Here is a 72,089-nt window from a genome sequence, read left to right as displayed (position 1 = left end):
TTACAGTTTTGCCTACAGGTCTATCTTATGGAGGCATTTTTCCAATTGAGGTTCCCTCCTCCCATATGATTCTAGCTCCTGTCAAGTCAACATACCTGAGCCAGCACAGTCTCACCCCTAGACAAAGAACCACAGGTGACTAATGACTGCTGAGAGAGGAAAAATTAGCTTCTCCCTAGGATGCTATCATAATTTGGTATTAAAAGCATAGCAGTCATTCTGGAAAACATAGGCACCCAAGTCACACTGACTGGGCTGCACAAGTTGCATTTATATATTTAAGTATTTAATTATATGTAGCAATAATTATCAAAAATATGTCATCAATTTTAAGAACAGGTAAGGGGCATAGGAATAGTTATAGAGGACTGGGTTGGTGGGCATAATACGATTATATTTTAATTTAAATTATTCTTAATAAAAAGATAAAAACCAGTTTAAAATCACTTTTAATGTCTCTCAAATTCTATCTGAATTTTGTTTCAATTCCTTCACCACAAAATTTGTTACCTTCACATTTTTAAACAAGTTGTTGAATTTTTAAGTATTCAATGGCATGTTATTGACTTCCTCCTATTCTTACTTTAATATGTTTTTCTATCACCTCATAAATTCCCATGATTTAGCTGTTACCCATGTGAAAACTATAACTGATATGTCTCTAGAGTATACCTCTAAATCAAAAACATTAGGGTTGGCCAAACATTAGAACATTACTTAAAATATCCATGCTAGATATGAATTAAAAGGTTGATATTAAGTTTTCAACTTTTCCAAATGGCAAAATTGGGAAATTTGATAGAACAGTTATATCTTATATGTATATTATTTAAAATACTTCACTAAAAATAGGAAAGCTATTTTGCTAACTTTTTAAAAACTGATGATGGTAATGATTTTGTTTAACTATGTAAAATTCCATTCAAATGTCTCAAGGGAAATATTGGAAATATATCTTGTTTTTTATGTTTTTATTAAAATATAATCATATCATTTTCAATTTCCTCTTTCCTTTCCTTCCCTCCTACTCTTTCCACATCTGCCCTCATAAACTTCTGGATGCTTTTTCTTTGATTATAATTTATATGTGTATATATATTGTGTGTGTGTTTTATATTCTTTTATATGCACACATAGGCACACACATATCTATGTGTATATGCACAATATGCAATACAACATGCTGAGTCCATTTAGTGTGTCTTAAACATGTATGATTGCATGGATGGCCACTGAATATTACTTTTAGTTGGTTCTTTACTCTTGGGTTTCCAGATACTCAAAGATTACAGCACTACCGTGTCCTTGGATAGGTGCTTGGAAATAACTGATTTTCTTATCAATAATTTCTTTGCTAAAATATTAAAATAACATAATTATCTAATGTAATATCATTTTGTCAAATTATTTTGATATTAAAATACTTTAGTGCTATATTTTTCCTTCTCAAAATACACTATTTGTTTAGAAGTTTGGGGTCAAACTTTACCTAAGAATTAATATTAGGATGTTTTTTAAACCTGGAAAAGTTTTGAGAATAGAATTAGAATAATAGCATCTAAAATATTTACCAATTACATGATGTTATACTAAGCATATTTTGTAAAGAAAATCTTTAAGTGGGTGTGATTTCTTAATATATTTTTACCTAAATCCAATCTTAATTTTATGATGTCATTACAGTATAATGAGAAATTGATTTCCTTGCTTGGTGTTACCACTAGTCCTGTGAGAAAAGGAGAAAGGAAAGTTTGATTCTATTGCTTGGCACAATGTTGGAGGAGTTATAAGCTCTAATGTCTTGGAAATAAATAGCAAAATCAATAACTGCATAGGTATTATTTCTATGGTGGTGACAATTTCCATGACACAGGTCTGCTATATTTCCTTCCTTTTCATTTACAACATTTATAAAAATTGACCCACAAAGCAATAACTTTAAAGGTGATTAATAACCAATTTTATCATTAATAATATCTGTGGTAAATATTAAAATGTCTAAATAATCTAATGTTATTTTGTTGTGTCAAAATATTTATAACACAAATTCTTAGTTCTATTTTTGCCGCAGAATGAAACATTCTGATAATAACCAGGGGATGCACGTGTTAGGTGAACATCTTACAGCTGTGATGTAGCTCCACAGTCAATGTTTAGTCCCTCCGTCACTGTTTAGTCCCTCCTTTGCTTTTGGAGCAAAGATTCCTTTACTTTAAAAGAATCACAAAGCTACTCCTTATTTTGTGTAATTATAGAGTTTACTGCTTATGTTATCTCTTCTGAGTATGAGAAAACAGAAGTTACCAAATTACAGAATTCACTAATAACTGAATAAAAATTTTAAAAGACAAATGTTGTAAACACTTCCTGAATATGTTTTGTAACTGGCTAAATAATAATAAAAAAAAGATACCAAGCTTAGCCAGAAATTTAATAAGCTTTCCTTCCTTCCCATACATTCCTATAAAATCTCAGTGCTATCACTTGATAGCAGTGCTTTTGGCTAAGAATACGTTAAATAAATGAAAGCAAAAGAGAATGCCTGCTGGATATCTGTGACATGACGGCCACATGATGATTGCCTGCTCTGATGGTTTGTGTCTTTTCCTTTCGTAACACAACTCTTCTAATTGATGGATTCTACAGGTCAATGTGTATAAACTTTGGAAATGGAGAGAAAGGGAATTTTGAAAGACTCGTACAATGGAAATGTTTAGAATGGTCAGGAGGACATCTTGTGAAAATGCTTTTGTCATAACCTACTTCATAAACATATAGCCATTCCCTGATATAGCCATTCATTTTAATAATGTAGTATAATCAACCTGACAGATCATTACAATAAACTCAAGATAGCAACGATTTTTCTTAGTTTGCTATTTTGTTCTGTACATGATCAAGAAGATTACCTATTAAATAACTATGAACCAAAGATTTATAAGTAAAGGTTAGTATATATTTTTATCATGTCTGTCCTTTTATGCTAATAATATCTATCAATATTTACTTAGCAAGTATACAATTTGTTTTTTTCTGCTATATCCATGGAGACAACAAAGGATACAGGTCATAGCTTCACAAAGCATTTCCTCAGGTAATTACTCAATTTTCATAGCTTTCAAGCTATTACTAGTGAATAGTTGGGTTATGTCTCTAGGCTATCTATCATGCCATTACAAAATGACCTTATAGAAGTGTAGAAAGTGGGATCCATTGATGTACCTATGCTCACTATATAGTTCATATGTGAATGAAGTGAAGCAGTGAAACATTCCTTAAACAATTTCATATGGAAACAAAATAAAAGCCTTAACGATGGGCTCCATTTACTGTTTATTGCAGTAAAATAAGCACTGTAGAAATTGACGGTGTTCTGTTAACTCTGAATAATAGTAAACATACATAGATTTATTTTACTAGCAAATGTTACATGATGACCTATCCCCATACCCAATCCCTTCCCCCCCCCCTCACTCATTTAATTTCCTTTTAAAACTTTGGCCCCTCTAAAAGGCTGGCTCTCACAGCCTGAAACAGTAAGGGCACTCTGCTGCAGATCTCTGTTTGGGATAGTACTGTGATGTGGCTGGCTTCATATTTCCTACTTTATAGTTCTACCCAGTGTCTGGGCCTTCCATGTGCTTTGTCATTTAGTCTGTCCCAGATCAAATTACATAATCTCAAAGTTCCCTATTACTCCCTGAAATAATATAAAAGTCAAATACTTTCCTTTGTTTGGGGCATTGGGGGGATTTCTCCAAAGGCTTTAACTCTGAACTTCCCTCTTCCCCATCACCCTGTCCACAATCGATATTTCTTTTACCCTCATGTTCTCCATTTCAATGAACTTAAAATCTCCAGAGTTTAAAATGAAGTCACTCTATCCTTTAAGGCCTATCCTGTTATCTCTGATATGATGTACTTTCCATTTGTAAGGTTCTCCTACTTCAATCCCAGATCATTGTTCCTACCTTCACAGGATCCTCCATAAGAGTAAAGTCCATTCTTGCTGGAGAGTTTTGTGCCAACTCCTTTCCTGACCCAACTTTCCTGCCACTTGTCTTGTTTCTAACAGGAAACATGAAAGAATAAAATGGGAAAAAGGAGCTTCCAACAAATTATTTGGTTCAGTAGTCCTAGCAGGCACTATGAAAAGTAGGCATGGCTCACCTTCTCTACTCAAGTTCCTCACTTTCAAGTATGTAAAATATTCTCAACTTTATGTGTTATATTTCTCTATGGAGAATAAGTCATGCAAGCTTCTGTCTGACATGCTGCATCTTTGGTTTTTGTTTTGTTTATTTGATTTTTAGTATTCCACTGTATAAAAGATATTGTTCATTGATTATTTCTCAATAAATGAAATTGTGATTAAATATTGATTGAATTTAATTGAAAATAGCTTTAGAAGAAAAAAAAACAATAGTCATTATTCTTTTTTTGTTTGTTTGTTCGAAAATAAACCTGAATCAGAAAATCTTGGGATGATGAGAATAGTGCATTTCCTTTAACAAAAAAGACTCAATGCAAATTTATGAGGCTTTTGATATGACTGCAATATAATGACATTTTTGTACACATCAGTGTTTATATATAGCAATTTATCCACATCATGAATTGGCAAGAGGATTCAGTGGGTAAGGGTGCTTGTTGGAAAGCCTAAGGATCTGAGATTGAGGCCCAGACACACCAAACATAAGAATGAGAGAACTGGCAGACCACCACACATAAGCTATGACATGAATTCTCTGTACATAAGATACTAAAAATCTATATTACAAAACATTTCAGCACACAATCTAATGTTATAAGTAATAAACCTTAGTAGGTATATTTTAAAGGTTACTTAATTATGTTTTATGCATATGAGTGGTTTGCAGGCATGTATGTATATGTAGCATGTGCATGCCATTGGAGCTCAAAGGAAGCATCCAATCTTTGGAATCAGAATTGCAAATGTTTGTAAGCAATATGTGGATGCTAGAAACTGAACCTACATTCTCTGCAGGAAAAACCTGTGCTGCTCTTATCCACTGAGCCATCTCTCCAGCTTGTTAATAGCCAGTGATACCTTATAAAAGAAAATCTACATCATCATTAAGCATCAGACAAATACAAAACAAAACAATAATAAAAAATCATGCAACTTACTAAGAGTGGCTGCCAAAAGACTGAGGATAACATTGACTATCTAGGATGTGAAGAAAAAAAAATCACATTTACATTGTGAGTGGAAATGTAAATTAACAGTAAATTTTGGGGAGAAATTGTGCCAGTTCCTCAAAAGTTTAAAAAATAAGAGTGTCATATGACTCCTACATCTCTAATCCTTTTCATAATCCAAAGAAATGAAATATAGAAAAGATATGTGTGCCCCCAAAACGAAAACACACTTTGTGTTCTTCAGGTAATGAACAAGCGAGAAAATGTAGCAAATATTAAAATTCTGTCTTTAGTGACCACATGTATGGAATGGGAATCATTATATTACATGAAATAAGCCAGGCATAGAAAGATAAATGTCTCTCATAAATGTGATATAAAAATTTGATCTCGTTGGAGTTGAGACTAAAATGCTGATTCCCAGAGTCTGAGAAACATCTGGGATAGGGGTTGATGTAGAAACATGGACCAACACAAAGTAAGTTGTAGATAGATAGGAATAAGAATTTTCAGTATGCAATTGGCCGGTCAGGTGAGTCTAGTTAACATCCAAGTACTAAATGTTTCAAAAAGCTAGATATAATTAATATAAAATCTTAACATACAGGAATGATTGTTTCAAGAGAAAGATTTAGTTATATTGAGGTTAGCACATCTCAAAGTATCACATGATAAACATCAGAAGGCACACTTTTTTTTTTTTTTTTTGTAATTGTGGACCAAGTGAAAATAAATTGATTAAAAAAATAGATATGTCATTAGCACCTTGTAAAACAAAAATTTATCATTGTTCCTTTTGTCTTCTCAAAGGAAACTATTAGAAATAATTTGTATTGGTGAATCTATATAAGAGATAAAAAACTACCCATTAGAATTATGTGGTCCTTTCTACAAGGAAGTCTATCAGGCTATTCACCTTGAATGTCTGTAACCCTAGCAGGAGAAAATTACCTACTTTCAAATTAAATCTAACCTTTCAACATATTAATTATTCATGCATCAATTTCCTCTTTGAGCATTCTCATACAGTGTTACTCACATGCCTTGACTTTTGTGACAGTGAGTAAGTATGTAATAAGGCCTGAAGAAATACAATTCTCTTGGTTGAATTGGTTTTAGAGACTTTCTATTTTAGGTCTTTTAAGAATATAGCAGTAAAAATGTCATATGTTCTCAGCATTAGACATTTCTAATGAAATAAAGGGTTTTATTGCACAAAGTATATAATGATAATGATATCTGAAATGTTAGTTTGTGACTTTTTGTAGCTTTATGTACAAGGTACTTATATTTAAAGTTGATATGCATAAAGTTTAAATTTGCAAGAAAATATAATTTTCAAAAGTTAGTTTGTAGCTGAAAGTTGTCTTGTGCCCACCCTGCTCACACGTCCTTGTGGTCCTGCAGTGCTCAGACCCAAATGAACACACAGAGGCTTATTTTAATTGTGAACTGTATGGCCTATTGGCTCAGGCTTCTCACTAGCCAGATCTTACAATTAAACTAACCCATTTCCGTTCATCTATATGTTGCCACATATTCCATGGCTTTACCTATGTGCCATTACATGCTGCTCCATGGACAGCAGGCTAGTATCTCCTCCTGCCTTCTTGTCTCTCACTTTGAATTTCCCACCTGCCTCTAAGCTGTCTTGCCATAGGCTAAATGGCTTTATTTATCAACCAATCAGAGAAATACATATTCACAGTGTATACAGGAAGACATTCCCCCATCTTTAGGTATTACCAAAATACTCTTAGAATGCTAGTAATTGGTTGAATTTACTGCTGTTAATTTTATCATTGTCTCAGAAACACTTGGTTTGAAAAGTGAAGTCACAATAATTTGCTGTTAAAAATTTCAGAGTCCTTGGATATTTCACATATCCAAGAGCCATATTGAGCATTCTGATTTAAATAGTTTGAGAGCAACATCAGGAATTTGTACATCCTCAAACCAACAGCTCACTATAATTTGCATTCAACGGAATTCCCTTTTATTACCTTTAAGGCAGCTTTTTTTTTTTTTCACCTTGCTGAACTTTGGGTGTTCTGGGAAGCTTTAAAAAATACAGATAACTGAGTTCCACCTCCAGATAATGTGGTTTAATTACACTGTGCCATGGTCTGAGAATTTGGTCTTTTAAAGCTCTCTGATAGGAATTAATGGGCTAATAGTGTCACCTCATCAGTAGTCAGGTAAAAATATCGTCCTCATCTAGGTATGTCAATGACCTAAGTAATGAGCACGCTCAGACTTGGCTGACCAATCTCTTTGGAAAACACCACTGTGTAATTTCTGCCTCAGAGTCACAATTCAGGTTAGCTCCTCACAAAAGAGAATCATAATCTCCCTTGGAATCTGTGGGAAAACTTTCTTTCCCTTTGGCTCAGTCTATAGGACTCTTAGATTTTTATCTCCTATCAGTCAAGATTTCACAATACTGTGTTCAAATTCTAAAAGTCCCCACCTGAGTAAGACAATATAGATGCTTGAATTATTTAAGAAAATAAAAGGTTTTGCAGCAGTTCTTGGTTCATCAGACTAATTTAAGTTGTATGAGCACAGAATCTCCAAGAAACTGTACTGACATTAAGTCAGGAGTCCAATCAGCATAACTTAACAAATGCACCCCAATATCTCAGCATATCCCAATCTTTCATCTCCAAATTTTGTAATTTCCATTTCCATGTTAGTGTGGTGACATGTTCCCCCAAATATTGTGCACCCTAATAAACTTATCTGGGATCAGAGAACAGAACAGCCACTATCTACAGAGGCCAGAAAATGGTGGCACACACGCCTTTAATCCTAGCATTCCAGAGGCAGATATCTGCCTGGATCTCTGTGAGTTCAAGGCCATGCTGGAAACAGCCAAGCATCATGACTCATGCCTTTACTCCCAGGAAGTGATGGCAGAAAGCAGAAAGGTATATAAGGCATGAGGAGCAGGAACTAGAGAAGGTTAAGCTTTTAGGCTTTTAGCAGCAGTCAGCTGAGATCCATTCAGATGAGGACAAAGAAGCTTCCAGTCTGAGGAAACAGAATCAGCTGAGGAATTGGCAAGGCAAGGTGGCTGTGGCTTGTTCTACTTCTCTGATCTTCCAGCATTCACCCCAATACCCAGCTCCAGGTTTGTTCTTATTAATAAGACCATTTAGAATTCATGCTACAATGTAGAAAACAAAAAACAAACAAACAAAAACATCATCAATCAGACATTGCTTGGTTATTTCCATAAGTTTTATGCCACTATTGCAGTATCACATATTGTAATAGATCATCATTGTAGATCAAAGACTTTGTAGGTGTTTTGGTGTACCTTTCTACCTTGGTATTGTGTAGAATATTTTCAAGTACCACGAATATAAGACAGTACAGGTGAAGGATCCTGGCAGGCAGCTGCTTGACTTCTCCATATTCAGTGAGTTCTACAGACATTGTCTTCAGCCATCAGGCCTTACTATCATCTTGTGTAGAGCAAATGAAAGCTTTGGCAATAGTTTGCATGTCAGGTGTATTTATTAATTATTCCCTAGTTTTATTTTTTTGAGGAAAGGTGTCTCACTGAAAAAAAAAAAAAACAGAAAATGAGCCCTAGCAATCTTCCTGTCTGTGTCCTCAGTGCTAAAGTTATAGTCATGTGCTGCCTTTTCCAGCTTTTATGTGGGTGCTGAGGATCATAACAATGTCTCTATGCTTGGTGGCAATCACTTTACAGGATACCATCTCATTAGCTACTACAGCCCATTCTTATATGAGTGATGACAGAGTCATCTTTTCATATATGAGTGTTACATTTTCAAAAGTGAAAGAATATATTCTGTGTTGTGAATTTTATTTCCTGGGGAAATTTGAATAAAAATGTCTTTTCTTCTCAGTCAAGGCAACAATGACAACAATGACAATATTTGCACTGAATTTTAACTTTACGAAGCAATGAACTGATACAGAGATACTTACAGATCATGGTCAATTTATGACCAGCTATACCTCTGTCTTAAAAATTCTTCCTCTCTGCCAACTAGTAATTATTAAAAATCTATATATCCTTGGGAAAGGGTAAGCCTCTTGAACCCCTCATTGAGGGACAGTTAATGGACCTAATCCTATACAGGTTTACTTAAAGTAACTTAACATAATAATGCACCTGAAATTCAAAAGGCACAGGCCATATTTGGCAGAGAGGAGAGTTATTTCACAAGAAATTTTCAGCTTTTCTGTTACCCATAATGCAATGGACTAAGAATCTTTTTGTTGTTGTTGTTGTTGTTGTTCAAATCTTAACTTCATTGCTAACATTCTTTCATGATTTTCTTAAACCAGGACAGAGTTTTCTAAATGTTTTCTTAAAGAGTCAGAGTCATGAAATAATACATAATTCAAGATTAAAGCTCTGCATTAAGCTGAGGTTGTAAAATCCAACTAAATGAGAAAGGCAAAGCATAGTAAGATTTGTTATATTATTCTCTTAAAGGCAGGCTAATAATAAAAAGGCTTAATCCACAGCAGGTTATGTCTTAAATGGTCTCAAGACATGTTATAAACTTGGCTGCAATGTCCACCAAATGTTCACTCTCTTTGGAATCAAGAAGTATTTTCAGAAAAAAAAAAAAATGTATCACTATGGTAGTTTACCAAGCCCTGGTTTCGTAAAGGAAAGAAACAATTTATTCTTGATTTATGGAATTAGCTGGTGGTACCAAAGGGAATGGCACCCCACCTCCCACTGGGGCAGACCTGCTCTACAGAGGAAGCTTGACAGCTAGGTGGGTGGGAGAGAGGTTCAATAGCAGAGCACCAGGGAGCTCTTCAGATATGCAATATTAGCCTCAAGGCTGTAGGCAATGGTACAATGAATTTGTACAAGTGGAAAAATAAGCCTCATGCATTTGCTTTTATTTTAATATAACATATTTAACTGAATACAAGTGTATATTCATGTATATGTGTGTATATATATATATATATATGCTTTAATTGCATGTACTAAGAGCCAAGTTGAAAATTTTCAAAAATATTAAAAATTGCCCCTAAAAGTAATTTAAATTATATAAGTATTTCCATATTTATAAATAGCCATGACATGGATATAAGGCACACTAATAGTATCACTAAAATACATAGATTCTTTCTAAATATAAATGGAAAATGGATACTTGTAAATAGAATCTAACATTTAAAGTCATTTATTTCCTTCCAAGTTTAGACACAACCAGAGGAAAAGATCACTTATTGTGGTTGGCTGTTCTTAAGAGATTCATTTTCATTTTGCCATTGATCAAACAGAATTCCTTTGTTTTGATGCCTCCCTTATTCATAAAACATGGATTATGGGTTTTATGTGGTGCATTCCTCACAGGAATGTCATACAAATAAATAACAGAACATACAGAGAGAGCACACACTCGAATTTTTAACAGGAAGGTGTTTCGATAAAACAAAAAGAAGTTCAAACTCCATGCACACCGTGACCTGGTGTGACAGTTAAATTGGAGCATTGAATGGGCCGGTTGGTTTATTGCGAACATACAGCAGGTCTTTCAGAGCCTGTCCTGGGCAGCCAATTCTCCCCTACTTTCCCTGTGTTCTTTTATGGTACATCCTTATGGTGACAGTAAGGACACTTTGACAGAGGGTTCAGTAGGGAAGTTGCGTGATCTTTGACTTCTGTGTGCTAAACTTTGCCTTAGATAATCCTTCACTGACTGACCTCTTGGGTTAACCGCTGTAACTTTGGCTTTTCAGTGCAAATATAAATGAGCTTTAGCCAACAATAGTCTCAGGTTGAATAATTTCCAGACTATATGTGTGGAAGAAATGAAAAGAATGTATAAAGCCTGTTTGCTTGCTGAAGAAGAAAAGCTACAGCCCAATGTGAGTGTCTATAAAATCTTTAACTTATGTGAAGATTAATATCTAGAAAACTACACATCAGGGGACTTTTTTAATTTGAAATGTAAAGAAGGCTGTACACAGATCACAAGGCTGAAACATGAGTTTCTGCCAAGTTTAAATCTGTTTCTATATTTAATACTTGATTCAATGATTTCTTTAACTCAAATTCTAATAACATTTCTAGAAAAAAAGTTAAAGAAGAAATTACAAGGTCCTGGAAATAGTAATACATAGCTGGATTTTTCCTGTGTCCCACCTGGCCTGTGGTTAGGACAAATCTCTCTCACCTGCCTGTTCTGCAGCCGCTCAGACACAGATAAACACACAGAGGCTTATATTATTTACAAATGATATGGCTAAATGGCCCAGGCTTCTTGCTAGCTAGCTCTTACATCTTAAATTAACCCATTTCTATATATCTATACTTTTCCATGTGGCTCATGGCTTACTGGTTCCTTTACATCCTGCTTCTCACAGTGTCTGCTGACATCATCTCCTCTGTTCTGCCTTTCTCCTTCCTCCTCTCTAGTTAGAATACCCCACTTAACCTTATTCTGCCTCACCATTGGCCAAACGGCTTTATTTATCAACCAATCAAAGCAACATATATTCATAGCATACAGAACAACATCACCCATCTGTAGCACAAGTCTTAAAAATTCTTATTAAGAAAATCAAACCTGAAGCCAGGTATTGGGGTAAATGCTGGAAGATCAGAGAAGCAGGACAAGCCACAGCTTCCTCACCTCACCATTGCCTCAACTGATCCTGTTTCCATAAACTGGAGGCTTCTGTGTCCTCATCCAAATGGATCTCAGCTGAACTACTTCTAAAAGCCTAAAAGCTTAACTAGCTCTAGTTCGTGGTTTTCATGCCTTATATACCTTTTTGCTTTCTGCCATCACTTCCTGGGATTAAAGGAGTGAATCATGCCTGGCTGTTACCAGTGTGGCTTTAAAATTACAGAGATCCAGATGGATCTCTGCCTCTGGAATGCTAGAATTAAAGGTGTGTGCTACCACTGTCTAACCTCTATGTTTAATATTACGGCTGTTTTGTTCTCTGAGCCCCAGATAAGTTTATTGGGGTGCATAATATATCAACCACAATCATCAGTAATATGGGAGTGTCAAGGAGCAAATGTAGACAGTATTACTTTTACCTTTTATTTATTTTATTCTTGTTTATTACATTTTACCTTCCTTCTAAAACTCTGGAAGAAAGGCCTTGCCTATAGTCTTTGTTATACACATTCGCTGTATTATCATTACCAACCAAAGAAGTATATTAGTGTTTGAAAAAATGATGAATTTAATGTTTTCAATAGGTCTGTTTTGTTTATTATAAAATAAGTTCACTTCATAATATACTCCACAGAGTGGAAGCATACTCCTGTAAATCCTTCAAGTTTACATCTGTATACTCTAAGCTTCATGTGCTCAGCTTGGCATGTGGAACTAAGATGGTTTAGTTTCTATACTTTCACAACAAATCAAAAAATAATTTCTAAGTCTTTTTAATGTTTACACCAACTGGCAAATACCTACAAGCAAGAAACTGCCATTAACAGAGTGCTGTGGTTAAGTCAGCAGCAGCCATCTTCCTGAAACATCCATTTTTAATAAAGTCTTGCAGAGATGGTGTGAGCTCTGTCTTTTGTTCAGCTATTCACAAGAAGGAAATGCTGGCAAACACATTTGACCTAAGTTTGGAGCTTTGGATTGACAGTGTTGTTTCTTAGCCATTTTTGGTTGATATATAGATCCTGTTCATCATTGATAAGAAAACTGCTTAATGATGATAATGTTTGATGTAGTATGATTTTCTTCCATACAGCAAGATATCACCTTCAGTAAATTATTTTGTCCTCTGATTGGGTACACATCCTATACTTTTATGAACATATTTAAAATGCAGTTCTGGTCAGTGAATATTGCACAAAAGCAATGTACTTGCATACCTGCCCCAGAAACTCATTGGATTTCTTTTCAGGTTGTAGTCTGGAAAGATATGTTGGATCACTTACATATGTGGGACATATTGTCAAAGCTGCTATTTAGAAACAGAATGGAACCATGTCAAGACAATAACACAAACATGACCAAGAAAACTGATTCTTGATCTCCAGTTAAGAAATCTCACCTAATTTTATGATACATCTTGTTTCATATCCTTTAGGAAAGATTTTTGCATGTCTGTATTGCTGTATATGAACTAGGCCATGGGTTTTCACATTTATTATTATTTCATGTAATAATGTGATATCATTTACTTTCATATTTAATTCTGAAAGCTAGTAAGTTACAGTGTTAACTTTGATTTAATTTCCAAGCACTCATGATAAAAATCTATTGTCTGGTGGTCATAATCAATTACTAGCCCAAATGTGGCAGCTGGGGTGGGTGGGGCAGTGTGGCTGGGGCCAAAGGACCAAAGGATGGTCCTGAGCAGAGGTGAGTACAGTGGGAAAGGGCAACTTAGAGATTGTGTCAGAGGAAAGCTCCCTTATCGGGGGATGGGGAGGCAGGCGATAGTTATAAACCAGAAAGAATGGCCAGTTGGATCCATGTTGTGGTATGTTACATCAATATTGAGAGTGCTTCAAGCTCAGGTGCAACAGGAGGCAGAGGAAGGAACCTTATAAGGTCATAAAAAAAGAAAGGAAGCCAGCTCAGGACATTTCAGCAGTCAGATAAACAACCAGTCCTCTTAGCCTTGGAGGTGCATCACCTTATTGGTCATTACATGCACTAGGGAATATCCTTGCCATGGAAAGTCTAAATGTTTTGACCTGCTGGCATCTGAGCAAGGCAGGGGAGCAGCCAAACTCTTGTGGCTCTAAAGATGAGAAAATCCAGGGTTTTAGTTATGCTTCAACCTCTTTTTAGCTTCAGACCAGCCCTGCAAAAGAATCATACTGATGGTCAATGACAACATGTATCTATTCTTGCTTTCTACTTACTTCCATTAATTCTTGTTAAGGCTCAGGAACTCATGGCAATAGCAAAAATGTTGGAAATGCTTGAATTCTCACTACCAACTCAACAATTCTATTAAGTTGTTTGTTAAAAAATGTATATCAATATTTCCTTTCAATATTTGAAAATAAATACCAATGGCAAGGTCATTTTGTGGGTCAGGTGAAGCAAGAGCTCTGATAAATATGCCTAACTTCTAGGAGTCTTAATAGTCTTCCACAGATGATCATACCATAGTAAAAGCCACTTTGTTCTCCCTATCAACTCCTGTTTATTCATGTAACAGATAACATGTGATTTAAAACATGATTATCCTTAGAAGCAAATATATGACTATTTTAGTTACAAAATGTACATTATTTTTTGTTAACAACTGCAAAATTACTTAATGCTATATGAAATTTCTGACACATCTTACCTATGTTGTGGCAGAATATAAAAATACAAACGTTTTCAAACATTCCACACATCACCTTGATTTCTGAGGAAAACTGACTGAATTTCTAATAGCTATGTGTTGATGCTCTGTTTTTCGAATCTAGATGGCCTTTTAATGAAAAAAAAAATCCAGAGCCAGATATCAGGGTGAAAGCTGAAAGATCAGTGAAGCAGAGCAGCCAGCCACTAGTTCTTATCTCTACAAAATCCTCAGCCTAGAGAGAGTGAGTTCCTGTTTCCTCATGCCTTATATACCTTTCTCTGCCCAGACATCATTTCCTGGGATTAAAGGCATATGTGATTCCCAGTATGGGGAATGAAGATGGGTGCTAACACTGCCTGGCCTCTATGTCTAATCTAGTGGCTGGCTCTGTCCTCTGATCCTCAGGCAAGTTTATTTGGGTACACAATATGTCACCACAATGCTGAGCACTTTTATTATGAAAGAAGAGCTTGGCTGACAGTTACATGCTTTGTCTATTTCCTTCTCTCATCACTTTGAGTACGGAAAAGCCATCTGGCCACATTGGACCATCAGAAGGTAATGGAAGTACTACCTAGCACCTTTGGCCAAAAGCTAAGCAATATGTCTTCTTTAATACAGTTTTTCTTCCTCTGTGGTCAGAAGCAAGTGTACTGGATGACAAAGTATCCAAGATATGAATGAAATATGGCTCTAATCTCTACTAAGAAAGTATCCATCTGCAGAACAAGAAAGCGGATTTCAGACATAGAAGAAGTAAGCTCCTATCTATTTACACTAGTGAGACTAAGGGATTTATTTATTAAACAGATTCTATTGCCTTAATGAATAAAATTCCTAAAGATGATTAAATAGCAGTTATCTATGCAAGCTTATACATTACTCTTTGTCAATCAACGATTTTATCAAATATTGTTAGGAAGTTTGTGAAATCTAAACCTTGACCTGATTAAAAATGCTATTAAGATTATATGCATGAAGTACATTAATTTTCTTAATTTTCTTTTGAAGAATGCAAAGTAATTTTGGTAGATAATTAGAAGTTAAAATGATATACTCCCTGAAATTGATTAACTTTCATATGTAGTCCTACATAGCAATTTTTAAGATATTCATATATAAGTATGTTAATCATAGATTTATTGGATTTTTTAATTTTAAAAAAATTTAAATTATTTTTAACTTTAAAAGAAACGAATATGTATTTTAGAAAAACAGGTAGAATGTTCAAATGAATTTAAAATAGTTTTGAAATTCCATCAGGTAGGAATGCCAAAATTATTTACAAGTATAATTACAAGGGTGAAATACTAAAAAAGTGCTGAACTTCTATTGGAGCTTAAACATGTCGACTGATGGGCTATCAAATGGCTCAGCTGGTCATGATTCTGATCATGCAAGTCTGGGGACTTGAGTTCAATTCCTGGAATCCAGGTAGAAGGATTTGGCTCCACAAAATTGTCCTCTGACATCTACATGCTCTCCAGAGTTCACTCTCTCTCTCTCTCTCTCTCTCTCTCTCTCTCTCTCTCTCTCTCTCTCTCTCTCTCTCTTTCTCTCTCTTACACACACACATACACATACACACACTACAATAATGTTGAATTTGCTTTGATAGGAAGAAAAAGACACAAGGTTGGATGAGCAGAGAAGGCAAGGCTGTTTCTGGGGATAGTTGGGAGAAGGATGGTATATATTTTGAAACATGTATAAAATTTTCAAAGAACTAATTAAAATATTTTTAAAGAATATTTTTAAAGTGTTGGCTCAAAAATACTTACTTGTACTTAGTAGACTCTAACTGGAAATTAAAAATGTTAAATTATAAAATACAGCTGGAAACTAGATCTAAATGTAATGACAATTTCAGTAAGTGTGCAAATAATACTTCCATTAAGTTTTTTGTTTGTTTGTTTGTTTTGGGGGGTGCATTTTGAGACAGGGTTTTTCTGTGTAGTTTTGCTGCCTGTCCTGGATCTTACTCTGTAGACCAGGCTGGCCTCAAACTCACAAACATCTACCTGACTCTGACCACCTGGCTTCTATTAAGATTTTTAGGCTGCTTCTGAGGCATTATTTTTGTCCCCAAAGAATTCAGTGCCCACTGGTGCCTATAGCAATATACAATTGGCTACTTAAATAACCCCTCAGCAGTCAGGAAACTAAAACCTCCTAACTTGGGGTAAACTAGTTCCCCTTTGGTCCATTTAACTTCAAGGCTATGTGCAGATGGGAGGTATTTGTAAGAAGTGAGTGGGGAGGAGAACTTGCCTTGGCCATCAAAAGGTCTTCTGGGTTTCAAGTGTTAGTCACACAGCTTGCAGTGTAGAGCTTTCATCAGATTTGTGTGGCAGCTCTTGATATCTTTACCACATTAGTATCTACATTTTCTCCATAATTGTTACATAAACATAAAATTCTTGTAAAATTTCAGTCTAATTTTTAATAAAGAAATCACTGTCTATAATGATGATGTAGATCCCTTTGCTTTTTATTCTTTGCAATTCCTACATGCACCCATCTGGTGAACCCTGAATACATGAGATGTTCTGTTAATAAACGTCCTATACTAGTAAGGTACTAGTGAGACAATGCTGATATATATATACTGATAGTAACCAAATTCCACATTTTTTTATTTCTCGAGATGTTAGATAATTTTTTAAATTATGGGACATCATATTATACCTGATACTTTGATTTCATTTTGTTTATTTTTTATTAAGAACATTTTTTATTCATTTTACATACCAATCAAAGATCCCGCTCATCCCTCCTCCCGCCCCTCCAGCCTCCTCCTCCAACCTACCTCCCATTCCCTCTTACAAGAAGGCAAGGCCTCCCATGGGGAGGTACATTTAGTAGAGGCAGGTCCAATCCCCTCCCCCTGTCCCATCATGGGTAGTGGGCTCCAAAAAGCCTGCTGATGCACCAGGGATGGATTCTGATCCTATTGCCAGAGGACTCCTTAAGCAGATCAAGGTATACAACTGCCTCACTTATGCAGAGGACCTACTCCAGTCCCATGCAGGCTCCACAGCCATTGATCTAAATTGCATGAGTTTCCACTAGTTTGATTTGGTTGTCTCTGTAGGTTTGCACATTATTGTCTTGATGCCCTTGCTCATAGAATCCCTCTTTTCTCTCTTTGACTGGACTCCTGGTTTTTGGCTGTAGATCTCTGCATCTGCTTCCATCAGTTACTGGAGAAAGGCTCTATGATGACAGTTAGGGTAGTACCTGATCTGATTACTGCAGTAAGCCAGTTCAGGTACTCTCTCTACTATTGCTAGTAGTCTAAGCTGGAGTCATCCTTGGGGATTCCTGGAAACTTCCCTAGCACCTGGTATCTCCACATCCCCATGAAGTCTCCCTCTATCATGGTATCTCTTTCATTACTCTCCCACTCCATCCCTGTTCCAGCTCAACCATCCCGTTCCCTAATGTTCTCATTCCCCATCCCCTACCCTCCATTGCCTACCCTTCATCCCTAGTTTACTCATGGAGATCTCATCTATTTCCCCTTCCCAGGGCTATCCATGCATCCCTCTTAGCATCCTCTTTGTTTCCTAGCTTCTCTAGAGCTGTAGTTTGTAGTCTGGTTATCCTTTGCTTTACATCTAGTTTCCACTTACAAATGAGTACATGGAAGTCAGAATGGCAATGTGTCATAATTATTTGGAATTTTTAAGACTACTTTATTTTATGATGTATGATTAAACATTGTAAGATTTTAGCAAGTTAGAATGTCTCACTTATATTTATGGCTGAATCAGATTTGCAAGTCCAATGGAACTCTGTTGATATAGTTGGTCCTGAACAGCTACCCTTGTGTATACAACATCCTTGTGGTAAGGGCTTAGATTATGGTTCATCATGGGATCTATGCACATTGCTAGCACAGTTACCACCTGAGTATCTTTGTAGGATGCCTCACCTAATGTAAGTGTTAGCTCTTTCTGAAGATAAAGTTATATTATCAATACCTCTCTGAATAGTTGTAGCAAATATGATCAAAATACACAATATCTACCATTAAACTACATTGGAACAAAGTGAAAACACTACAAATTGCATTTTGAAAACCATTTATGAATGAAATGAAGAATTCTGCATCAAAATAACCTATGAATCAAGAACAATAAAATAGAAATTTAGAAATAAATAAGATATATTTAAACAACAACTACCATGAAAAAGCATTTCTTTTAGGAAAATTTATAACTCAAAATATTTTTTTCTGTATGAACAGAAGTTAAAGCCTAAATAAACACAATGCATCATAAAATATTAGAAAAGGCAAAGGTAAACAGTTTCAAAAATAAATGATTCATGAAATAGTTGAGTTTGAAGAAATAGTTAGCAATTAAACTATTGACTTCGTACAAGACAGAATTAAAACTATCAATCTTTTTAGAAGACAAGTCTAAAATAAATTTAATAATGCAGAGAAGAGGGAGCTTATAACAGCCAGTATCCAAATTGAAAAGTGAGAAAGCACTAAGTATGAAGTCAGAAAATGCACCAGTTAGATACCCAACACAATGCTTATCCCTGTAAACAAACATGCATGTGATGCTATTCAGAGAAGATCACATTGATGTATTTATGAATATATGTATATGTATACATACATGAATGTAATTTCAATTATTAAAAAATAGTCTATGGATTTAAAAGAGAGAAATGAGGAGTATATGTAAGGATTTGGAAGGAAAAAGGGAGAGGGAGATGATATAATTATATTATCTCAAAATATAAATTAAACAATTTTTAAAATTGAATAAACTTCAAAACAATAGAAAGCATATTATTGACACATTTCAGTACAAAATTGACAATTGTACAAGTCAGATGTCATATCACTGTGATACAATCACTGGAAAAATCAACTTCAAAGGGAGATAAATTTACTTTGAGCAACACTTCCAGAGAATTTAGGCCATGTTCACTTGGTGCCATTTTCTTTGTGCATTTGTGAGGCAAATCAGGAGCATGTCACAGAGGTAACTTCACTATAAAAAATGAAACCACAATTCCTCATTAAAGAAGGGAAGGATGAGTTCTTCTTAAGCCTACTAACTGTCCATACCTTGATTCACTTTCTAGCAGACAGCAAATTGGTGGATGTAGTTTTTTTGGGAGAGAATATTGAGTGTTAATCATTAATACAACATGAGTAAATAGTAGCTGGGGGTGTACTAACCCAAGTATATGACAATCTATATTAAACCCACAGCATCAGAAGAACCAACAATAGAATGTACTGTAATCACATTCTCAGCCAGTTTTCTGTTGCTAATAACCCAATATTACATAAAGGATGGTTACAAAAAAGGATCCATCCAGGCTCATGGTTCCCTGGCTGCTTCATACCAGAGCAGATAGCATCATGAGATGAAAGTGACTGTGATGAGCAAAATGGTCTGTGCAGAGAGATAACATGACATATAACAACTAAAAAGCAACTAAGAAAGTGAACTTGCTTGATAACAACCTACTTTCTCAGTAAGTCAATCACATTCTGTGAGATGGACGTTATTACCCAACAAAAGAAGAACCTCCAATGGTTTAGACAATTTCCACTAATCACCTGCTATAGCTTTCAGCACTTTCACACCATCTCCCTGGAACTAAGCTTGTAGCACTTAGCGAACAAACCATATTTAATATAGCATGTGTTCCCAATGCATCTTGTTTCTCATTACAACATGGTTTCATATGGAGCCAGGGAAGATTACAGAAAGATCCCCATTTAACACAGTATTTTCTTTTATCATGTTAGCACTTTATTCTATCTGAGTGCATATGGAGAGATGAAGAGTATCTTTGTGGTAACTGTCGCATACACAAGCCACAATGACAAGACCTAGGAAAGGAACTGTTATCCATTTTCAGAAGGAGAATATTACATGCTCTTTCTCATACATGGTCCTTAGCTTCTAATGCCTATATTTATGTCTAAAAATGAGCAGTGTGAAGAAAGCTACGAAACTAGAAAGGAGACCATGAGCGGGAGAAAAGTGCTGGTGAGGTAGAAGAGAGGGCAATAGGTCACATGAGAAAATGGAAAAAAGGCTATGGAAGGTGTGTAGAGTAGGCAGGACGAAAGGCTGGAAAAGACCAGAAAGAAGAATCAACATCAACAACAAACATTTAGTTTGAAGTTACCAAAATTAAATGTAATCATACATACACTGAAAAATGTATATCTTTTAAAATAATTTGTACCATAATGTGGTGTGAGTGTGTGTGTGTGTGTGTGTGTGTGTGTGTGTGTGTGTGTGTGTGTGTGTAGGTGAGTGCCACAAAAAGCAAGGAAGACAGAGGACAACTTGCAGGAGGAGGTTCTCTTCTTCCACCTTGTTGGTGCTCAGGAGTAAACTCAGGTTGTCAGGCTGAGGAGACTAATCCCCACTGCATCATCACACTGGCCCTAAAATTTTAAATTGTACAAAGACTATTGACATAATGACAGTTACTGACAGTATGTATAAGAAATGCCTAAGAAGTAGCTAAGCTAAGTAAATGCTGTGGGATGTCCTTCTATACAGCTGTGAATGTGTGTTGTTCTCATTGTCAATAGTAAAGCTGATTGGCTGGTAGCCAGGCAGGAAATATGGGTGGGACAACCATACCAAGGAAGAGAAGAGAACAGAGGAGTCAGGCAGATGCCAGTAAGTCACAGAGGAAGCAGGATGTGTAATAATGCTGTAACAAATCATGAGTCATGTGGCAAAGCATTAATAGAATTATGGATTAATTTAACTGTAAGAGCTAGTTAATAATAAGCCTGAGCTACCAGCTGAGCATTTGTAAGTAATGTTCAGCCTCAAGTCAAGTGTTTTGTGAGTGATTGCTGGGTATTTTGCAGTTGCTGGTGGAACAAAAACTTCTGTTTACAGTTAGTGACGGTATGCATAAGAAATGTCAAAAAAAATAGCTAAGCAAATAAATATATGATGGCTTTTATTTTCAGCAACTTTCCTGTACCAAAAAGGAAAAGATATTTGCTTTTTTTTTTTTTTTTTTTTTTTTTTCTGAGACAGGGTCTCTCTGTGTAGCTTTGCATCTTTATCCTGGAACTCACTTGGTAGGCCAGGCTGGCCTCGAACTCACAGAGATCCACCTGGCTCTGCCTCCTGAGTGCTGGTATTAAAGGCGTGCACCACCAACGCCCGGAGACATTTGCTTTTTTTATATTAATTGTTTTACTCAGGATTTTTGATAGAGAATAAAATATCTAGATATTATTATTGTTATAATATGAACAATCAAATTTTCTAATTATTTTTCTTCTCATAAAGTATTTTTTTAATAGAATGGGAAACTACTATTGAGAGTCAGCTTCTCCAAATTCCTTCCTCCAGACAGCTAGTAAAAAGCCTGCAACCAAGACTAACTTTCACAATTTTTGTTACTATCAGACACCAAATTAATCTAATCCAAGCTTTCATTTTAAAGTAGTGAGCTGAGGAGCTTGGTAAGCCAGTAAAATACCTGCAATGTACTTTTCAGGCTCAGAGTTCAAGACCCCAGAATCCACATTAAAAGTCAAGTAAGCATGGAGGCCTACTTGTAAATCTGGCTCTGGGGATGCAGCAACAGGTAATCCATTCATCCCAACAGAAGGAAGTTGGCTGTTAGATGAGCCTTAACAATGATTTCTAGTTTCAAAGAGTGACATTGTCTCAAAATATCAGGTAGGGAAAAATTAAGGAAGATAAACATCATCAATCTTTGCCCTGAACACACACGTATACACATAAGTGCATACAGTTACACAATGTGAACATGCGTAAACAAATGCATACCACACTCTTGCACACACATTATTCCCTGTAAAGAAAAGAGGTATTTTTTGCTAATTTAAACTCCACCTGCTGCAATATCAACTTATTTCTTTTTCATCAAGGGAGTAAGTAAACAGGTGTTGGATAAAACAAGAAATATTTACATCGTCCAAATCTTAATTTAAATATAACAGACTGAATATCTTATTATTATAAGATATTATCTTATTATTATAATTTATTATAAGAAAACGACAATTGGCCTATTATACATAAAGTTTAAAAAGACTTTTCATAATCAACACTATAAATATCTGAAGTCATTAAACAAAAATGGATCATACAGTCAAAAGAGTACACAAAACCTTTTCTAATTCTCTTACTAAGAATAAGCAATCTTTGAAAATGTGTTCCTCCTTTTAGACTCGGGGGATGCTCAGGTAATTGAGAAGGAACACATTAATACTGGCCTTGTAATGGCTCAGCAATGCTGCATACATGAAAACATGGAAACCATAGTTAAATAATTAGAGTATACTGCTTAGTGTGCATAAACATAATGGGAGTGCTTCATAGCTTCTAAAGATTTTTTGTCATGTTTTTACACATTATTTTAAACAAAGGAGAATTTTATGTAAAGTTTAAGAATTATAATTCACTATTTAATTTATCTATTTGCCTACTGCAAAATCAAGCTAATCAATTTAGCTTTTGACAAGATAATTTATTTTTCCATATTCTGGTATAACTCTATTTTTTGAAGTGTTTTTTTAATATAGAAGCCACATTAATTGAAATTCACATGATTAATCATAAGCAATAACTGGATACTTGCAATTTTGGTAAAAAATAACCCAGTCAAAGTACACTTTTGAGTAGTTGTTTGCCATCATTATGGTATTTTTATTCAGAATGATTTTAAGTGGAATGTTGATAACAAATATACAAAATATTAACCAGAGCTTCTTGACTATAATTCTTCAACAAAAAGGAAACAGGAGGAAGAGGAATTGTAATGATGAAAAGACATAAAAAAACAAAGAAACTTAAAGAAATTTTTAAAAATCTAATGAAAAAAATTTTCTTTATATATATGGGTAAGGAATAAAAGGATGGATGTGGCACTAATACAGGCAAGGCCTTCATTCACAAAACAAAGTAGTCATCATATAGAGTTTAAAAAGTAGACTAGCTTATTTTTCATGTATATAACAACATACCAGTGGAAACTACACTTACAAGGAAAAAAGATTTATTTAGCTCATATTTGGGGAGGTTAATGAATCTGAACATCAAAGCACAGGCTCTGGTGAGCACTCACTTAGTTGCGTCACATCACGACATTACCTCTAGGGTAGAATCCTGAGACAGAGCTGCCATTCACATCAGCAAATGAAGAACCAAAGTGTGTCTACAGCCCAGGTGTCTTCCTCTAGCATGACCCTAATTGATATAGGGATCTCACACAAGACATTAGTTTTAAGTTCCACAGCCATCAAACACAGCCATCATGGAGATCACACTTCTACTACATGAAGGAAATTCCCAAACCACAGTGGAAATTTAGAACGAAGCATAGAACACAGAATTTAAAATGAGAAATTTTTTGGTAAACTGTATAAGGGCAATTTGTTATATAATGATATATATAATGATACAATTTAGACTGGGACATAGCACAGGAAGATGTATGAAGTGTGTGTGTGTGTGTGTGTGTGTGTGTGTGTGTGTGTGTGTGTGTGTATTAGAGCTATTGAAATAGATACAGAGATGATAAAGATAACTGAAAGCTTGAAACAAAAGCAAAGGTGGCTATGACAAAAGTTTTATTATATAAAATCAAAACCCATCCAATAAAAAATAGTTCAAAAAGCTATATACTTATTAGAAAGTTTCTGTCCTTTAAAATGTATATTTAAATTCATTTACATCTACATATTTAAATGTAGATTTGAATAGGCTATTGTATCTCCAAATATTTAGTTGAATGTTATTCTGGCAAAGTTTGTAAGGGCATTTCTAGATGATATTAGCAGTGAACTGAATACATATATTAAGGCCCAAACAGGGATTCATCAATCTATTGAAGGCTTATATAGAATAACATACAGAGTAAGATATAATTATCTTTTTTATTTTATTCAAGATTTATCATCTATATTGACATGTCTACATTTTGCATATACCAACAGAAATATTACCAGCTCTACTGAAATTTCAGCTTTACACCTCAGTTCATAAGACTTCTGAGGGTTCATAATTGCATGATGTAATCTGAAAGTATCTATACATAATGCACACAATATGTAATTGTTGTGGATATTGCTCTGTATAAATAAAATACTGAGTGGCCAGTGGCCAGGCAGGAAGTATAGGTGGGACAAGTAGAGAAGAGAATTCTGGGAAGTAGAAGGCTGAGGCTAAAGACAGATGCCCCAACTTTGCAAAGGAACATTGGATGACTCTCCAGGCTGCCAGCTGTCTCTGTCTACTCTTGCAAGACTCCTGAAAGTAGCTTGTGTATTTCTCCAATTTCTCAGGTAATATTGTATACTTTTGAGATCTTTGATGTGGTTGAAGCTAGATGGTTACAGTTTTCCTTGGTTATGATGAAGGATAGGTTGGATGTAGAACCTTGGACTCGTGAATGTAGGATGAATGGGATATCTTCTTTAATTTTGCCAAATAGACTAGTTATTATAAATGGACTGGATGTTATAACTGTAATTCTTGCTTGATAATTGTTTCATTACCTGTAATTTTACTTTGTGAAAGTTAACCTTACTTAAAAAAAAGGGGGGGAGTGCTATGGATATCACTCTGTATAATTAAAATACTGATTGGCCAGTAGCCACGCAGGAAGTATAGGTGGGAAAAGTAGAGAAGAGAATTCTGGGAAGTAGAAAGCTGAGGCAGAGAGATTGCCAGCAGCCACAAGGACAAGGAAGATGCAAGGTACCAGTAAGCCATGAGCCACGTGGCAAAGTATAGATTAATAGAAATGGGCTGAATATAAGAGTAAGAGCTAAACAATGGTAGGCCTGAGATAATGGCCAAGCAGTTTAAATAATATAAGCGTCTGTGTGTTTATTTTATAAGTGGATTGTTGGACTAACAGGGCTTGGCGGGGGCTGAAGAGGTCTACAGTTCCATGTAATAAATGTGTTTTATAACGTATATGATATACTATGTGTAAGTAATATAATGCATATACTATTTAATTTAAGCTCTTTGGATAGAAAGTAACTTGCTTGGCATGTATGATCCTTGGGTTCAACCTCTAGCATTGCAAAAAATAAAAAAGATAAATAAATACATAGACGAGTACATAAAGTTCTAAATTTGAGTGCATGTGTATTTTATTTCTCTGACACACACAGACTAACATGTATGATAGAATGATTCCACAGCAACAAATATTTCATGAGTCTTTTTTTTAGTTCTGAGATTGTAGCATTAATTGTCCAATACAATTAATTTTAGAGGTGCAAGCATAAATAACAAAAATGTCTACATTGACTAATCTTGATCAACCACATTATATATATATATATATATATATATATATATATGTATATATATATATATGTATGTATGTGTGTGTGGAGACAGGTACAGATATAGATATACATCCAAACTAAACATATACACACAAACATATACACCATCCAAACTAAAACATTAGATATATATTGTTTTTATTATATAAATTTATATAATAATATGTATTATAATGTATATATATATATATATATGTGTGTGTGTGTGTGTGTGTGTGTGAGAGAGTGTATGTGAAGACATATGTTATAAAACACATTTTAGAAACTTCTATCGAAAATAATTAAATTGGTGCCATGCACTTTAGAGACAGGGCCCAGAGACCACTGAGATGGAACTTACCTGAATGACCCCACACATCAATGAAAAGTATAGCATATAACCCAAAAGATCAATAATAGCATGCATACCTTGGTGGTAACGAACAGATCTCTTATTGAACTTTAAACCTGCTCAACAAGAGGGAAATCTTGCCTCATTCTGGAAAACTACTTAACCACTTAGCATTAGTAAAGTCACAGTTATTGTAGGAGAATTTACTAAATCTCTGGCATAATCTCTGGCAACAATCTATAAACATCTTCCCTTATACCCACAGTAAGTGTCTTCACCCTCTATCAAGGAAACCTCTCTTTACAACAGGAGATGACGACAGAAAATCACAACCAATCAAAATGCAGAGTTTTGGAGGCCAGGCTCAATAGATGGGTCTACAAAACACTTCCTGACATAAGGCTCAGGGAACTTTGTGGAAGAGGGAACAGAAAGATTGTAAGAGCCAGAGAATCAGGTACTTGATTGTGAGATTGTGTGTTCTGGTAACATCAGAAGCTACATCATAAAGTCTCATCAACATGTCTACCCAAATAAGAGCTGAACAACAATGGCACCAATGGATGTGCCAACTGGAAGAGCTGATGAGGGCTCAACATTTCACCAAGAACTATAGGCAACTGTGGAAAGCTGGGAGAGGAAGAAGTGGCCATGTTCCAGGAAGAACATACCAGCAGTTGTCTAGTGTCAAATGGTCAGTCATGAAAACATATATATGTAAAATTATATGACTAAAGTGGTTATATTTAGGAATATACACATATACATGTATGTGTACAATAACAATTAGCAGGAAAGCAGTATGAGGTATATGGGAGATTTTGGAGGGAGAAAGGGAAGGGAGAAATGTTGTGATTATATTAGAATCTCAAAAATAAAGAATGATTACAAGCAAATTGATGAGGACCACAGCAGAGAATTAAAAAAAAAAAAAAAAGATGTCCTGATAGGGTGAGCATTTGGGGGTAGGGAGAAACCTGGTGCCAGGGAGGCTCCCAGGAATCCAAAAAGATAACCCCAGCTAAGACTCCTAGCAATAGTGGAGAGGGTACCTGAACTGGCCTTCCCCTGTTATCAGAATGATGACAACCCTAATTGTCATCAGAGAGCCTTCATCCAGTAACTGATGAAAACAGATGCAGAGATCTACCATTAAGCACTGAACTGAGCTCTGGGAGTCCTATTGAAGAGAAAGGGGGTCAAGGTCATGACAGGGACTTGACCTGAACCCACAGAGACAGCTAGCTGACTTGAGCTCATTGACTTTGGATTGACAAATAGGAAGCCTGCATGGAACTCACCTAAGGTCTCTGCATGTGTATGCCAGTTATAGAGCTTGGCCTTGTAGGTCTTCTAGCAGTGGGATCAGGACCTGTCCCTGGTATTTGAGCTGCCTTTTGGGAACTTATTCCCCATGCTGGGTTGCCTGTCCCAGCCTTGATACAGGGGGAGGAGTTTGGTCCAATGTCAATTTAAAGTGCCATGCTTTATTGACTCCCATGAGAGGCCTGCTCCTTTCTAAATGGAGACAAAGGAATAGTGGATAGGAGGATATGTGGGAGGTGGAAAGAAGGAACAGGAGGAGAGGAGGTAGAGGAAACTGTGGTCAACATGTAAAATAACTGAAGAAAATTAATAAAAAACAAATAGATGGTACATAGATGATTGATCGTAGATAGATAGATAGATAGATAGATAGATAGATAGATACTTAGATACATGGGCAGATACATTGATAGATACATAGATATATAGATACATAGAGGGGGGAAGAGAGATAAAAGTGTCTTGCTAATACTAAATTTGCTAGAAATAGTTTTACAAGAAATGGGCACACTTAAATATTCTAATCCCATTACTAACATTGTATGTCTTCCCTAACATTTTTTTCTTTATTTTATTTTACATACCAACCACAGTTTCCCTCCCTCATCTCCTTCTGTTCCCTCCCCCATCTCCCCTGCACCGCCCACCCACTCCTCCTCCCTCTCCTTTCAAATGGGGTAAAGTCTCTCTTGGGAATCCACAAAACGTGGCATATGAAGTTGCAGCAGGACCAAGCTCCTCCCCCCGCTGCATCAAGGCTGAACAAGGCATCCCACCATAGGGAATAAGTTCCAAAGAGCCAGCTCATGCATTAGGAACAAGTCCTGGTCCCACTGCTACGGCCCCCACAAAAGACCAAGCTACACAACTGTCACGCAGGTGCAGAGGACCTAAATCAGTCCCAAACTGGCTCCCTAGCTGTCTGTGGAGAGTCCATGAGCACTCACAAGCTCAGGTGAGCTGTCTCTGTGGGTTTTGCCTTCATAATCTAGGCCCCCTTGCTCACATAATCCCTCCACCCTCTCTTCAACTGGACTTCCAGAGCATGACCCAGTGCTTGGCTGTGGATCTCAGCATCCTGTTCCATTAGTTACTGGATGAAGGCTCTATGATGACAATTAGGTGAGTCATCAATCTGACTTTAGGGGAAGGCCAGTTCAGACACCCTCTCCACTGCTGCTAAGAGTCTTAATTGTCTTCCTTAACATTTAAAAAACATATTGGAAGTATCTATGTGCACTGTGAAGGAAATTCTTAAATTTTTAAATAGATTTGTTTATTTATTTACTTACTTTCTTATTTTACATCCCAGCTCCAGTTTCCCCTCCCTCTTCTCCTTCCAGCCCATCTCCCCACCTTTCTCTGTTTCCAGCCCCCAATTCACTCCTCCTCCTTTTCTGTTTAGGAAAGGACAGGTCTCCCATGAGTAGCAACAAAACATGGCATATCAAGTTGCAGTAAGACTAAGCCCCTCCCCATGTATTAAGGCTTGGCAAGTTGACCAAGTTTGAGGAGTAGGGTCCCAAAAGTCAGCAAGTCATAGTCAGACCCTGTTCCCACTGTTAGCAGTTCCATATATGCAGAGTGCCTAGGTCAGTCCCATGCAGGCTCCCTGGTTGTCAGTTTAGTCTCTGTGAGCCCCTATGAGAACAGGTTAGTTGATTCTGTGAGGATTTCCTTGGTGTGTGTGTGTGTGTGTGTGTGTGTGTGTGTGTGTGTGTGTGTGTGTGTCCTTGACCCCTCTGGCTCCTACAATCATTTCCCAGTTGTGCAGGATTTCTCCAGCTCTGCCTAGTGTTTGGCTGTGGGTCTGCATCTGTTTCCATCAGTTGATGAAATAAGCTTTTCTGATGACAATTGGACTAGGCACCAATCTATGTACATAGCAAACTATTCTTAGGCATTATACATTGACATTTTTTTCTCCAGTCATTGGTTCTATCCTAGGTCTCTGGGTCAACCAACCTCTGGGACCAGGTGCTTCAGAAGTATCAGGGTTGGGCTTACTCTACTGGCTTAAGTTTTAAGCTAGATTGTGGCCACTCCCTCTATCTCTAAGACACCCTGACCCCAGCACATCCCATAGGCAGGACAGACTGTTGGTCTAAGGTTATGCAGCTGGGTTGGGTTCCCACTCTCTCCACTTGAAGTCTTGCTGGGTCACAGGAGATGGCCAATTCAGGCTATGTATCCACTATTACTGTAAGTCTTTGCTGGGATCATCCTTGGAGATTCCCTTGCACTAAGAGGGGATGAAGAGGGTACTGAAAGAGACTAGTGGAAATCAAGGGTGGGGCGAGGCATTTCAAGGTCAGGGAAATTCTTATTTTTAGTTGGAGTACTAGAGTTCCTCAAAACTGAAGACAGAAGCACACACTGTAATGGCCTGGATATTATAACAGGTTAAACAAGTTGAACGTCCAAATTACAAATCTAAGTAATATTTAACTTGAGGACATCAGCTGGACATTAATGAAATTCTGTCCCCTACATAGAGATAAAGATGAACCAAGGACAAGTTCTATCTCAATGTGTAGCCACTGTTCTTTGCCAGTGTAAGAACGCTACCCACTCCTAATTGAGAGCATCCTTGAAATGGCCACTGAAATTAACTTTCCCAGTATGTTATGACTGTGTTGTCCATAGAAAACCAGTGGCTTCCCTTTGTGCCTTGCTATCTCAGGCAATGCTAAATATTTTCTGTTTCCAACCATAGAATAATAATTTAATTCTAGACCAATAACTAATAATAAGAAGAGGAAGTCTCTTAAAAGTGAGGTATAATGAGTGACTCATGAAAAAGTAGATGTATGAAAAGAACAATAGCCGTTTGTCTCATAATTGGGTTTTAGGCAATCACAGAATATAAATACCATTTATGTTGATGCTCACAAAATTACTCATACTCTTTTTTTTTTGGTTTGTCGAGACAGGGTTTCTCTGTGTAGCTTTGCGCCTTTCATGGATCTCGCTCTATAGCCCAGGCTGGCCTCGAACTCACAAAGATCCGCTTGCCTCTGCCTCCCGAGTGCTGGGATTAAAGGCATGTGCCGCCGCCACCGCTGCCGCCGCCGCCGCCGCCACCACCACCTGGCTACTCATATTCTTTTCTTTTCACTAAATGATGTATAACTATACTTGAGTTCTCAAATAAAAAAACTATATATCCAAGACAGGGACTTGAAAAGGAAATAACTGATACTGAAAAGGAACTTGAGGAAAGTTAAGATTGTCACTTGTCCACTTTGACTGTGTCTATTAATGAACAGAAAAGAGAGTTTTTATGCTGATGGATGGATTGAATTTCTGCAAAAGTAGTTATAACAATGTTATTGTCTCTGTTTCGAAATTGCATATAATATAAGGAGAAGGGCATGAATGGAAAGCTGACAGGAACTTGACTTGGGTTGTTTAATTTTATGACAATATAACACGCCAGAGAATATCCAGATATTTTGCTAAACAGTGTTTTGGGCATATCTGCAGAGATGAGACTAATTTCTTACGTGTAAATGGAGTAAAACATGTTCACCTCAATGTGGATAAAGAAGATAGAATAAGATAATAAATACAGTCTCCCTGCCTGCAAGCTGAAATGTTGTTTTCTGTATCTTTCTGCTTGAACTGAAAGTTCATTGGCCTTCCTTAACATTCCATCAGAAGCCAGAGAGCCCTGAACTTCTTCCATCAGCCACAATTCAGTCTACACAACCAAACTGACGGAATTGCACCCACCTGGTCCCTTTCTCCCACCTTTTCCTTATGTTTGTACACACACACAAACACACACACACACAAATCCTGTCAATCTGTTACAGCCAAGCTTATATAGAGATTGAATGGTAGAAACATTGTATTTTAATGGATATAGTTTAATTGCAAAGGTATGGGTTTTTTTTGCAATTAAATTGGTGCCTAAAGTATATAGTTGTGTTATTGATTGAAGTGCTTAATCATAAATCACAGTGTTGATAATTCGTAGAATTCATAGTTTTCCAGGACACTAGATCCTACTCTGTCACTGTTTGACTATGTAGCCTTCATTAATTCACTTGAGGAATTTTAGAGTTTCCACTTACTAACCACGAATAAGATAAACTTTAAGTTCTATTTTATAGATCAAATTGTATTCTATTCTCAGTATTTGTACTTTAAATTTTCTAAAATAATTATGTTATACCATGTAAGTTGCCTTTGCACTTAAAGAAAAATCAGTACATACATTTTAAGCTAAAACCTAACCTTTCTGTGACAGCTATTTTAAGGAAATCTTCACAAGTGATGACAGATCACACTGCCTTTCCTATTTATTGGGTAAGAATATGAAGTCTACCTTAAATGTACCTAATAGATGTAATGCTTACAAAGCATTTTTCAATGTGTCCTGCATAATTTTTGAGTAGGGAGTGATGTATATATGGGCTAAAAATATAAACCACCTGTTGTTCTGACTTCACTGCTGAGAGTGCTGCATTGTTTAGCTTTTTCTACAGTGTTCTTTGTGTGTCAATATTGATTTCAGCAAAAGTAATAAAGGATCCTGTCAAAATAAAATTAAAACCTAAGGCAATTTACTTTGCTGAAGGGGGTCAGCTTTAATAACCATCACCATCTTACCAGAACTGCTGTGAAATTTCATTAACACTGTATGCCAGTCACATATCAGCTAGGTTTACAATTACTACTTGATTATATGTCTATATAGATCGTTAGGCACAAGCCTCCTTTTTGTGCCCTGAATTGTTGGGTGCATGGGGTCTCTTTTCATTCAGTGGAAATTCTATTTAAGAGAAAAGCAATAATAAAAAGGGGCGGTACTGGATTGTTCTTTAACTCTGAACAAAATTTCTCAATATTCTGTAATTTCATGATATTGAGTGTTTTAATCTATTTACCTTTAGAAAACTGGAAATCTAAAGATCAAAATCGGAAGAGAATTTATACACAAGTAGAAGAAAAAACATGGAGCAATTAGTAGACATAGTAGTTTTATGCCAAGAAGAACTTATAACTTCCTTTATTCCCATTTATTACAAGAAAGACACATATCTAAGCTATGTATTATTTCCCGATATAAACTAATCGATGTCTGAAAAATAAATCCAACAGACCACAGAAACTCTAGAGGACTGAAAGGGTGAGCAATAATAAGTGTGTGAGCATTTATAGTTCAAAAGCTTATATTTCTTTGTAACGGTTTTTAGTTATACTCTGGAATCTCTTTTATGGAGCATGTTCAGAAGTATAGAGATCCCTAAGCAGAATCTATTATTAAATATAGGCAACGTCAAGAAATTCACAAGGATTCTTGTATTTCAAGGGAGCATTGCTTTGGAGATAATCCATATGTTTTCTTCACATGCTGGAAATAATCTTTTCTCCATTGTTATTTTCTGACGGTGCTTGCTTTGAGTTCATAAGACACAATCCATTGTGTTCTGTTTTAAGGAGATAATAGTAAAAAATTTATAATCTCTTTTAACTCAGGGTTTTGCCTCCAATATCTTAGACTTAACAAAACTGACCTCTTTCATTTTAAAAACAAGTACAGAGATCACCTTAGAAATGTGTTCTTGCGTTAGATTCATCAAGTGTCCTAAATTCTAGTTGATTTAAAAAGAAAAGCAACTTATGCCGTTTTAATGTGTCCAACTTTCAGACACGAGATGGAGAAGAGAACGTTACAAACAGAAGAGTCACTTGGAAGAAGCCACTGCCCTTAATTTCAACTATATTGGTCCTCATCATGCTACACATTAGTGAGTGCTCACAGCTGTCTGTCCTTTTATTTACAGAGATCTCTGAGGATTTTTGTTCTAGTCTTTTGACTATATGGATTCATGCTTCTTACTCTTTAGACCTAGAATGAAATTTGCATATATTTTGTAGTTATTTTCTTTTATTTCTTTAGAGGAAAAAAATCCTTCTAAAGCATATTCTAATAATAACATATACAATTACATACATAATTATATACATAATTATTTTAGTCTCCATATTTTATCTACCTTTTTGATGTAATCTCTTTTCTTAAGAAAACTAAGCTTGAGGATGCATATTACAAATGCTACAATTTTCCCCATTTTTGATCATATTGCATAGCATTTAATATGTAATATGTTTATTTAGAAACGAATTTTGAAGTCATTTAATTTATTGAAAACTATAACAGTAGTACTCATACATGTATACATATATAATTTAAAACAATGTAAATGACTTTTCTTTATTTTCATTGATTTTTAGAAGTCTTCTTCATATTTTTACTTTAAATGATAATTACCATTGAATACTGTCCATTCCTAGTGTTGTCTCTGATAAGGAGTGGTTAAAGTTTCTCCACACATAATAGCACTCATCGCTTTCCCTTGCTTCTGCACTAGAGAAGAAAATTCTTTTCTTAGAGGAGGATGACATCGAATAAAACACTGCATGAATGAACTGCATGCCTTGTACTCTGGAAACCCCAGGTCAGCAGACAAATATTTCCATATGCACCCATTCTTAATGGAGAAGAAAGAAGTGGTGGAGGGCTCTTGATTGTTAGCAGTTCTAGATTACTGATGAAAGGCCGGCCGTTAGTGAGTTTGTTTCATTGAAAACAACCATGATGAAAGGGCAGTTCTATTTAAGAAAGTTCAAATCAGATGCTCCTAGCTGTTAAAGACTTGAGACACCAAGTAAACAGATGTATCTACAGACAGCAACCACTTTCTATTTATGACTTATGAAATCATGTTTACCTGAGAACCCAAAGTATCTGAAGTCCTGCTTCAGCTTCAGGACAGTTTGATATTTTCCAACTTTATGCTTGATGCAATTCTTTTAATAAAGTAACTCTTTTTATATTTTTCACATATTAAAAACATTTCAGTGAATTATAAAGGCAATGGGATAAAAAAATCTAAAAATATAATTTATCCTTGAGCTTCCTAGATGATATATTATATATAAGTGCACAAACAATAAAGAAAAAATGAATTTGATGATTTAGCAATTGCTTATTAAACTGAAATGCATTAGTTCTGGGTAAAGATATAATATGAAATAAGGGACTAAAATAATATTTCAGTAAATACATAAAAATTTAGCAAAAAATCCAAGAAGACTGTAAATAAAAGAATAAGAAGTTACAGGGGATATCTTTCATATAAATAAATAATAGTAATGAAAAACACACAACATAAAGAGCACAATTTATTTTATGAGTATAGAGCTAGCGGTTTTTTAAAATAAGTATTATTTTAGCATATAATGATATAAAATTTGTATAACTATTTTAACATTTAAACCAGTTTTGTATAGTCTACATAAAATAGAATTCTTCCATAGCCTTTATTTTCAGAATTTGGTATTATCAATGGGCTTGTCATGCCAGGAGCCATTCCTAAAAAGAACACTGTTTCTTCAATAGCCCCACTGTCAGTTTGGGGATTAAACAGTCAGGTTGAAAGAAATCTAACATGTCTTCTTCATCTCTCTTACCTTCTCCCAAGTTTCAGTCTATGTGAACAAAGAATCTTGATCCCAAGATTACAAAAACAAATTTATGCTTTGGACTATTATGAACAGTTTCTAAAGGAGGTTTGGTTATCACAGAAACAATATTGTTTCTTCTCTTGAAGAACTTGAGAAGAAATATTATGAATGAAGTAAGAATTAAACAGGTAGAAGGCTAGGGTGTGTAATTACACCCCACTGCTATAGAACATCGAGGTGAACCATTGTGTGTTTCTTCCTTTAGATCTGTAGAACTGAAATGAAGCATGTATGATACTTGCTCTTCCAAAATCATTTAGGTCTGACCATATGTGGGTTCTTAGGAATTCACAAATTTGCATTTCAGTTCCTTCCTAGTACATCCATGCAAGACCTGTGTAGTATTTGTTTTCCGCAACAAAAGGTTTGATAAGCCTACCCTGTTCCAAGCATTCATAGGAGGGTGCTGAGAGGCTATGTAGTTCTTCCCTTGACAGAAATACTTCTGCTCTCTCCATATTACCTAAAGATCACCTAGCTAAAATGTGTTTATTTATCCTGAAGAGCTCAGTTCATGTACATATTCCTGGTGAAGCTTTTCTAAACACTTGAAGATATTTAAAATTCTTTGAGACTTCTACTAGTTACAAGTCATTTACATTCTGTAATATTTCCTGGGTACGACTAAATACTTCTTTTTCTGCCTGACAGTAAGCCTTTGAGAACAAGTATACTATAGGACTCATTTAATATAGTTGGCACTTACAGAGGAGAACCTGGCTTATTGTTAACTCTCAACACTAATGGCATAAATAAAAATGTCAATGCCTTTAAATCATCCAAACACTTGAAAGCTGGCAAATCTGTTATGAGACTTGTCAAAATCTCTCTCTCTCTCTCTCTCTCTCTCTCTCTCTCTCTCTCTCTCTCTCTCTCTCTCTCTGCTTTTATTGAATTAGATTTTTTCTTATACAATATATCCTAATTACAGTTTCTTATCCCTCTACTCCTCCAAGGTCCTCTCTACCTTCCCTCCCATCCTGCTCCACTCCCTTTCTGTCTCTTACGTAAAAAGAACATACTTATAAGAGATATCAAAATAAAATATAATAAAAACCATCACACTGTTGGATAAAGACTAACCAAATAAAGGAAAAATGCCTAAAGTAAGGCACAACAATCAGATACCCACTTGTTCACATACTCAGGATTCCTATAAAACACTAAAGTAAAGCCATTATATACACAGAGGACCTGGTATAGACCTGTGCAGGCCCTGGGCTTGCTGCTTCTGACTCTGTGAGTTCATATGAACTTTGTTCAGTTAGTTTAGAGGCCCTTTTTCTCCTTGTGTCCTTTACTCCCTCCAGCTATTACATTCATTCTGCCTCCTCTTCCATGGAGTTCCTTGTGATATGACAAAGTTTTTATGATTTCACTGAAAAGCTTTCTTATCTTAACTCCAAGTTTTCGACAATATCAAGAATAATTGAAATCTATCTAACATAGTAAGTTATTGCTGAATAACTGGCAAACACAAATATTACTAAAAATCATCTTCTGTAGTTTATCAAACAAGTATTGGGTTGATGTGGGTGCTTTTATGGTGCAGAAGGAATTCTGAGTTTTGTTCTGAAGAATATATTGTGAACTAAGCTATCCCTGGCAGTTTGCATTCTGCTACAAAATATCAAAGCATACCCTAGGCTTATGGCAGGTTAAGAATAGGTAATGTGCTTAGGACTTTCCTTAGACAATACAGACAGCAACTGTCTGTCACAAAATATCAAAAAAATAAAATACTTACACACAACAGCTAACAGCTACAGACTATTCCAAGAGTTGAATGAAAATAACAATGGGATCTAAAGAGTTTCTGTGGCAAAAAAAAAATTAATTTCTCTAGTGAATAAACTTATTTAGAGATTTTCACATTTTTAGGATATTACCTTTTACAGATATATTCTTTAGGAGCATGTGTAGAAAATGTTAAAGTATCTTGGGGTTATTTTCAAACACTTAGGGAAAAATCTGAGCTGTGAAGCTAACATGAACCTAAAACTGCTCAGTCCATTCCTGTGCTCTCCCACACTGTCTTTGTCACATAGCCTTGTCTCATATTTCATTGCCATGCTTGCCAATCAGTTACAGTCGTTGGCCCCATGTCACTTTCATCCTATTGGACGACTGTCATGGGAGCTGCCCAATGGTGCGCTGCTAATGAGGCAGCTTAAAGAGCAGCTGGGGATGTGCAATTGCTGGATTAGGGTCAAGGCCAAGAAAGAAAATAGATGGGAGCGATACAGCCTGAATGACTGCCAATAAACAGGGGTTCTATTATCCTACCAAAGCAGGACATTCATTACCATCTATTGCAACATAATTTGGGTTCAGTCAAGCTGTCTCCCTCTCTCTTTGGATTTACAATTCATAAACCACAAATGGTCCAAAGGGTGCATTGTCCGTTGTAGCCATGTAACCCAGGGTGAACGAGAAGCACGGTAGAAATGAATGAGCTATGAAGTCCCTAATGTGAGCACCATCAGGACTGACACCTTGTTCCTTGGCGCTGTGACATAAGGTGTAGGCATGGTGCCAAAATAGTTTTACATCTCTGTGGAGCCAGTGTGTTCATTAATCAAAGCTAAAAGAAAAATTGCTTGTTTGTTCTTTCAAAAACTCAAATTGTAATGATTACAGCCAGTGTCTCCATGATGCTTTCCTCTGGTAAGATGACTGGTAAGATGATGAGATAATTGTATGAAAAAAGGATTGTTTTAAATTCCATCACACAAACTCATATATATATATATATATATATATATATATATATATATATATATATATATATATATATGAGTATAATATACTAAGTTCTTCTAAGTCTCAGAAAAACTTTCTATATTTTTAGTAGTTTTATATTTTTCTGCACATAAATGCTGTCAGGTAGAAAATTTCCTCATGTCTTTTTTTCTTTTGTCAAAAAAAGATTCCTGTAAACAGGGTAAATGTGTCTTTCTTTCCATTTTTCCTTGTGCCTCTACTGATCTTTTTAAATGATGTTCCATTTCATCATTTGGATTCCATGCTAAGGCCCACCTGCCACATGAACTAATGGGACCATAGTGCTATTGTCTATGTTCTGTACTTAGTTTAAAAGGCAAATGAGCTTGGTGAAAGAAGCAAGTTCTGTAGTTCAGAGCAAATAAAGCAAGGCACAGTGAGGAAATAAATCACTGTGGTAAAGTGAGAGGGAGAAAATGTAAAAACCTCCTGTTCCACTTTGTCAGAGGAGGGGAAATCCTAGGGGCATCCTCGCACTCTGACTGCTGGGTCAGCTCCACAAACACAGGGTAAGGGGCTTGAAGGTCAACTTCAGTCCTTACCTTTTTATTATGTGGTTTTACCATAAGTAAAGGGCAAATTGTACTTAGCAGGTTTGGGCTTCATGTTTCAATCCACACTGGTTTTTTCGCTTTCTGAAGTTTTATTCTTAAGTTGTGTGTAAGTTACAAATCTGCTAGGAATCACATTATCGCTTTTTCAGATCATGCTTTATGGAAAATTTATCTTGTTTCAAAATTGTAGAGTTTTGATTTTAAAATTTACGCACATAGATATATCAAATGGTTTATGTAAACCACACTTAGTAACCACTAATGACCTCTGTCTCTGATTCTTCTTCTCTCCTCATAAATGAGTTGTGAATATTCACAATACACATGATCCTATTAAACTCTCAGAGACAGTTTCTTAATGTCAGAACATTTATATTATAGCTTAAACCTTCATAATAATGTAATTTTTATTGGAATTTTAAAGTACTAAAAAAACTGAAACTTCGTGTTTAAATGTATCAATATTCTTCATAGTTGTAGTTTGAAAGTATACATTCTTTTTTGATTTAGATATTGTGGGTAATATATGTATCATTGATAAAATATCTATTTTTGATACTAAGATATATTATACTGTATTTTCATCTTATATCTTTCCTTAATGAATGTGTTTTCTTGGGTGTGTATATATATATATATATATATATATATATATATATATATATATGCTAGTTATTTTACTCAAATTTGCAATATTTTATTTACTATAACATATTGAATGGCATGCCTGGTTTTAAGTAACAAATTAGTCATAACATGTTAGAGCTATTGGGTTATTGCTTCAGCTTTACAAAGATTGCTTTGCTGCAGTAGAATTGCCCCTCTTCATCTTGTCCCCAAAATAAATTCTTACCTTAGATCATGAGTAATTTTCTTATTTAAGAATTTAATACTGGAGATATGTTCTTAGGAAATTTTTGTCTAGGATAATTGAATAGACATGGGAAGGCAGAGATTTAAGAGACCAAAATCAGAGGGTGGGTGAGAAGGTGAGGAATTTATAAAGTTTCCTTTAACTGCTTTGATTCTGTCAAGAAGAGATTATTTTGTTGGAATGAAAGCAATGATTGATACAAAGTAAAAGAAGTCGAAGGTAGAAACTGGGTCCTTTCTTGATTGTCCAGCTGAATAACAAGGAGGAGGCCCTGGTTCTTTCTGAGTAATGTGAAGACAAAGAAGAAATTTGTTTAGATGCTGGATCTTATCTGTAGCATAGACTGAAAGATGAGGCTTGGACCAGATGTGAATGGCAACATTTTTAAGTGTGATTGCTCTGGTACCCTTTGGTCCTTAGTAAAATCACAGAACACCATGATATAAATAGAAAATGTACACATAGCCAAAATCATCTTCTAGATGAGAAGACAAATGGATTATTCTTGTGGCTCTAGTGAACGGGTGGCCACTGAAATATACTACGACCTTTCAAAAGCAAGCAAGATATACAAAGCATGGTTGACTGCTTTCCACAGATTTCACGTAACTAAAGACCATTACAATTTGGTATGATACACAATAATAATGATGATATTGGATATATATGCATGGTAATAATAATGATGCTGGAGATACAGACATATATAATAGATGTAAATATTTCTATATAATCCATATATATATATATATAGAGAGACAGAGAGAGAGAGAGACAGAGACTTTATTGTGAGACAAGTGTGCTATCATGCTTTACATGTAGCCTCATCATATTTAATCACAAGCACATAACTCTTCTTCTAAGAGGAAAGTTTTTTGTTTTTGTTTTGTTTTGTTTTTTTATTTTTTATTTTTATTTTTTGGTTTTTTGAGACAGTTTCTCTGTAGTTTTGGTGCCTGTCCTGGATATCACTCTGTAGACCAGGCTGGCCTCTAACTCACAGAGATCCGCCTGGCTCTGCCTCCTGAGTGCTGGGATTAAAGGCATGTGCCTGGCATATTTTCCTATTTTTATCACAGAGAAAACTAATATTTAAAGAGAATTTGCTCGGTTTGCTTTATATCACCCAACTATTAAGCTACAGAGTTGAAATTCAAATCCAGTCAGTCTGCCTTCATAGCCTCGTTCTTAACTATTGAACTAAACCAACAGAGAAGAGAGCAGCAATAGAGTTCAGCTAAGCCTTGCACCTCTGCCCGGGTACAATTTTAACACCAAGTGATTGGTCTTTTGGAATGAAGCACTCAGGGATAAAGAAGAAATAAAAACTTTGAAATGAGCATCATCATGGCCACAAACAGAAGTAGGTTGTAAGGTTTTAAGAGTATATTTTGTTCAGCAAGTACATCTTCCTTTTTAGCTTTTAAGAACTTCTATGTATCTCTGAAGAATTTGCACACTTATGAATTAAGCTTTTTAAAAAAAAAAATTGAGATAGGGTTTCTGTGTGCAACCCTGGCTGTCCTGGAACTCTTTCAGAGATCTAGCCTGCCCCTGCCTAGAAATGCTGGTGTTAAAGGCATGTGCCACCACTACCCGGTACATATATTTAAATAATCAAATATCTGAGTTTCTAACCCTGATCCTAGTTATCCATCATAGTGCAATATACAAGTTACTTTCTGTGTAATCAAAAAAAAAATTTGTACCTACAGATACCAATCTGGTATTTTCCATAGACATATAACATAATATTATGATTTAGGTGTCATTGCATGGATCTGGAGAGTGTATATGTATGCACACTTGTTTATCTTTAGCATAATTGTATCTTCCTCATCAATCTATGATATGCTATTTTTGTAGGTAGATGAAAAAGCTTTTTTATTCTTAAAAATGTAACTAAGAAGAAAAAGCCAGTAGGGCCCAACAGTTTACAAATGCCTTTCAATTCTGTCAGCCACAACTTAGTTATTTATTAACTGATTCCCCTTGAATTTTTAAAACTAGCCACGGAAGGACTCCAGAGCTTGTTTTCCTAACTGAAACTCCACATATAGGATTCACAGACATAGTCATTTGAGGTACTAGCAGTCAGAGCCAGAATGAAGGATGTAATTGAGCAGTGCTCTGTAAATCAGCCTGGACATTGTTCTCTTGCTTTTATCTGTCTAGTGTGAGTTGGGTTCACTGCTGGAGAAGATCATCCAGACAGATAAAATGCATAATCAAATTGCAAACCAAAACAAAGGACTCTAAAAGGAATACCAAATTGCTGTCCATGTGCTTGCAGAAGTCCAAAATTGGCAATCACAGCCTTGAGGCACGTGTTCTTTTTATTTATTTCATTCTTGAGATTATAATATAATTATGGACCCCACCCCAGCCTTCCTGTATACTCCTCCTTGTTCTCTTTCAACTCCGTGGCTTCTTTTTTCGTTATGGTTGCTGTGATAAAGACTCTCTCTGCAAAAGGAAAACCAGGCTGGTACTAGAAAGCTTGCAATACCTTTTCATTTTGACATTCAATGCCATTTAGCATTCTAGCTATGTGACTATCAGACAACTCGGTGCTATCTTTTGTTGGCCAGGGTCACCTAACAGCCCTTACTTAGGCCAGTGCAGCACTATGATGGAACATTTTGTTCTCCTTGATTTGAAAGTTTCTGTGATGAAAACAATAAGGGAACTATTGGATTTTGGGACAGGAAAAGCATTTTGGAGTATCAGCTAAATGAATGTATAAGGCCTCCCGAAATTCATACCTTATTTAAAAGCTCATTTTCCTCTTGCTTAGAGTTTGCAGGTGTTGTGTTTTGTTTCTAAAGCAATGAGATGAATGTGTTTCCCAGGTCACTTACCTTTATCTATAGAAGCTAAGACTTGTTAATCTGATTGTCCATTGCTCCCTGGACTGACAAGGTAATTTATGACTCTTTCAGAACCTTTTAAAGCAAAAGAATGGAATGTCAAGCAAAATACAACTAAAACAAGGTTATACCAAAATTCACAATTTTTATGACTTACAATTTTCATCTTTATTTAGTATGTTTTGTGAATGAAAAATAGGAAACTATTTCTGAATCAATTTATTAAGTAGTGGTAGCTGAGCCAGATGTGGTGGCACACTCATGTAAACTAAGCAATTGTGAAGCTGATCAAGATGAAGATTTAGAGAACAGCCTGTAAGGAAGCCCTGTTTCAAAATCTCAAACTAAATCAACAACAAAAAATAATAATAAAAATATTATTAGGCACTTATCATGTTATTGATATCAGATAAAAATATGGAAATGGTAGGTAATATATAGTACAGACAGTTCACTACTGAAGTGGTAGCATGAAAGGGGACTATAAAAACAGATGAAAGTCCAGAAAGGACAAAGTAGAAGATTCACATACACTACTCAGCAGGAATTTCCCATAATGCCCTTATACTTATCAGAATCCACCGGTAGCATGCGAGAGTGCATCCGACAGAGCCAGTGCCAGTGTTACTCTTGCTGCTATTTCAGCATGAGCAATGGAAGGGATCTCACATAGATTTCTGCACCAGGCCAATGGGATTATGATTGTTTCCTTCTATGTTTGAAAACAACTGGTGCATTAATACTTTTGTCCTTACTTTATTGTTTTGTAATATTATAAACTGGCAATCCACCTCTAACCACACTTTGGCATTAACCTGTATGACTCTATCTGGAATGCTGTGTGAGCCATATCTCAACTTTCCAATGAAGACAAGCACCAGCTACTTACAGTCTCAAAGCATCTTCAGAAAACAGCATCAAATAAATATAGGTAAATAATTACTGTGTTGGGCTACCCTGTTCTTCTAGCATTGGCAAGAAAGCATCGGTACTTTTTAGCTGTTGCCTGGAAACAATTGCTGTTTACATCACCAAAGATTTTCATGGCAATTTATGAAGTGTTTGACCCCACAGCTCATTTACACAGTTAAATATTCTGCAGCATAAACAAATGTAACACATCTTTGCCCAGTTAAAACAATATTCCACAACAGATGTTTATTTTCTACATTAATACTGATATCCTCATGAGCATAGTAGGTGAAGATATGTGTACCAGGATTTTTCTTTTGGGCCACCAACCAGCTCCCAAATCATGATGCAGAGACATATTTGAATGCTCAGCCTAGCCTTGGCACATTGGCTAGCTTCTTTAACTTAAATTAACCTGTTTTTCTTTATCTACCTTTTGCATCAGGACTTATTAACTTCCTTATTTCTGTGTATCTTACTTTCACTGCTTAATGTCTGGCTAGCTGGTGTCTGCCTGGCTCCTTGCCCTGAGCAGCTCCCTCATTCTCTCCTCTCTTTTTCCCCTTCTGTTCTTTATCATGTTTCTTTTTTCCCTCCTATTTATTCTCTTTGTCTGGCAGCCCTACCTGCTCTTTCTCTGTCTAGCTATTGGCCATTCAGCTCTCTATTAAACTAGTTAGGTGCCTTAGACAGGAAAGATAAAACAGATGCATAATTAAATACAAATTCCTACATCGTTAAACAAATGCAGCTTAAACAAAAGTAACACACCTTTACACAGTTAAATATTCTGCAGTATAAACAAATGTAGCACATCTTTGCCCAGTTAAAATAATATTCCACAACAGATATGTTTATTTTCTACATTAATACTGATATTCCCATCTTATAGCATTTTGTGCTACATCACCTGTTTCTGATATTATATATTCAGTGTATCATGCTACTGACAGAGTTTAGAACTTGAAGTCTTGTACAGATGTAAAAAAATTAGGTAATGAGGAAACAAACCATGGTTTGCATAAACAGATAGAAAAGGAGTATGTAGAGTATGTAACTAAAGATTTCCTGTGTCCCAGCCTGCCAGCGGTTGGGACAAATCTCTCCCACTCTCGTCCCCCAAGTAAACATACAGAGACTTATATTAATTATAACTGCATGGCCATGGCTCAAGCCTTTTGCTAGCTAGTTCTTATATCTTAAATTCGTCCATAACTATTAATCTGTGTATTGCCACATGTTCCATGGCTTTACCTACATCCCATTACATGTTGCTCCTTGGGCAGCTTGCTGGCTTCTCCTTTGACTCTCTTTTTCCTTTCTGTTTAGATTTACTGCCTGCCTCTAAGCTGCCTTGCCATGGGGCAAATGGCTTCATTTTATCAACCAATCAGAGCAACACACATTCACAGCATGCAGAAAGATATCCATAGCAGGAGTGGGCAAAGATAGCAGTAGATATACAGGTAAATTAATAAAAGAATATTCAATAATAATATAACACAAATAGTTATCTTTTGGGTGGGTGAGGTGGCTCATCCAGCAGAGAATCTTACCATCAAGCTTGATGACTTGAGTTCAATTTTTGGAACCTGACAGAAAGAAAGAATTGAGTCTTGTTAGCTGTCTTCATAAGCACTCCCACACACAAACATGCCATTAATTAAGTGTAAAAACTCTAAGAATATTTATCTGACAACTTCATTTTCCTACTACTCATGCATAGTGTTGGGTATTGAATGAGAAATGCCTCCAAATTTTCTGAAAGGCAGTCTTCATTTGCTAGTGCTGTCTTATAAGGTTGTGGAAACTTTATATGGTAGTCTCTATCTTGAGGAATTAAGTCATTCTGGGCAGGTGTTTTGGAAGTCTCTGGCTTATTTACTTGTCTTGTTCTGTGCTTCCCAATATTCTTTAATGAGCACCTACTCTCTACCTAAAAACTCTTCCATTTTGATATTATGCTGAATGGGATTAAACGACATGGAATGAATGAACCCTCCAACACTGTGAGCCCAAATAAATCTTTTCTTTTGAAAGTGAATTGATCAGGTATTACATCCCAGTAATGAAAAAATAAAGCGCTCTACCTGCACCATTTCTTCCTTCAACAATATTTCAATACTTTCTGCCTTAATGTGCTTTTTCAATCCCAACATGAGTTAAAACCAGGACACTATTAAAATATTCATATGGCTGTCAACATCTGTCTTAGGTGTATTTCCATTAAGTAAAGAACAGTTTCCTCTCATAAAAAGTGAAAACTCAGCACAGTCAATCTGATTCTAGCACTCAAATCAGCAGAGTCCTGAAGACAATGGACAAGTGATAAAGCTTCTCAAAACCCTCTCATGTCCTGCATGAGAATGACAGCCTATTGGCAGCTTCACATCTTCTCTGGTGGGAATATTTCTACCAGGATAATCATCAAGCACTGTCAGTCTGTTTTTTTATTTTTTACCAGAGAGCTAAGCCGTTCTCCTCGCACCACAGATTTGTTTCCAAGTCTGTTACTACCATATTTTATATGCATTTTCTGTCTTGAGTTTATGGCTCTTCCACTATCCTGTGATATTTTGCCTACTTATTTTTACAAAGCAGAAAATCCAGAATTAAGAAGTTGATCATTTTTGACATGTTTTGTTTATTTGCTTGCTTATTGCTATTGGTTGTTTTTTTCCTGTTTTTAGTTTGTTTGGTGGCTTGGTTGATTTTTGTTGTTGTGAAAATGTTTCTTCTATGTCAGAGAAAAAAAGTAGAAGTGACCCTCTGTGGTGGTTTGAAAGAAAATGAGCCCCTAGGCTCATAGGGAATGGCACTACTAGGAGGTGAGACCTTGTTCTAGTAGGTTGGAGGAAGTGCATCACTAGATGGTGGACCTTGAGTTCTCAAATGCTCCTGCTAGGTCTAGTGCAACATACACTTTCTGCTGTCTGCAAATCCAGATGTAGAATTCTCAGCTACCTCTCCAGCACCATGTCCACCAGAATGCCACCATATTTCCCACCATGATGATAATGAACTAAACCTCTGAACTGTAAGCCAGTCCCAATTAAATGTTTTCCTTTATAAGAGTTGCCATGCTCCTGGTGTCTCTTCACAGCAATAAAATCCTAACTAAGATAGACATTGTGTCATTCCCACCCAGTCAGGTTAGAGAAGTATTTCCTGCTAATATATAACAACTTATTCTTGAAGAGCTAAAAGTTAACTTGAATATTCTTTGTGCTTCCATGATATCTTCATTCACATTTGACTCATAGGAATGTCTCACTTAGCACTATCAATTTTGATCCCAGGCTGCTAGCATGAAAGCACAGTAGTGTACTAACCCTAATTTGAGTATTTTAAATGCCCTTTTGTCTATAGCAGCAATTTTCCATTTCTTCAAAGTATATGTCATCCCCCTCTGTACCTGTTATACCACAAGTGCAGAAGAAGTGAGGGTGCTAACTCTCACCATTGCCATACCCATTGCCATAAAAATCAGCTATTTCCCTACTTCACAGGAAGAGAAAGGAACTCAGTCTTTTGTATAGAAGAGGCACATAGTTACATGTACACCAACAGAAAAAGGAGAGAAGAAGAAGTCACTGTGGAACATCTTAAACTAAATAAAAACACACCCATCCTCCTTAGAGTTGATGTATTTCCCTTGTATGTGGTTGGAGGTACTCGTCTACCAGAAAAAATGTGTAACACTGGACAAGAAAGTTCACTTTAACTCTTAACTTAGCTGACTTCCTATCTTTGATTCCTTTCTTTCAGAAAAATAACTTTTAAATTATTTTTTTGAGAATTTTATACATGAGTGCTTTTTTTTTTTTTTTTTTGGCATTCTTTCCATCCCGCCCTTCCAATTTTTACATGCCATAGGGAAAAACAGTCGGGTTTTTTTTGTTTGTTTGTTTGTTTGTTTTTGTTTTTTAAATCTGTCACTGCTGTGTAGTCATCATGGTGACTGGAGGAATGAGTTAACTTGCCACTTGCTTTTTATATTTAGCAAATGCCCTTAAAGATCAGTGAAAGAAAACAGGACTTGGAAAATATGGTCTGCAGAAATGTTTACGTAAATGCTACTTCAGTGGAGGAACAGCATTTGCATGATAAAATTGCCTTATTAACGGCATATTGGACTTTACTTTCCTGGTTTGAAAACAGAGCCAAGAAATCTCAATATTATTTCATCTTGTTTTGTTTTGTTTTCTCACTAGCATAAATGTACACTACTTATGAATTTAATGAAAAATTCTAGTGCTCCCTAAATGCTTAAACACATTTTCTGAGGTTTAGAAAACCACCTGAGTCAGCTCAACTCAGTATTTTTAAAGCCATAAAACATGTAACTTTCCTCACTCTTTTCTTTTGCTAAGGGACTTTATAACTCCCAACATCTTAATTTCCTAAAAGATTCCATAAACATGTTCAATCAGTGGCCAATTGAAAGAACCAATTCACTGGGCAAGAGAGCAGGTGTCACTGACTTCTCATTTAGAAGCAGCTGGCTGCTTTTATTAAAATGATCTTTGTTAGCTACAGCATTGGAGAAATGTGCCAGGGGTCCAAGTGATCAAGGCTATGATATCTCTTTGCTTTGTCTTGTTTTCTGACCATGCATTACCCCTAACTCCCATAAGCCATGAGCATTACACTAGCTTTTGCTGACAAAGGAAATGAACTAAGCCAGATCCTCGCCAGTTCAGCACAAAAATCCCCCACACAACTGGAAAAGATAATCTGAAATGTGTGTACACAAAGCTAATTTTGTCGTGTAACAACATCCTTGTGTAGAAAAGACAGTTATGTTAATGCTTCAGCATTCCCATAATTAACATTAGGAGAGAAACTCCCGAGGGCTGCTTTAAAGGGAACGGAGAGGAGACAAATTTAGTCTGAGAGTTGATGATATTTGGCTAATGTAATTATAGAAGGCAAAAATTTCTAGAGATCTGCTCTTTTAGTGAAAATAACAACCTCTTAGTACTGTCCTAGATCACTAGAGTCAGCAGATGTTAGCTTCACACTGAGAAAAACCATCCTGGGGAAAGGTTACCTTACATCAAATCTGTGGAATTGCACAGAGAACAGTTGAGGAGGACCATCAATATTCTGCATTCTGCTTCATAGTTCAACCCTGATTCTACTAAGAAAGTTGTTTAGCTTGAATAAGTACAAACAGAAAATAAAATCTATGTAGTTTATAAATACATATAATTAAAGTACTAATATTTATTAAAAGAATGTGTGGTAAGGCAGAGATACTTGAAGTTCTGCTCACAAGTTTCAAGGCTCCTGCTCAGTGTTAACAATATTAACCTCATTATTTTCCAAAATTAATATTGGCAAAAATGAAATATTGATATTAGTATGTTTATTATGTTTATATACATATACACACATTTATACTCTGTGATCACTCACTATTTCCATATTTTTTTAGACACTTGAATCTTTAGAAGATTTTCCAAAGTGTGTTTCTTCAGGTAATAATTATGCATGTTATGAGCAAACATTACACTAAAGCTTGAAACAGTGTCCAATGAGTTTATGTTAGGCAAATTTGCGATCTTATGCAGGATTCCCTTCTCAGATCACTAAGTACATTTGATTCTCTAAGAAGAGATAGGAAACAGTAGCTTCAGTAATGTCTGCTGCCACTCATCCTGATTCACACCCAATAAGCTTCTGATTTCAGTTCATCATCATCATTTAACAGAAGTGAAAATAAAGTTTCCAGATTACAAAACTAAATAGTGTCTTAGTTCTATATTGTTGTCTTAATATTAAGACACACTTTGTTAGTTCTTTTTTGTTTTATAGTTATTTGGGTATTTTTTTCTTTTTTAAGAATTTTTTTTGTTCATTTTACATAACAACCATAGATCCCCCTCTCTTCCTTCTTTCCTCTTCCCTCATCCCATCCCTGCCTCCAACATTCTGCCCCAAATTCAGCCCTCATTCCCTCCTCTGAAATGGTAAGGCCTTCTATGAGGAGTCAGCAAAGCCTGGTACATTCAGTTGAGGCAGGTCTGAGCACCTCCCCCTATAATAAGGCTGTGCAAGGTGTCCCACCAAAGATAATAGGCTCCAAAAGGACCACTCATGCACCAGGGATGGATTCTGATCCCACTGCTAGGAGGCTCCCTAAGCAGACCAAACTACACAACTGTCTCACTATACAGAGGGCCTAGTCCCAAGCAGGCTCCCCAGCTGTTGGTCTAAAATTCATTAGCTCCCTCCCACGAGCTTGGTTTGGTTGTCTCTGTAGGTTTTCCCATCATGATCTTGATGCCTTCTTAGAATCCCTCTTCCCTCTCTTTGACTGGACTCCTGGAGCTCTGCCTGGTGTTGGTGGTAGATCTCTGTATCTGTATCCATCAGTTACTGGAGAAAGGCTCTATGATGACAGTTAGGGTGTTCACCAATCTGATTACTCAGTTTAGCCAGCTCAGGCCCCCTCTTCACTATTGCTAGTAGTCTAAGGTCAGGTCATCCTTGTTGATTCCTGGGAACTTCCCTAGCACCAAATTTCCTCCATATCTCCATAATGTCTTCCTCTCTCAAGATATAAACACTGGCCAGGTGGCAGTAGCACACTCCATTAATCCCAGCACTTGGTAGGCAAAGCCAGGCGGATCTCTGTGAATTTGAGGGCAACCTGGTCTACAGAGAGAGATCCAGGACAGGCATCAAAACTACACAGAGAAACCCTGTCTCAAAACACCAAACAAACAAAAAATATGAACACTGATAACTCTTTCAGACGACCCGAGTTCAATTCCCAGCACTCACATGGTGGTTCACAATTGTCTGTAACTCCAGTTCTAGGGGATCCGACACCCTAACACAGACGTATATGAAGGCAAAACACCAATGCACAAAAAATAAATAATTTGGGTATTTTTTATAAAATAGCATAGCCTTATAATACTAATTAAGAGATTTCTAATATAGTCATACAGTTTCTAATGCATGTAACTATTTTACTTACATCTGCTATTATTATATTTGTTTTCTCAGTTCCTAAGAAATGTCTGTTACATGATAGGTACTAATCAGATATCTAATTAATTTATTCATGCCATATATAGACAGTCTTTCATTTCTTGATCTGCCAAATCCCTATGGGCAACGTCATTACTAATTGTCTGAGAATACCTCTAGTGTTGGTACTAAGGAAATTAGACAAATGAACTCATAAGTATTATCCCCAAGAGTTTGGAAAGTATGTTTAATAGAAGTCATAGCCAGAAAAGATGCAGAAAAGAGATCGATCATAGAACAAAGTGCACATTGCTGTCCCTACCAAAATGATGCTTATAGTCAAAATAAGCAAATCTCTATTTCCTGTAAGAGAAAATAGATACATTCAGACCTCTTGTTCTGAGATTATTATTGGTACATATATGTGAACTTTCCCTTTTCTAAGAAGAAAAATTTAATTTTACTTAATAAATCTTAATTATAATATAACTTTTTCAATTTACTCCCTCCATTCCCACACATACTTATCTAGAAGGAGAGAGAAAGAAGTAGATCTGTGTCTTCCCTAATACCATGCTTATATGGCCTTGCCTTTTCTTTTACAACTAATACACATTTTCTTATTTTGGGTATAAACAAAGCTTTGTGGGAATGACAATGCATACTTTTGATTCTAATCTCTTTATAAATAAATACATATGTGTGTATACATATACATGTATGTGTAACTATATTAATATATAAATACACAATGTGCTGAGTCAATTTTGTATTGATTGTATGTATATGTTTTCAGGGATGATCACTTGTTATTGGATATCTGGTTAGGGGACATCCATCTATGGGAGACTGATTCTTCCTCTCTGAGCAGCAGTTAGCTACCAATAGTTCTTTTCCTAGGGGTGGAATCTCTGAGTATTCCACTTACATGTTATGATGTCTATTAGTTTTGTTATATTGGAGGGTATATTTAGGCAGCCATATTGTTGTGGCATTGTGTGTCTAGCTTCCCTGTCATTTCTAGGAGACACACTCCCACAGCAGATTCTGTGGTCCTCTGGCTCTTGCAATTAATGTTAGATAAAAGTTGTACATTCTCAGTCAGTGTGTGTGGTACCCTGACCATTTATCAGAATATTTGATAACAATATTAAAATTAACTTCAGAAGTTTTCTTCATGTTGATATAAACTCAAGAAGGCAGAAACCTATAAGACTGTCACGTATAGAACAAAGGAGACTAGCAATTCTGCCTAAACTGGATGAACACTGAAATAAATCTGATGCTATTTCTAATAGAGCACAGACCTTTGTGACATGTCATTGCTAAATGTTCTGCTTTACAAGATTGAGATTGGCCAAAGCCACTCACTATTCTAAGCAGGATCAATACTAAAAAGGATTTATTACTCAGTTCAGTGCATAAATCTGCTGTGATTACAGCTGGTTCTCAAGAATACAGTCTGAACATGGGAAAATTCCCTTTTATTGTTTGGAGGAAGTAATGACATATATTCTTTTTTAAGAGTTTTATGTAAAGCAATTTGCTTTTTCTCTGTAACTCTAAATGCTCTTCACTCCGTGCCATCTCTTTTAGGAGTGGTTTGAGTTTTTTTGCTTGGGCAACTTTAGGAGATACAGATCATCCCTGGAGGGACTTATGATCTAGAAAGAAAAAAAAATATGAACCTAAATAAATTATCACCAAAACTGCTAGCTGCCATAAATACCCTACAAAAGGGTTTTTGAGAGAATTTACATTTGTCTTAGAAATCATAGAAGGCTTTATATGATTTTGTGAATTTGAATAGTGTCATTAATGATAAATAAAAATAATTGTAAAATATGTAAATGAATTACAAATGGCATATTCCTTTTTTTAAAATATTTTCTTTTAGTTTTGAGATTATAATATAATTATCTCATTTCTTCCTTCCCCTTCCTCCCTCTAAACATCCCATATATACCTGTTTGCTCTCTTTCAAATTCATGACATAATTTTTCACTAGTTGTAGTTACATATATGTATATAGAGAGAGATAGATTATAGATATATACATATACATTTGTACATATTAATGTACACACACACACACACACATATATATATTTCTAAATAATGCATACAACCTGATAGGTCTATATCAGTGGTTCTCAACCTTTCTAATGCTATGACCATTTAATACAGTTCTTCATGTTGTAATAAAACCACCATAAAATTACTTTCATTGCTATTTCATAACTATAATCTTGCTGTTATGAATCATAATGCAAATATTTGTGCTCCCCAATGTTCTTAGGTGACCCCAGTGAAAGAATAACTTGACCACCAAAGGGTCACAACCCCACATGTTGAGAACCTCTGTTCTTTATGATGTTACTTGTATGTATGTTCTAATTACTGACAGTTTAAAGTAAAATAATGTGTAGTAGAATGTGAGCAAATATGAACATTTACTGTGTCAGTAGCCATGCTTTTTTAACAAAATAAATGGAATGTCATCATCAACTTCAATACATATTCCCAAATGTCTCAATTTCTCCCTTGTTCAAGTTTTTTCATTTTTTTTCCTTAGCTGTTTACAAATTATTTTTATTTAAAAAGATTCTGCATAGATGTGTACCTGAATATATGTGTGCATGTTTATAAAGGTATTAGATACTCTAGCTGTATGTGTGAATTCTGGAAACTAAATCCAGGTTCTGTGCAAGAGCATCAAGTGACCCTAACCACTGAGCAATCTCTACATATCTGAGACTTAGTGTTTTAAAGAGGAAACTTTATTCTCCTGGTTATTATAGAACCTTTTTATTTGTCTTCAGCCAAAGAATAGCAAGGACTTTCACAGAATAGCAGATCCTGGCTATTTTACTCTTGAATGTGTTATGTTGCTTACTTGACGTTGATATTAAAATTAAAAATAAATATTAAAAATCCAAGAATACTCATGTGAAATCGGATTATATATTAGAGCAAAATTGGTTGAGAGTATGTTCATTCTTTGCTTTAGAAACAAATATACAAATAACATATACTCAAGACATGGGTATTTAACAAATGTTCAGCATTCCCATTAGGAAATAGTGTCTGTGATTTAAAAAAAATATGAAAATTAGTTTCATCTTGGAAGTTTTAACATTTACTTTTAAATTTTTAATTCTGAGGTAGTAAGAGGTTTTACTGCCTTCTGTCAAGGATTATATGCTCAAATTAGTTTATGGAAAGTTAATCAAGCTTCTCTATTTGAGCAATTCAATCTTAATCTTATAAATATTAAACACATAATGAATACCTTTTGTACTACCTAGAATACACTATGTCATCAACTATGTGAAAATCAAATATTCTTAAACATCTCAGGGGATTATCGCTCTAACATACATAATTCATATATAAAATAAACTATTAAAATATAATTGGAAATTTAATTGATACTAGAAAATTTTTCATGTTTTGTTCTTGTTTTTATTTTAATATTAAAATAACATTATTATTTTATACCGTGTGTGTGTGTGTGTGTGTGTGTGTGTGTGTGTGTACACATATGCTGTGTGCCATTATTTGTGCACAGAGGTTATAGGATAATAGTATGGAGATAGTTACATTCTTCCACCTTTACCTGGGTGCTGAGGGATAATACTTTTGTGCACTGGTTTAATAAAATGCTGATTGGCCACGAGCCAGGCAGGAAATATAGGTGGGATAAGCAGACAAAGAGAATTCTGGGAAGAGGAGGGCTGAGTCAGGAGACACCAGCCCACTATCTAGGGAGCAGCATGTAATGACACACAGGTAAAACCATGGAACATGCAGCAACATATAGATTAACAGAAATGGGCTGAGTTTAAATGTAAGAGCTAGTCATTAGTAAGCCTGAGTTAACTGGCAAGGAGTTTTAATTAATATAAGGCTCTGTGTGTTTACTTGGGTCTAAGCAGTTACAGACTGGGTGGGACACAGGAAAACTTCCATCTACACCTGGGTTTGGGAATATTGAACTCAGGTGGTCAAGTTTGACAGCAAGGACATTTATCTGCTGAACCAGGGCTAAATATCAAACCAGGAACCTCATACATACCAGGCAAGACAATACTACTGATCTGTATCCACAGTCATTAAGTCTGCTTATAAAACTGATACTGAGTGCCATAGAGAAAGGTTTGATGCTTGGTATTTGGAGAAACAACAAGGTGCAGTATATGAGAACACAAGGTCTAGATACATACTGTTTGTATATTCTCGGCCAGTTATTAATAGTTGATTTATACCAACTAAAATGGAGGAAAAAGTAGACTCTTCCACACATCATTACATGTAAACAATGTAATGATCAAACAAATTATTTTAGACATTAATTGACTTTCAATTTTTAAACGTTTTTGTACACTTTGTACATGAGCACTACAGCTACCTTACTCCCACTACTCCCTTGCCCTACAAGTCTTCGTGCCTCTTACTCCTCCTTCCCAAATTCAAGATCTCTTTAATTACTGTTGTTACATGCATATACACATTCAAATACACACATGTGTAAACAACCCATTGGGTCTGTTTAGTGTTACTCCAGGAGAGCTCACATTCAGAGACACTTGCAATTTAGAGATGCCAGAACCATGGGACAAAACCAGGATAGCAGCAACTGTGAACTAGAGGTATTCTGACTCAGTGAGATGCATTATGTGTATTGCAGCAAGCCCACTACAGTTTAGAAGACCGTTAAGTCCCCAAGTCTAACATAGAGTTGCACACTGTTGGATTTTTTTTTTTTTTATTGCATTGATCTGTTTGTGACTGTGCCCAGGTTTTTCCCTTTTGGAGTAAGAACATATTTAAATTGTGTTTTGGATTTTATAAGAGCCCAGAGTTTAAAGACTGTATAATTCTATAGAGATTTGAGAATTACAGGAAGACTGAAATTTCAGGGAAGCATGGATGTTTTACAGAGGTATGAGCTTTTGAAAACTGCATCATTTACTTATTTATTTTATTTGAGGTTATAATTACATTTTTCTCTTCTATTTCCTCCCTCTAGACTCTCTAATATACCCATCCTTGCTCTTTAAAATTCATGGCATCTTTTTTTTTTATTAATTTTTGTTATACATCTATAGATATATATGTTTACTACATGTAAAGAATATACATTTATATTCTTCCATACAAAAATACAACCTGCTCTATGTACCCAGTCTCTATAATGTTACTTGTATATTTGTTTTCAATACTAAACATTTGAAATTAGATAGTCAGTTGGTTTGCTTTTCACTGGGGAATACATTTTCTCTCACTCTCAGAATATTTTAGTTGCCTGAAGTTTTTGTGTAGGGTCAAGGCCTCTTTGGCTTTCTATTGTCCACTTTAGCATGGTTATTGTTGATTTCCTTGTTCAACTCATGTTAGAGAGTCACATTGGTGAGATTCTATAGGTACAGCCTCTGACACTCCCAGGAGTTCAAATCTAACAGCAAACTCCATGGTTCTCTGGCTCTTAGACAATAGACATTTAACTGAAATTTTTGAGTGTTTGGCTTTTTTAAAGACTGTGAGACTTTTAAAAGTTATTTATGTTCTATATGTAACATTAATATGAGATCTTGGGGATAAATTAGAAAGAAAATGTTTCAGTTAAATAGTGATGTATTTGTTTGTCAATTTGACAAGAGTTCATTTGTTCTTAGTATTATGTCAACTAGATACAAACTAGAGCCATTTGGGAAGAAACAACCTCAATTAAGAAAATGTCCCAACAGATTGTCTAGTGGGCAAACTTGTAGTGCATTTCCACGATAGATAATTGATGTGAGAGAACCCAGATCACCATAGGTGGTGGTACAACCTCTGGGCTGGTGTCCCTTGGTGCAATAAAAAACAAAGAACCAGTAATTCGTGTTCCTCTATGGACTCTGCTTCAGTTCTTGCCTCCAGGTTCTTGCTTTAATTCTCGGATCTAGCTTTCCTCAGGGTAGGACGGACAAACTCTAAGATGAAATAAACACTTTCTTCCTCAAATGGAAATATATTTGTGGAAGAAAAAAGTACTGATAGGTTAACGTTTTTATTGATGTGAGTTCAAAGATATGGAGCACAAAATTGCTCATCAAAGTGTAAGAAAAGGAAATTAAACTTTTCTACCCTTTATTATATAGCTACAGAACTTTGAAATAAAAATCATAAATGCATATCAAAATATAAAATACAAAACGTGTATGAAACCAATTAGAAAGACTTTGAAATAGCTTGGTGTTTTACAATACCATGTTCTTTCTCAAATCAATTTAATAAAAATAGTTGAAAGCCAATGTTAAATCAAGAGTCTGAGGGTTGGTATAAGAAAGGCCAATGAAATTACCTACAACTCAAAGTTAATATTAAAAATCATATTCAGTTTTCCAATCTTGAGATCCAAATCTAAGTGCAAATTATTAAACAACAAAATGTGTTTCTGTTTGATTTGGAGTTCAATGGCTTCTCTTATGTTTTCTTAATTGAATTGAATCTTCCTCTTCTGTGTTATCAATATATTTTTTAATATGTTCTCCTTTAATTTTTATGTGGAAAACTTATTAGAATACCCAGTCATGGTAGATATAATTTAAATTCAAACACAATATGAACTAATATTAAATATTGCTAGGATTCAGTTTGTCAATACAAACTATATAAAAATATTAAATTGCATGTTCTTATAATGGTTTAAATTCACACATATTAAATTATTACTCTCCCTAAAGAAGCATATTTTCTAAATTTTAGTATCTGTGAGCCAGTCCTTTAAGTAGAATTAATTTTGGATGGTTATAAAAGTTTAAAGTTTGAGCCTAGAAAAATGTTTATCTTTGGTTAAACATTTGGTTTATATTTAGTATAAAATATTTTAAATATAAAATCAGACAATGAAAAACTCAAATTGATTGCAAAATTTGCTTCCTACATGGTTTCTGTTATTTCACACTTCTACATATTTACTTCCAGCTACATTTAATTAACTTTCAGTGAACAAACCTGTTTTCATCCTTCTGAATCTTCAATTTGTCCATTAAGATGTTGCCAAAGGGTGCATGGCATTTTCTTTTCTTTTTTATTTAATATACATGGAATTTTTAATACATTAAGAATTATTAAGAACTGTGAGTGTAACAGGCACTCCATGTTTTTTATACATATCTCATTTTGTAATCTATATATGATAGAAGTAAAATTTGATCTTCTTGAAAATAAAAACAAACCTGTTGTGTACTCCTGTAATCTCAGCATGTCAGGGAGAGTCAGAAGAATGACAGCTTCAATGCCTGTCTTTGCCATGCAAGGAGTTTTAATCCTCCTGTGCTATGTAGTGACACCTTGTGTCCAAAACTTAAGAATAACTAATAAACATGGACTTTCAAGTTGATACCACATATAGAAAAAATCTTAAATTCCCAAAGTTCTCTAATGTCTACAAATACATAGCAAGCCATCTATGATGGGACAATATGGAGTGAATGATCCAGCCCACCTGGGACACAAGAGGCTATTATGGAAATGATATTTCAGTTTACTATACTATTATATTAAACAGTTATAATAACTGGCTAGAAAATTATGCAATAGTTACTGAGTAGCAGCTATCATCAGAAAATACTTATTTATGTGGAGTATATTTACTTGCATAGAATACACTGCTGACCAATTATAGATCTTTGCATATCTGAATACAGCCTAGAGAAATCCTGGCATAAAATTTAATTTTAAAGAACAAAAAAGGTAAAGAAAAAAGACACACAAAGATGTTGGGATTCATAGAAGCAGCAAGATTAAATTTTCTCCAGTTTATTAGTCCTAGGCGGTGGAGGGTGATATATTTCTGTACAGGTTTGCTATTGATTACAACTGACCAAGTTGCACTGAGTTCCCTGAGATGGCAAGACCAATTTTCCAATTTATATATCATAAGACCAATTTATTCTTCACTCTGCAAGTACCTGTCTTTGGGCAATTTTCCTGATAATGTTTACCTATCACTAAAATAAAATTGGAGGTCAGTCAACAAAGTTGTATTATTTTCTGACAACTCTGCTGAACTGCTGGTGAGGGGAACTAAATCCTGCTTGAAAAGAGTTTGAGAATGATCAATGTGTGTTTTAGATTGTACCTATTCGTGCTGCTATTGTTTCTTTAGCCACTATTAAAAAGAAGTTTTGGACAAAGAAAAGATGTTCTCCATATTCACATATAAACTCAGTGTATCCAATTCTGTAACACTGAAGTTTATGAAATAAAGACTAAGGTCTATTTTCTAGATACATAAAATGTACTTTGGGAGAAAATGTGCTCACACAAATATCAGTGAATGTGACTTTATTAATCTTGTATCACTAGAGAGAGGATCCATGTCTTATGTCTGTTCAGAAGATGCTGATCATATGAACTAACAAGTTCTTAGTAGCTATTCATGTAGAGAAGGAAAGAACAAAACCACATTCATTTTAAATATTAGAGTTATGGCTTGTGGGTGGGTGGCTCATCTGAAATAGTGTTTCCCTTGCAAATACAAGGATTTTAGCTCAATTCCCATGCCCTGTGCAAAAATATGGGTGTGATAACACTTGCTGGTAGACATAGTATTAAAACACACACACACACACACACACACACACACACACACACACACACACACCACAAAAAAAAAAAAAAAACCAATGTGGACAATCCCAAAGGAAGGATTTGTGAAGTGGCCCTCCATCTTCCACAAGTACATGTACACATATGCACCTGTATATTCATGAACACACAATCACATACACAGTACAAGTATAATCATAGTATATTCAATACAAACATAGTTATATTTATGCAAAAATTTAAAAAGGTACAAATTGAGACACAAGTGTCATAGGTTCTATGACATTAGCCTTTGGTGTCAGACTGCCATGGAAATGCTTCTTACTGTGCTGGTGACAAACCTAGTTTATACACTTCCCTATTTTTAATTTGCAATTTCTTCTGTAATAGCTGTAGTTTTGAATTCATCAAGTGCTATTCAAGACAAAAGAATATTGTGAGTGGATGCATGCACTTTGCTAAAATGATGCCTCATTTTTTTTTAACTTTTCCAGTTTACAAATGTTGTGGAGTACATAATATTTATAAAACCATGTAATTGTCCTCCAAGCACTTCTAATCAGAAGTACCTACCTTGCTTGTGAAAGACATTCTTCCCACCACTGTTTCCTCAGCAACAAAGCAACATTCAACAATGTCTTGAAGATCAGATTGTGACCCCAGAATGTGGACAAATTTGGTCAGTTGGACCTTTTTTTCTGATGAATCACTTTGGTAACATCTAACTGTTTGGGTGAGATCTTCCACTAATCCTTTAAGAGTGCAACTTGTACAGCCATTTTGGAAATCAGTACGGCAACATCTCAGAAAACCGGGAATCAATCTACATCAAGACCCAATGATACCACTCTTGGGCATATACCCAAAGCATAATCTATCATACCACAAGGACACCTGCTCAACTATGTTTTTAGCAACATTATTTGTAATAGCCAGAACCTAGAAACAACCTAGATGCCCCTCAACCAAAGAATTAATTTTAAAAATGTGGTACATACACACAATGGAATATTTACTCAGCTGTAAAAAAAAAAAAAAAAAAAAAAAAAAAAAAAAAAAAAAAAAAAAAATGACATTTGCAGGCAAATGGATGGAGCTAGAAAATATCACCCTAAGTGTGGTAACCCAGATTCAGAAGGACAAACATGGCATGTACTCACTCGTAAGTGGATACTAGATGTAAAGAAATGGATAACCAGACTACAACCCACAGCCCCAGAGAAGCTAACAAACAAGGAGGACACTAAGAGGGATGAATGGATCACCCTGGGATGGGAAAATAGATGAGATTTCTGTAGTAAACTGGGGGCAAGTGAGGGCAATAGAGAGAAGAGGATGGGGGATGAGAACATGAGGGAAGGGGATGGTCGAGCTGTGGGGGGATGCAGTGGGAAAGCAATGAAAGAGATATCTTAATAGTGGGAGACATTATGGGTTTAGGGAAAATCTGCTATCTGGTGCTAAGGAAATTCTCGGGAATTCACAGAGATGACCCCAGATTAGCCTACTAGCAATAGTGGAGAGGGTGCCTGAACTAGCCTACCCAGGTAATCAGATTGGTCATTATAGGGCCTTCATCCAGTAACTGATGGAAGCAGATGCAGAGGTCTACAGTCAAGGACCAGGCCGATCTTCGGGAGTCTAGATGAAGAGAGGGAAGAAGGAATATGTGAGCAAGAACAGTCAAGATCAAGATGGGGAAATCTACAGAGACAACTGAACCAAGCTTGTGGGAACTCACAAACTATAGACTGACAGCTGTGGAGGCTGCATGGAGCAGGACTAGGCCCTCTATCTACATAACGAGATAGTTCTGTAGCTTGGTCTGTTTGAGGGGCAGTGGGATCAGGATCTATTCCTAGTGCATGAATTGGCTTTTTGGAACTCATTACCTATGGTGGGACGCCTTGCTCAGCCTTGAAGCAGGGAGAAGGGGCTTGGTCCTTCCTCAACTGAATGTACCAGGCTTTGCTGACTTCCCATGGGAGGCATAACCCTTTTGGAGGAATGAATGGGGGGTGGGCTGGTATGGGGGAAGACTGTGGGAGGAGCAGGAGGAGGAATGACAGGAGGATGACAGTTGGTATATAAAGTGAATAAAAAAATCTTAATTAAAAAAAAAGTCTTTCAAAAGAAAGGACATTATTCTTTTTAGATTTTTATATTTCTGAAACAACAATATAAGCTCAAAATAGATTTTAATTTACTCTAAGCCATGACTTGGCATTTATAAAGAGAGTCCTTATTCCACTTTCTAATAGGGAAAGAATGCTAAGCCAACATTTTATTCTAGCAGTAACACTAGTCAGTAAACTCACAGCTAATAGACAATCAGTTTCTAGAAGACATATTTGCTTATGCCCTTTATTTCAGACCCATCAACCCATCAAGACCTGTCTATTCTGCATTCGTATGACTAAACAACTGTGTTTTCTGTACTTCCTGTGCTACCTGACTAATCTAAAACATCAGCATCATGCCTAGACAGTGGGCAGTTTCATGGTCCTCCTTCAACGTTTATTTGCATAGCATATTGTGAAAAGAGGGAAGATATAGCAAAGAAAGTTATGTGGTCAGCACCTGTTTAAGGATTTTTTTTCTTCTATAACTAAAATAACTGCCCTTCTCCTGCAATATGTAAATCTCTGCATTGAGTGATTCTAACCTTTCTGTAAAATTCCTATTATTCCACTGTCCTCTAACATTAGATTTCAAAATAACACCCTAAAGGTGTTCGAACAATTTACCTCAAAGCAAGGTGTTTACACTACTCAAGAACTTTCTTCATATGTTAATACATCTTTTTGACCTTTTCCATATGAACTGGATTGAGATTTCAGAGTAATTCAGTTTCTAAATAAAACAGTCTCATAAACTGATCTAAAGATCAATCATCTATTCTTCTTATTTAAAGTTGTGTTTATTTATTTTATTTGTCTATTCCTTTCCTACAGTAAGGACCACAGGCCATCAATAAATTCATGCTTTTTCTCTGTTGGAGATGATCATCTACTGTGAGGCTTAACACAGAGCAGCCATACAGTGCTTTTTTTGTTAAATTCATAAACAGGCCAACGAACAACATCATTAAAATACTGGGTAGTTTTAAAATTTTATTTTTAATATTACAATATTATGACATTTCTCACTTTGCTTTTCTCCCTCCACTCACTCACATATAACACTCCCTGCTCCCTTCTACTTCAGAGCCTTTTTTTCCGTGAATTATTATGACGTGTATATACATACAGATTCCTAAATATAACATGTTCTGTCCATGTAATATTATTTATGTATATTGTTTTTATAAGCAAGCAAAGCAGTAATTGATATGGAGTAATGCAAAATATTAATAATTACTTTAAATTGGGTAGATTCAATTCAGTCAAAAAATAAAAATAAAACAAAATAAAAACAAAACAAAACCTGGCTAGATAAAATACTTCCCTTGCAACTGCAAGGACATTAGCTCAATGTTAAAAACTGAATGACTCAACAATAGGCCATCCACAGAAGACTCCACTTAGTCATAAAAAGACACATATTTAATAAAGAGATGGACAAATATATCCCATTCAAATGGAAAACAAAACAAAGCAGGAATGGTTCTGTCTACATAAGATAGACATGATTAAAAAAAAAAAAAAACTGTCACAAGATCAAAAATTGAACATGTTTTCCAAAACATACTGTGCAGTATATTGAAAACAAGATTCTGCTAATGACAGGCTGCTCAGGTACCTTGCATTTTATTATTTTATTTTAAAATCTAAATTATATTAAAACTTTGTTAGAAGAACATTCTCCTTGTAATTTACATTTTGTAGATGACAAATGGGATGTCCCATAACTTTCCCAAAGTTGTAGGCAAGAGACTAGAGGAATCAATCTTCAAATCTGGGCCATCTCCTACCAAACTTGCCTCTCAGTACCTGGGCTAAGCGATCAAACAGGAGTCTTCCAAACTTTCCAGCATATGGATCTGAACTAAAAGCTGACAAGAAACCAGAAGGCAACTCCTCGACATGCAAGATATATTCTGCAGTAATATTTTCCACCAGTGAACTATCATAGACATCCATAGGCCATGTGGGATTTTTTTTTCTTTGCCATTCTTCAAATATAATATTTACTTTTCTGTTCCTGTGGTAAAACACCACAAGGGAGGCAACTTATTTGGGCTTAAGGTCTGAGATGATCAGAGTCAATGATGCTGGTGCAGAGGAGGCAGCAGCAGCAGCAGATGTGGCTGGAGCAGCAGCTGGGGCTCATGTCTTAGACTGCAAATGTGGAACACAGAGGAAGCCCACTGAGAGTGGGGCAAAGCTGGAAGCTCTCCAAGCCTGCCCCTCACAACATACTGAGCCCACACCTCCTAAGCCTCCCTGAGCAGATCAGCCAACTGGGGACTGTGTGTTCCAGAACCCGTGGGGATGAGGCATTCTCCCTCAAAGCATCACATGAAGGTACTGTCACATGTTTCAGAGAAGACTTCTTAAACATTTAGAAGTAATACTCTACGATATAGATAAATATTAGAATTTTATATTTAACATTTTAGTTTACTCTACCCCTTCAAATGTTCCAATACACAAGAAGGAATGGAAACAATTTTTGTAGCAAAATATTTAATATCACCTGGCCTGATAGACATACTGGATCTCACATGATGAGCTTTCAAACTTTATCCATTGCCTACAGTCTCTGTGGCTCTTTGCCATTCACCTTAAAAATTCCAAAATTATACAATAATCTAAAAAACGTATTTTTGGTTTTACTGTGAAATTTCTGTTATTTACACAACATCAAAAATATCCCAATAATGTCAATATCAACATCATTTTAAATTACCTTTCAGTATAAATATGGTATATATTAATCTATGTGAAAATATACTAGAGAGCATTTGAAAATTTTTGTTTCATAATTTTCATAATTTTAGTATGTTTCCCAGATTAAACCTCTTACAATTTTCAGGTAAACCATTTAAAACTGGTTTAAATGACAATACAAGGATCTTCATACAAATTGCACATATTTACTTCAGGGGTAAGACAGTCCTGTGGGGGAAATCTATCCTCAGATTTTAAATGAAAGACTCCTCTGGGCGGTTTTAGTCTTTGTAATAAAATAAATTAAAATCCTAATTAGCAAGCAGAGCTCAGATAGGGATGTTGCCACACACTGGATAAGAAACTACAGTCTTTTGAAATGTTTCTACAGTTTCTAATACAATAAAATCGATAATAATTTCCTTTTATTTCATCACAACTTCAATATTATCTCTGTTGGCTCATTAAATAAAAATGTTAATGAGGTCAAGTTAGTCTCTTTATCCTTAAGTCTAAACACTAGATTTCAGGCAGGTCTCCTGCTGTCCTAGACCTGGCAGCCAGGAGGTTAAAAGCTGTGGCTATTTCCTGGAAATGTGTGTCTGTCACTAATGTAAGGGCAGCTTTGTTTTTGCCAAGAAGCAGAATCAATTCTCTACCTCACCTCCCACTGACACGGTGGAGCCTACATCTGCCTGGTCCATCATCTCCTCGACTCTCAGGAGAATGAAACGAAATGATTTTTGTCGGAGAGAAGACAAAAATTGAAACCACAACTGGAATTTTAAGACCCTTGTTTTAAAAGTCCAAATCTAACCTTAAACACGGCTTAAATAGCATACCATCACTTTGATATCTTTCTTTCTGATTTAAGTGCCAGTATCGACATTTGTGTCTTCCTAGACGTGTGGGAGTTAAACGATTCCTTCCCATAGAGCAAGGAAAACCTCGCTGAGGAACAGATCTCAAGTCTGTGGTGCATGTGATCTTAGAGCAGGCTCCTCCAAGTATTGCTCTGTTAAAGAACCTCTATTTATTCAAGAGTGAAGAAAAGAAAAAGATTCATTTCTGCTTCCTTTTGTACTTTGAAGATGTCATACTGTACAAATTTGGAAATATTAATATGACTTATTTCACTCTGACCTCCAATAAAATCTAATTGACAAATTAAAATCAACTAGAATTAAATTATTTCATTAAATTGTATACACAATTCTGAGCACAATTGGTCCAAATAGAATTTGCCAGTATTTCATGACTTCCTTCATTTCATTTATATCATGCAGACTTGTCATTTCAAAATCCAGCCACCACCAACTGAACAAATAAGAGAAAGGTCAAACAGAGTGGGACTCAAGAATGGGGCACATTCGAGATTCTGGGTAGATTTGCTATATAAAAATCATATTATGATGTGTTATATTAAGTTTTGAGATTTTATGTGTGTGTGTGTGTATCTCCATATATGTATGTGTATATATATATACATATATATACATATGTGTATATATACATATATATTTCTCTTTTGTTCTTTTTTCCAGTTTTTAGTTGAGATTCAACTTATACATAACTTTCCTCAAAATTTCCTAAGCAACTACATCTCTAGCTTGTTACAAATTGAGTTATTGTGTATATCCTACTTATAAAATCCCTGAAGATAATCTAACAGTCTCACTCCAAACTCTGAAACCTCCAGGATTTAGGGAGGGAGCCGTGTGACTGTGTCAACCATTACCTTTGGCAGTTAGCTATAGCTGTTATGGGGACTCATATCAAACATGTTTGTCTGAATAGCAAAGGAAATCTTTATACATTCCAGACAGCATTGTGCAATATGTTGCAAAATATAAAATGTAAAGCTACCCACTGTGAATATTATGATTGCCGATGTCAGAATATGTATATTACAGGTATATATGCAATACATTATACTGTTCAGAGTATATTATACTATACAACTACTTTATGATAAGACTTAGTATTCCATTTTATAATAAAGAATGTGGCTATTAACTGTAAAAATATACCTTTTTGGAGAAATAAAAACCACAAAAAGATTTTCATTAAAAGCATGATATTGTATCACATTCAATAATTTAAATGTTTTTGAGAATATGCATTTTCTTTAGAATTGCTGCTAGGTGAAAAAGTAAAATAAAATTGCTACCAGGCCTAGAGAAAATAATAAATTTTAAGTTGTATGATCACCGGATAATAAATCAGTGAATATGATCTTAAAGTAATCAAATATTTAGAATTCAAAAAATCTTAATGTAACATAGTGTGGCAAATGTGAGAAATATAAACAGTTACTGTGGTTGGAGAGATGACTGAAAGGATTAGTGCAGCTGCTGCTTTTTCAGAGACCTGGATTCAAATCCCAACACCCACATCAAGCAGCTCAAAACCCCTGTAACCATTGTTCTAGGAGATCCAACACTCTTCTTTTCTTCACAGACATGTAGTACACACATATTTACTCAGACATAACAATACACCAAAATAACAAATAAATATTTAAAGTAATCTGTCAATTAATTAAAATGAGGCTGAATTTTAAAAATCCTCCCTATGAATCATCTATTTGGTTGCTGTCTTTTCACAGCCGATTGAAAAGGCATTGTGTTTCTCAGTTTTGACTGTGCACAAAATTAAGAACAGCAGTACACAAATGATGTTTGTTCTCAGACTCAGGTTCCTAAATGGCACTCCTGTGCATTCTCAGGAAATGGAACTTGTATTAGAAAAAAAAAATGAGTATCTAGACATGAAAACACACATATCTAAGTACAATAAACATTAAAGTAATGAATAACTGAAAAAACATCAGCGTATTACCTGCAGCAAAGCAGAACAGGGGGCTGCTATTCTGATCACAACTCCATGGAGGAGTACATATTAAGTCAGAAATTCTCAACCTGTGAGTTGTAACCCCTTAAAAGGGTGTGCATGTTGGATGTCCTGTATATCAGAAATTTATATTACAGTTCCTAACAGTAGCAAAAATACAGTTATGAAGTAGCAATTAAATGATTTTACAATTATGAGTCAACTCAACATGAGGAATTGTATTAAAGGGTCTCAGTATCAGGGAGGTTGAGAACCACTGTGTAGTTAGAATTTTCCTGCCTGGCTCAGAGTCAGGACAAATCTCTCTCACCCACCAGGCCCATAGATGCTCAGACCCAATCAAGTAAACACACAGAAACTTATATTGCTTAGAAACTGTATGGCCGTGGCAGGCTTCTTGTTATCTAGTTCTTCTATCTTAAATTAATCCATTTCTATTAGCCTATACTTTACCACTTGGTTTGTGGCTTACCTGTACCTTAGATCTTCCTTGTCATGGTGGTGGCTGGCAGTGTCTCTCTGCCCCAGCCTTCCACCTCCCAGAATTCTCATCATTCTTGTCCTGCCTATACTTCCTGCCTGGCCACTGGCCAAACAGCATTTTATTTATACAGAGTGATAGCCACAGCACTTCCCCATTTCTTTTTTTTTTTTTTAAAAGGAAGGTTTTAACTTTTACATAGTAAAATTACATATAACAAAACAATTATCTAGCAAGAATTATAGTTACAATATCTAGTCTATTTGTTTGGGCAAAATTAAACAAAATATTCTATCCTAAATTTATGAGTCTAAGGTTTTATATCTAACTTATCTTTTTATCATAACTAAGGAAAATTATGCCTAGCTAGACTTCAACTACATCAAAGACCTCAGAAGAATATATTATTACCTGAGAAATGGGAGAAGGATGCAAGCAACTTTTGGGAGTCTTGCAGGGTAGACAGAGAGAGCTAGCAGTCTGGACAGTCACCTAATATTTCTTTGTAAAGTTGGGGCAACTGTCTTCAGCCCACAGGACTAGAGTCTCTCGGTCACTTTTTTCAGTGTCCTGTAGAATGTCTGGCAGTTTCCTCTTCGAAGCAGGAACCTGAAGGACTATTTTGTCAAGCAAAGTTCAGTGGTCACCTTTCTATAGGTCTTGCATGTCCATCCAGTTGATCAAGCAGTCCAGGTAAGAACAGTTTCTTGCCCAAATGGCTATTTTTGCCAAGGTGAAGATAAGATATGAAGTGTCTTCAAAGCCCATCCTCCTCTCTGAAGTAAATCAGTGCTGCCAGGAGCAGACATGTCTCACTGTCTAGAAAATCTAAATTTTAAAAATATTTTAAATGCCATATTCTGTAGGTCTTTGAAGTATTTGAAGATTATCTATCTATCTGAAATATCTCTGTGTATACCTAGAAGACTTAACTAACATGGCTATGAGTATGATTATCATAGATGACTAATTATTAATCTATTTTTAATTATCCATTACAATTTAAAATGAGCTATACAAACATAATACCTTAAACACGAGTAGAAATATACACACAGTATAACAAAATTAACTTTAAGTTTGTATCAATATACTAAAATCTATACCAATGTAAAACATTTTAAACAAGTTGTTCTTTAGAAGTAAGTTCCTTAATCTATCCTTTCATCCTATTATATCTATATCACATCTCCTTTTCTTCTTTAGAAAGAGATTGCATTTATAAACAACCTGCTTTAAATAAAAATACTGGTTTTTCTCTGTCCCACACCAGAGGGCTCTTCTGATTTGGGACACAAGAATCTCTTAACCTTTTCTTTTAGCAATATGTCTGGGTTTAGAGAAGGAGTGAGCCATTTCCATCTCCAAAGCCAGCTTGATAATTGGGAATGTGGGCGTAGTTTCTCTTACTACTTCCTGCTGGATGGGGGCAATTTATCTTATGGGAACCCAAAGAAAATTTTAGGATTATGGAGTAGTCTGTGAGGGTGAACCTCTGAGCCAGTTGCCTTGAAACCATTCTAGATGTTGGATCATCTGGGCCATGGTGTCATCGGAGACCTTTCAGGTGGTCTTGGCTGATCAAACCTGATGTATCTTAATCTTGAACAAATCCACAGCCTCTGGCTTTCTGTGGAAACAAAAGCAGAGACTCTTTTCCAAAGCAACATATCCTCATATCCAAATTTTGAAGTCAAGGTACCTTTAAAATTTACATATTTGTTTAACTCAATAGCTTTTACAATCAAATGTTTTTCTGCAGTTAAAAATCCCAAAGACAACACAAACCAGACTCTCTGTGTAATATCCATCTTTGTAAGACTGAAACGCCGCTGTGGCTGCTGGCTCCGCCCACCTCAGCTTCCCAACATGGCGGTGGTAGAGTTTACTGCCAGCTCTGGGTCTGGAGCCATGTGTACCATTAACTATTAGAATTAGTTCTATCAAAGCAGTGCATAGCCCAGAAACTTTTTTTTTTTTTTTTTATAACTAGCAAAGGCTAAATCTACCACACAGCAGAGTAAAGTGCTGCTTTTAGACTCCTCATTCCTGCCACACTGCAGGTCCAGATGCACACACCAGGAACCTGCCAGAGTAGCTCAAACCAGCAGGCTGCCTCTAACTTGAGAGAGACAACTAGGAAGCTGTTTTTAGCTCCGTTTTAGAATCTTTTTTGTCAGGTTTTAGGTGGAAACTCTTGCCCTATGTTGGGCGCCATTTGTAGTTAGAGTTTTCCTACCTGGCCCAGAGTCAGGACAAATCTCTCTCACCCACCAGGCCCATAGATGCTCAGACCCAATCAAGTAAACACACAGAAACTTATATTGCTTAGAAACTGTATGGCCGTGGCAGGCTTCTTGTTATCTAGTTCTTCTATCTTAAATTAATCCATTTCTATTAGTCTATACTTTACCACTTGGTTTGTGGCTTACCTGTACCTTAGATCTTCCTTGTCATGGTGGTGGCTGGCAGTGTCTCTCTGCCCCAGCCTTCCACCTCCCAGAATTCTCATCTTTCTTGTCCTGCCTATACTTCCTGCCTGGCCACTGGCCAAACAGCATTTTATTTATACAGAGTGATATTCACAGCACCACTGTACCAAGTGCTACTCACTAAATCCACTTATACTCTGGGGGAAGTTTGCAGAGTGAAGGCCATCCAAGTCAAATGCTTGCTCTTTAGGTTTGCTGCTATGTCACATTTAAGAGAACTCCAAGAATAGATGCATGTTGAGTATGGTAGAAGTGAATGAGCATGTCCTGGTCAGTCTGATATAATTCAACATTAGCTTTCACATTTAAAGTGAAGTTCTTAAAGATCTTAATCTGTTTTGTGTTACTATAACAGAATAGCTAAAACTAGATCATTTCAGAAGAACAGAAGTTTACTTTCTCAAAATTACGAAGGCTGAGAAAGCCAAGATTAAGGAGTCAGCTGGCTTCATCACATGATGGAAAGTGAAAAGGGCCAGCTAGTCAAGCATTACAGAAAGCCTCCAGGTTAATTTAGCTTTCTATGTTAAGACCCTGTTCCAAAACATAACAAAATATGACAAAACACAACGTCTGTGGATGTAGTTCAGTGGAAGCAGGGTGCAGAGGGGAAGACAGTTTAATTATCTGCATTCTTTTTTTTTTTGTTGTTGTTGTTGTTTTTTTGTTTTGTTTTTCAAGACAGGGTTTCTCTGTGTAGCTTTGTGCCTGTCCTGGACTAGCTCTGTAGACCAGGCTGGCCTCAAACTCACAGAGATCCACCTGCCTTTTCCTCCCAAGTGTTGGGATTCCAGGTGTGTGCCACCACCGCCTGGCCAGTATCTGCATTCTTGTACATTGCTGGTCAGCATATAAATAGTGCAAACTGCAAAGGGAATTATATGATTCCTCAAAAATTTAAATACATAATTACCACATGAGCTGAAAATTCTACTTATGAGTGAGTATAAATGTTTATAGTGGCATTATTTATAATAGCTCAAATGGAAAATATTCAACTGATCATAGAAAAATTAATTCATAGCTTCACTTAAATTATAGTTAAGTGGATACTACCAACAGCTAGTTGCTAAAGGTGCCTTATTTAAGTACATGACCATGTTTGGCTCCTCATGTGGTTGCTGAGATTTGAATTCACAGCCTCAGGCTTGCAAACCTTCTACCCACTGAACTATCTCCTCAGCTCTGTCTATTTTTAATAGTATTATTTTTGGCCACGTGGAACATATTCATTCAGCTTGAATAACTTACCTAATTATAAACTATCTGCTCATGTACTTTATTATCCCTCATCATATTAGAGCCTATATTTAGGCTGAATATATATCAAAAGCATATTATCATTATGGAAGAGAGTGTTTTATTGTATATTCTATTTGCATATCATGTTGTGTCAAAATATTCTGTTGAATAATTACATTTCCATAACCTTGAAACATATATTTATACACATATAAACTTACTAGATCTGATTGATCAGTCTTTTGTTTATTTGAGTACTAGATAATAGTCACAGATAAGAAATAACTCAATAACTTTAAGTACTGTAGCTTGAGAAATCACTTCATATATATAATAGTTAATGACCTCAGATTTATTTTCTGCCTTCTGAACAATCCTCTATTCTTTGAATATGAAATAAATCATGTTCTTAAGGGTTCCAGTACTGTAGTGCAATATTATTTATAACTTTCCCTTGGTAACCAGGATATTTTACCACTTGAACCTTGCATTGTAATCCTAAGTGACAGATTAAAAATGTTTTATAGAGCTTGCCACTTTTGTGATATTTTAAACTCTTGATATTATTATAGATAACTGATTTTCATTATGTTTTGTTGTTAACAAAAAATTAAAGAACGATGTTTTTATTTACAGTTGTGTTGCTGGGGAAAGGCTGGGACCCAGGGATGGGTCCTAGAGGCAAGACTCACCAGGTATGAACAGAGTCACTCACCCCAAGGTCTGAATAGAGCTGGGGGTTGGTTTCCAAGCCTCAGGAAGTGGCTCAGGTTTCCAGCAGGTGGGTAGGGGGGCAGGACACGTATATTGCAGGGTCCGCTGGGGGTCTGGGTTGAGGGAGGGACCTTCCCACAGGAGCCCTGCCTACTTCCTGGCTACTGGGGCCCAGTTTGGCAGATGTTCCCAGGGGAATGGCTGAGGCCCAGGAATGGGTTCTAGGGGCAGGGCTCACTAAGTATGAACAGAGTCACTAACCTCTAGGCCCAGTGAGAGCTGGGAGTTGGTTTTGGAAAATGTCACAATTCTCATTGTCTGCATTTAGAGTACTCATCCCTTTAGTTTTCTTGGCTCATCCTATTAATTTAGACACTTGGGATAATTTTGCTCAATATATAATCTCTTTACTTTTGACCAGGCCATTTCATAATATTGTACTTTAAAACATACTTAGTGAGTTTCTTGTGAGGTATTTATAGTTATCACTGTTTGGTTCTTTAAATCTATCAACAGTTTAAAGTTGTGTAAGTATTTGGGCTGAACATTCATTTTCAGTCATATATTTACAGCAAATAACATTGGCATATTTCCAATGTATTCTACAATTGGTAGTGGCATATATCGATATCAAAACCAAACCTTCAAATTGTGATATCAAGCTCACAATTTCACTTAAAATTTAAAGGTTTCCATTTAAGCATTCACATGTTACTATGATGATCAAATGTCCATCACCACAGAGATTAAAACTACTGAAATCTTGCTCAACTCCTTTTTTTCTGCCTCGTCAAACTCCCTGTCCTTGTCCTGTGCTGCAGATATTAGAATCACTAAGCTTTGTATGCAGAGTAAAGAGGAAGATATTTTTATGAAGGCATTGTCAT

Source organism: Onychomys torridus, chromosome 10 (genome assembly GCF_903995425.1).
Source record: "Onychomys torridus chromosome 10, mOncTor1.1, whole genome shotgun sequence".
Classification (NCBI taxonomy): Eukaryota; Metazoa; Chordata; class Mammalia; order Rodentia; family Cricetidae; genus Onychomys; species Onychomys torridus.
This window is presented reverse-complemented; position numbering follows the sequence as displayed.